Source organism: Schistocerca gregaria, unplaced genomic scaffold, assembly GCF_023897955.1.
Source record: "Schistocerca gregaria isolate iqSchGreg1 unplaced genomic scaffold, iqSchGreg1.2 ptg000066l, whole genome shotgun sequence".
Classification (NCBI taxonomy): Eukaryota; Metazoa; Arthropoda; class Insecta; order Orthoptera; family Acrididae; genus Schistocerca; species Schistocerca gregaria.
This window is the reverse complement of record NW_026061707.1, coordinates 13070345-13141891: the sequence shown is the minus strand read 5'-3', so window position 1 is coordinate 13141891 and position 71547 is coordinate 13070345. Positions and strand designations below refer to the sequence as shown.

At 46.5% G+C, this 71547-nt stretch overlaps 6 non-coding genes across 6 annotated transcripts; all 6 read left to right on the top strand.

Annotated features, from left to right (window-relative positions):
- Nucleotides 1-30329: 30329 nt before the first annotated feature.
- Nucleotides 30330-30402, top strand: Trnal-uag (transfer RNA leucine (anticodon UAG)). The gene has a single exon. It is a non-coding gene; the product is annotated as a tRNA-Leu (tRNA).
- Nucleotides 30403-31692: 1290 nt separating this feature from the next.
- On the top strand, nt 31693-31765 carry Trnal-uag (transfer RNA leucine (anticodon UAG)). Its single transcript has one exon. It is a non-coding gene; the product is annotated as a tRNA-Leu (tRNA).
- A 1290-nt stretch (nt 31766-33055) lies between these two features.
- Trnal-uag (transfer RNA leucine (anticodon UAG)) lies at nt 33056-33128 on the top strand. The gene has a single exon. It is a non-coding gene; the product is annotated as a tRNA-Leu (tRNA).
- Nucleotides 33129-34565: 1437 nt separating this feature from the next.
- Nucleotides 34566-34638, top strand: Trnar-ucg (transfer RNA arginine (anticodon UCG)). The gene has a single exon. It is a non-coding gene; the product is annotated as a tRNA-Arg (tRNA).
- Nucleotides 34639-36075: 1437 nt separating this feature from the next.
- Trnar-ucg (transfer RNA arginine (anticodon UCG)) lies at nt 36076-36148 on the top strand. Its single transcript has one exon. It is a non-coding gene; the product is annotated as a tRNA-Arg (tRNA).
- A 2975-nt stretch (nt 36149-39123) lies between these two features.
- Trnar-ucg (transfer RNA arginine (anticodon UCG)) lies at nt 39124-39196 on the top strand. The gene has a single exon. It is a non-coding gene; the product is annotated as a tRNA-Arg (tRNA).
- Nucleotides 39197-71547: the final 32351 nt, after the last annotated feature.

Below are 71547 nucleotides of genomic sequence, written 5' to 3'. Positions count from 1 at the left end.
GTCATAGCTGCAAATATTAGCCGGTAATATGAAGTGTTGTCAGCTGAAGTCGGGTGATGCAGACGACCGTAAGGACGAAGTACCCAAGAGTACCGCTAGGCCGCGCCTCTTTAGCTCAGCGGTAGAGCAGTGTTCTAATAAACCAGGAGTCGTAAGTTCCATCCTAACAGGAAAAAGATTAATTTTGGAAATCAGTTGCGCGTCGTGGCCGTATAGCAAACAGTACCTGTGATGACGAACAATTAGCGACAGGCGTTTTTTTAAGAATTACTTTCAGATGCGATTAAGGCGAATGGCGCAGATAAAGCATTTGCCAAAGCGGTACAGCATAAGGTGGGACGAGGCAGTCTGAATTACATTTTATAGATGTATTTCTCACATATCTCAGAGCCTCTCGCGATATTCGTCGTCGTCGTCGTCGCCGTCGTCGCCGCCGCCGCCGCTTCTGCAGAAGTAGCAAATGGCAATCGTAGCAAATGCGGCGAGGGACGCCCTGCCTTCGATTCCGAATGCACAAAGTGTGTGGTCTTGTTTCTCAGTCTATATTTGGTCGGTCTCGTCAGAGGTTGAATGTAACGAATGGGTGGGAAAGAGCAAGGGGCAGCGGCTGTGTAGAACGAAAACACAAATCCTCACGGGTGTGAGCGTTTCGAGATGAGTCGTATACATGTAAATGTTGGTCGTCAGTGACCGTGTGGCCTAATGGATAAGGCGTCGGACTTCGGATCTGAAGATTACAGGTTCGAATGCTGTCACGCTTGTGTTTTTCCAGTTCTGAAAAAGAAACATAACGTTTTAATGTAGCAATTGAGCAGTACGAAACCGTCTGAATGTTGCTGTTGACCATTTTTTGCTTGGAGATGCTCTTGAGCTTGAAACACACACAACAAGACCGGTGTTAACTAGCGAAATGGTCGGCAGAGTGCCGACACAGCGAGTTTTGACTATCACTTGCACATCTAAAACAACGTCGGAAAGTAACTCGTTCGGCTTTTGAGTCACATAAAGTATGTGCGTTAATTTTGACGCCACTAGCTCTGCATGTTGTCATGCAATTTCTTTACCTCTCAGAAATGATTATGACATAAAAGTGAAGTACGTGACGAGTGTGACGTTAGGAAAACATTAGGCATCATGGAGAGATTCTGTATGGGACCACCCAACCCAAACGAGTACTGTGTGACGTGCTACCCGGCAGGTATTCACCGAGGTAGCCGGCTAGCTCAGTCGGTAGAGCGTCAGACTCTTAATCCCAGTGTCGTGGTTTCGAGCCAGACGCTGGGCGGAACGGAATTTTGTTCCGCTGCAAGTGTAAATTACCGTTTTTCTGATTAACGAGATTTAATGGAAATAGCAACTTTAAACTTTGCCTACGTCTCTGTCAGTCGCAAGGAAGCTGTATTTGAAGGTGAAGGTGATTTTGTAGACATGTGTGAAAGACATGTTCTGAAATGCAAGTGTTGTTGTTTGGAGAGCACATCGGTTACGTGTCAGATGTGTAGCCAAGCAGTAATGGGTCGTCATAGCTGCAAATATTAGCTGGTAATATGAAGTGTTGTCAGCTGAAGTCTGATGATGCAGACGACCGTAAGGACGAAGTACCCAAGAGTACCGCTAGGCCGCGCCTCTTTAGCTCAGCGGTAGAGCAGTGTTCTAATAAACCAGGAGTCGTAAGTTCCATCCTAACAGGAGAAAGATTAATTTTGGAAATCAGTTGCGCGTCGTGGCCGTATAGCAAACAGTACCTGTGATGACGAACAATTAGCGACAGGCGTTTTTTTAAGAATTACTTTCAGATGCGATTAAGGCGAATGGCGCAGATAAAGCATTTGCCAAAGAGGTACAGCATAAGGTGGGACGAGGCAGTCTGAATTACATTTTATAGATGTATTTCTCACATATCTCAGAGCCTCTCGCGATATTCGTCGTCGTCGTCGTCGTCGCCGTCTTCGCCGCCGCCGCCGCTTCTGCAGAAGTAGCAAATGGCAATCGTAGCAAATGCGGCGAGGGACGCCCTGCCTTCGATTCCGAATGCACAAAGTGTGTGGTCTTGTTTCTCAGTCTATATTTGGTCGGTCACGTCAGAGGTTGAATGTAACGAATGGGTGGGAAAGAGCAAGGGGCAGCGGCTGTGTAGAACGAAAACACAAATCCTCAGGGGTGTGAGCGTTTCGAGATGAGTCGTATACATGTAAATGTTGGTCGTCAGTGACCGTGTGGCCTAATGGATCACATTCTCGCTTCGCGCGTCGGTCGACTAGGTCGTGCTCTTAGTTCCGCCTCTACCGTAGCGCAGCGTGTTTTCCTCCTGTCAGTCTAGTGCCGTGTTGGTCTCCGTGCGCGTCGCATCGCTGGTTGTCGGCTGGTGTTTGGTGTTCGTGCGGCCCTTCCTGTCGCGGCGTCGTCTCTCGCCGTGATGTCCACCATGGTTCCCACGAAAGTTCCGCGTACAGGTACAGTCAGTTTTATCTTTGACAAATCCACGCGTCACGTCCAGCCCGGTTCTTTGGAGATACATGACTGGTTAGTCGATACAGTTAAGGTCACTACTGATCAGGTGCATACCGCATATTTCGACAGCGAATTATATGTGTTTTTTGTTAAGTTTCTTGACCCGCTCCAGGTTGATAGGCTACTTTCTCGTCATGGTTCTCAGGTACCCTTTACGCACCGTGATGGTTCCACTAGTATGGTTCTCTTGGCCAATGCAGAAGTGGTATATACGAATGTTCGGGTATTTAACCTTCCGCCCGAGGTTGACGACTCTTTTCTGAAGTCCGTTTTGCTTCCTTATGGGGACGTACGCCATATTCGAAAGGAACGCTGGTCTGCTCAGCACCGCTTACAGGTATATAGTGGTATTCGGTCGGTGGAAATGGTGGTCAAAAAACCTATTCCTTCTCACCTACAGGTATGTGGTTATAGGGTCCATATCACGTACAGTGGCCAGGAAGGAACATGTTATTATTGTAATGAAACTGGTCATTTCCGTACTAATTGTCCGCGGCGTGTGGTGGTATTAAAACCTACATACGAACAGCGTAAAAAATTGACTTTAGCTGATCTTCTCCCGCAAGGATCTCGGACTGAATCGCTCACTGTTACTGAGGGACGCAGTGATCCGTTACCCGACAACGGCCGTGATTTTCCCCCGTTGTCCTTGAGTAGGGATGTTGCTGCCCATAATTCCGATGTTCCCGCGCTGATTTCTCACAACAAGCGTCGGCGAACACAGGATGATGCGGCTGATGAATCTTCCTTATTGGCTCGCCCTTCCGATGGGCCTCCGGTAAAGGACTCTCTTTCTCAGTCGGAAATCGTGGATGAGGAAGCCACAGGTGCTATCACGCCTTTGCAGAAGCTCCCTGACACCTTATCTGACGTTGTTCCTGCTACCGCGGCAGCCTCTTCGGAGACGCCCGTGACGGAACCTGCTTCTGGTTGCCACGTGTCTTCTCCGGTGCTCTGACACTTCTCCTATTGACTCTGTTTCGCATCCCCCTTCTGGAATTTCTGTCGCCCCCTCTGGGTCACAGCCTCCTCCCATTAAACAACTGATTGATTCTCCAGAGCCAGTGGATCCCGTTGTTATTCACCAACTGTCCCACCGTGAACCCATGTCTGCGGACGAGTGGGATGTAGAGGCCTCTCTCTCGCAATCTGACACGGAATGTCTACATGATGCTCCTACGCAGCCGAACGCTGCAGCGTCGGCACCGCGGAGCCGCAGTCGAATCCGTAAACAGCCACGGAGAGCCGCGTCACGGCCGAAGAAAAAGCAGTGGGAAGATGAGGGTTCTGTTTCGTAGTTTTTCTCTCTGTGGTTCAGCGCTTGTTTCTGGTATGATTACTTGTATGCTGCTCCGTCAGCTGACGGCTCTCTACCGATCTTTGTTTTTCTTGTAGGTTGAAGTTCCATGCAAGCATATACATTTCTTACTCTGAATATTAACAGAATATGTTCTGAGCTTCGGCTCGCCGCTTTGCGACAGTTTATCTATCAGTCTGGGTCAGATGTTGTTTTTTTACAGGAAGTCCTATTCGACCAGTTTTCCATTCCTGGGTTCTCGACGTTTTTTAATGTCGCTTCCGAACTTTCTACGGGCACTGCCTTGTTTTATAGAGAAGGCATTCCGTTGATGAATTTCGAAGTACTTGACAGTGGAAGGGGGATCGGGTGCACGTTTTATGATCTCAGTTTACTCCTTCTTTATGCCCCTTCTGGTTCGGGTTGTACTACCGCACGCTCGAGTTTCTATAAAGAAGAAGTCATTTACCTGCTTCGTAAATCCCCGACAAAGATAATTTTAGGTGGGGACTTCAATTGTGTTCTACGGCCGGTAGATCAGTCTCCTAATTTTAATTTCAGTAAAGAACTCGACGACCTTGTGCGCTCCTTGCACCTGCGTGACGTGTGGGTTTCTCGCAATCCTACACTTGTGCGACATACCTACTTTACTCCCACGTCTAGCAGTCGCCTCGATCGCTTTTACCTTTCCGATTCCTTGTGTGGGCAACTTCTGGCTGTTGATGTGATACCAGCCTGTTTTACTGATCATTGCGCTGTAGCCGTTACGTTTAATTACGAGCGACAACCGGTAAAATTGTTTCGTCCTCCTTGGATGCTCAATATCGCGTATTTGCAAGATACCTCCCTTGGTATCGTCCTGGAGGACATTTGGACACGTTGTTCTCGTACTATGGACCGGTACCCGTCTATCGTGGCATGGTGGACACTGTATGCAAAACCTCACATCCGTAGGGCTCTCATGCGTTTTGGGGCTGCGAAGGTGGCAGAAGATCGACGAACGCAAGAATTTTACTATTCTGTCTTACGTCAACTGTACGATAGTGCTACGCATGCTCCCCTCCGGGTTACTGATATACAGCGCATCAAAGCCAAATTGCTGCAGCTCAAACGCATTCAAATGGAGGGCCTGCGGACGAGGTCTCAACCACGTTCCCTTCTACAAGAGGAACTGACGTCACTCTACCATCTAGTCCGTTTACGGTCGCGCCGGAAACGTGGGTGCCTTGCCTCCCTCACAACCGCTGACGGCCGCGTGTTCACCTCTCACCGTGACATTTCTGACTTCGTTTACACCTATTTTACTGATCTGTACGATACTCATGTCCCGGCGGAAACCTCTCTTGACGACTTTACCTCCTTGCTGCCTCGCGTCGTCACTCCTCAATTAAACGACGCCTTTCTGCGTCCCTTTCAGAAGGATGACATATATGATGTTGTTGCAGGATCGCAGTCCCGCAAGTCGCCTGGATTAGATGGTATTCCTAAGGAGTTCTATGTTCAATTTTGGCCGCTCATTGGTGACACCTTAACGTCAATGGTAAATGAAGTGATGCGGGGAGTCTCACTTCCTGCTCCTTTTCAGGAAGGCAGAATGGTCCTCCTCCCGAAATCCACAGGTCGACCTGCAATTGATTCCCTCCGTCCTATTACTCTCCTTAACTTTGATTATAAACTTGTCGCTCGAGCAATTAATATCCGTCTCTCTAAGCTGCTCGATACCATTATTGCCGCCCACCAAAGCTGTGTGCCTGGACGCACGATACTGACTTCCGTTCTCGAATGTCGCGATGTAATCTCGGTGGCGGCTGCCGCTAATATCCCAGGGGCTTTGCTTTTTCTTGATTTCCAAAAAGCGTTCGATCGCGTCAGCCATGATTTTTTATCGAGAGTGCTCACCGCTGTCGGCTTTAATAATGATGCTCGACAAGTATTAACTAATCTTTTTACCGGTATCAGTGTCTCGGTGATTGTGAACGGTCACCCTACCCCCCGGATATCGATCAGACGGGGGTTACCCCAGGGAAGCCCCTTATCCATGTCACTTTTTGTTCTATCCTTAGAGCCCTTACTTCGCCATCTCACCATGCACTTACGTGGCTGGAATATATTGGGGGAAATTTTTGCAGTCCGTGCATACGCCGATGACGTCATGGTTTTAGTACGACATGCCGAGGATATACCGCGGCTTAAGGATACCTTGAATTCATTTTGTGGTCTTGCTGGTGCTCGCATTAATGATCGCAAATGCACGTTCCTGCCGTTGAGAGGCTTTGATCATGTCGTCATTCCTTGGGCGACGGTTGTCGATCGCCATAAGACCTTGGGGATCATAGTGGATCGTAATCCGATCAAAATGGCGGCACTAAATTGGCGTGAGGTTACGAGTCGTGTTCACGGGGCGATCCTTGAACATGACCGCCGTTCCCTTAGCCTCCTTCACAAGGCACGGGTTTTAGAGACCTATGTCTTCAGTAAAATATACTACGTTGCGCAGGTCTTCCCGCTTCCCGCGATGATGGCCCGCAGGCTGAAACAGCTGTCTAGTCGATTTCTGTGGCGCCGCCATGTCTTCCGTGTCCGATATGAAGTTGTGGCCAGGCCTCGGAAGCTTGGAGGATTGGGTCTTTCAGATATCAAAGTGAAGACGTCCATCTTATTTGCCCGCCGCAATGTTTTAACCTGTACGCGGGCTCCGCATTCAGTCACCTCTCGTTTACTTTCCCGCCTCCGGCCGGCCAGTCTGACCCCTCCTGTTGATGTTGGACGGATTAATCCTAAATTGCGGCACATTCGTGAATACTTTGTACTTGTCGGTATTCTGGGTGCTGATATACTTTCTATGACGCATATAACTACCAACATGCTACAAATCCGTTGGGGTACAGCATGTTTCCCTTCTTCTGTTGAACTTGCTTCCCCGTCAACGTCATGGAAAACGGTCTGGTCTCATCTTAGTCCTCCCATTTTGCCGATGGAGATTGTTTCAACGTGGTATAAGGTCATTTACCGTCTGATACCTACTGGTGATCGTCTTTTTCGTATTGGCCTTCGTCCGACTGACCAGTGTGAGGAATGTCATCAAACTGACACCTTACTTCACAGGCTAGTTGCTTGCGGACGGGATCATTGGCTCTGGGTCCGCCGTCAATTAGCTTTTCTTACTAGAGGGCCTGAAACCGCATTCCCAGACGACATCTTCTTACATCCGGACATCTCTTATTTTCCTCAGACGAAAACGAACACGATTGTTTGGCTCTTGGGTTACTATGTCCATTACGTCATTGAAGGCGGTAATGACCCAGATCCCCGCGTTTTTCACCATTATTTGTCAACTGCGCATTGGAAATGGCAGCGGTTACCACAGTACCGAACGCTTTTTGCGAATATGCTTTTTCTTGTGTTTAACCGTCAAGGGGTTGGTTAAGTTCCCCTGTGATTCCTGTTTTCTTCCCTGAGCTCGAGTCCCCTCCCTTGTTGTATTTTTTCGTAATTTTTTTTTCTCTCTCTCTTTTGCATGTATATATATACACCCAAAATTCATACGGGTGGGGTAACGGGTTGGTCTTCCCCTTCAGAAGAAATGTTTTATTTGTGTTTCACCTAATTTGTTGATTTTCTTTTTGCAGCTAATATTAAATGATGATTTGACTATGGTTGTCTGAATTCTCGTGAAATATACCAAGTCAATCTGATAATAAAAAAAAAAAAAAAATGGATAAGGCGTCGGACTTCGGATCTGAAGATTACAGGTTCGAATGCTGTCACGCTTGTGTTTTTCCAGTTCTGAAAAAGAAACATAACGTTTTAATGTAGCAATTGAGCAGTACGAAACCGTCTGAATGTTGCTGTTGACCATTTTTTGCTTGGAGATGCTCTTGAGCTTGAAACACACACAACAAGACCGGTGTTAACTAGCGAAATGGTCGGCAGAGTGCCGACACAGCGAGTTTTGACTATCACTTGCACATCTAAAACAACGTCGGAAAGTAACTCTTTCGGCTTTTGAGTCACATAAAGTATGTGTGTTAATTTTGACGCCACTAGCTCTGCATGTTGTCATGCAATTTCTGTACCTCACAGAAATGATTATGACATAAAAGTGAAGTACGTGACGAGTGTGACGATAGGAAAACATTAGGCATCATGGAGAGTTTCTGTATGGGACCACCCAACGCAAACGAGTACTGTGTGACGTGCTACCCGGCAGGTATTCACCGAGGTAGCCGGCTAGCTCAGTCGGTACAGCGTCAGACTCTTAATGCCAGTGTCGTGGGTTCGAGCCAGACGCTGGGCGGAACGGAATTTTGTTCCGCTGCAGGTGTAAATTACCGTTTTTCTGATTAACGAGATTTAATGGAAATAGCAACTTTAAACTTTGCCTACGTCTCTGTCAGTCGCAAGGAAACTGTATTTGAAGGTGAAGGTGATTTTGTAGACATGTGTGAAAGACATGTTCTGAAATGCAAGTGTTGTTGTTTGGACAGCACATCGGTTACGTGTCAGATGTGTAGCCAAGCAGTAATTTGTCGCCATAGCTGCAAATATTAGCCGGTAATATGAAGTGTTGTCAGCTAAAGTCTGATGATGCAGACGACCGTAAGGACGAAGTACCCAAGAGTACCGCTAGGCCGCGCCTCTTTAGCTCAGTGGTAGAGCAGTGGTCTAATAAACCAGGGGTCGTAAGTTCCATTCTCACAGGAGAAAGATTAACTTTGGAAATTAGTTGCGCGTCGTGGCCGTATAGCAAAAAGTACCTGTGATGACGAACAATTAGCGACAGGCGTTTTTTTAAGAATTACTCTCAAATGCGATTAAGGCGAATGGCGCAGATAAAGCATTTGCCAAAGCGGTACAGCATAAGTTGGGACGAGGCAGTCTGAATTACATTTTATAGATGTATTTCTCACATATCTCAGAGCCTCTCGCGATATTCGTCGTCGTCGTCGTCGTCGTCATCGCCGCCGCCGCCGCTTCTGCAGAAGTAGCAAATGGCAATCGTAGCAAATGCGGCGAGGGACGCCCTGCCTTCGATTCCGAATGCACAAAGTGTGTGGTCTTGTTTCTCAGTCTATATTTGGTCGGTCACGTCAGAGGTTGAATGTAACGAATGGGTGGGAAAGAGCAAGGGGCAGCGGCATGTAGAACGAAAACACAAATCCTCAGGGGTGTGAGCGTTTCGAGATGAGTCGTATACATGTAAATGTTGGTCGTCAGTGACCGTGTGGCCTAATGGATAAGGCGTCGGACTTCGGATCTGAAGATTACAGGTTCGAATGCTGTCACGCTTGTGTTTTTCCAGTTCTGAAAAAGAAACATAACGTTTTAATGTAGCAATTGAGCAGTACGAAACCGTCTGAATGTTGCTGTTGACCATTTTTTGCTTGGAGATGCTCTTGAGCTTGAAACACACACAACAAGACCGGTGTTAACTAGCGAAATGGTCGGCAGAGTGCCGACACAGCGAGTTTTGACTATCACTTGCACATCTAAAACAACGTCGGAAAGTAACTCGTTCGGCTTTTGAGTCACATAAAGTATGTGTGTTAATTTTGACGCCACTAGCTCTGCATGTTGTCATGCAATTTCTGTACCTCACAGAAATGATTATGACATACAAGTGAAGTACGTGACGAGTGTGACGATAGGAAAACATTAGGCATCATGGAGAGTTTCTGTATGGGACCACCCAACGCAAACGAGTACTGTGTGACGTGCTACCCGGCAGGTATTCACCGAGGTAGCCGGCTAGCTCAGTCGGTAGAGCGTCAGACTCTTAATGCCAGTGTCGTGGGTTCGAGCCAGACGCTGGGCGGAACGGAATTTTGTTCCGCTGCAGGTGTAAATTACCGTTTTTCTGAGTAACGAGATTTAATGGAAATAGCAACTTTAAACTTTGCCTACGTCTCTGTCAGTCGCAAGGAAACTGTATTTGAAGGTGAAGGTGATTTTGTAGACATGTGTGAAAGACATGTTCTGAAATGCAAGTGTTGTTGTTTGGACAGCACATCGGTTACGTATCAGATGTGTAGCCAAGCAGTAATTTGTCGCCATAGCTGCAAATATTAGCCGGTAATATGAAGTGTTGTCAGCTAAAGTCTGATGATGCAGACGACCGTAAGGACGAAGTACCCAAGAGTACCGCTAGGCCGCGCCTCTTTAGCTCAGTGGTAGAGCAGTGGTCTAATAAACCAGGGGTCGTAAGTTCCATTCTCACAGGAGAAAGATTAACTTTGGAAATTAGTTGCGCGTCGTGGCCGTATAGCAAAAAGTACCTGTGATGACGAACAATTAGCGACAGGCGTTTTTTTAAGAATTACTCTCAAATGCGATTAAGGCGAATGGCGCAGATAAAGCATTTGCCAAAGCGGTACAGCATAAGTTGGGACGAGGCAGTCTGAATTACATTTTATAGATGTATTTCTCACATATCTCAGAGCCTCTCGCGATATTCGTCGTCGTCGTCGTCGTCGTCATCGCCGCCGCCGCCGCCGCCGCCGCTTCTGCAGAAGTAGCAAATGGCAATCGTAGCAAATGCGGCGAGGGACGCCCTGCCTTCGATTCCGAATGCACAAAGTGTGTGGTCTTGTTTCTCAGTCTATATTTGGTCGGTCACGTCAGAGGTTGAATGTAACGAATGGGTGGGAAAGAGCAAGGGGCAGCGGCATGTAGAACGAAAACACAAATCCTCAGGGGTGTGAGCGTTTCGAGATAAGTCGTATACATGTAAATGTTGGTCGTCAGTGACCGTGTGGCCTAATGGATAAGGCGTCGGACTTCGGATCTGAAGATTACAGGTTCGAATGCTGTCACGCTTGTGTTTTTCCAGTTCTGAAAAAGAAACATAACGTTTTAATGTAGCAATTGAGCAGTACGAAACCGTCTGAATGTTGCTGTTGACCATTTTTTGCTTGGAGATGCTCTTGAGCTTGAAACACACACAACAAGACCGGTGTTAACTAGCGAAATGGTCGGCAGAGTGCCGACACAGCGAGTTTTGACTATCACTTGCACATCTAAAACAACGTCGGAAAGTAACTCGTTCGGCTTTTGAGTCACATAAAGTATGTGTGTTAATTTTGACGCCACTAGCTCTGCATGTTGTCATGCAATTTCTGTACCTCACAGAAATGATTATGACATAAAAGTGAAGTACGTGACGAGTGTGACGATAGGAAAACATTAGGCATCATGGAGAGTTTCTGTATGGGACCACCCAACGCAAACGAGTACTGTGTGACGTGCTACCCGGCAGGTATTCACCGAGGTAGCCGGCTAGCTCAGTCGGTACAGCGTCAGACTCTTAATGCCAGTGTCGTGGGTTCGAGCCAGACGCTGGGCGGAACGGAATTTTGTTCCGCTGCAGGTGTAAATTACCGTTTTTCTGAGTAACGAGATTTAATGGAAATAGCAACTTTAAACTTTGCCTACGTCTCTGTCAGTCGCAAGGAAACTGTATTTGAAGGTGAAGGTGATTTTGTAGACATGTGTGAAAGACATGTTCTGAAATGCAAGTGTTGTTGTTTGGACAGCACATCGATTACGTGTCAGATGTGTAGCCAAGCAGTAATTTGTCGCCATAGCTGCAAATATTAGCCGGTAATATGAAGTGTTGTCAGCTAAAGTCTGATGATGCAGACGACCGTAAGGACGAAGTACCCAAGAGTACCGCTAGGCCGCGCCTCTTTAGCTCAGTGGTAGAGCAGTGGTCTAATAAACCAGGGGTCGTAAGTTCCATTCTCACAGGAGAAAGATTAACTTTGGAAATTAGTTGCGCGTCGTGGCCGTATAGCAAACAGTACCTGTGATGACGAACAATTAGCGACAGGCGTTTTTTTAAGAATTACTCTCAAATGCGATTAAGGCAAATGGCGCAGATAAAGCATTTGCCAAAGCGGTACAGCATAAGTTGGGACGAGGCAGTCTGAATTACATTTTATAGATGTATTTCTCACATATCTCAGAGCCTCTCGCGATATTCGTCGTCGTCGTCGTCGTCGTCGTCGTCGTCGTCGTCGTCGCCGCCGCCGCCGCCGCTTCTGCAGAAGTAGCAAATGGCCATCGTAGCAAATGCGGCGAGGGACGCCCTGCCTTCGATTCCGAATGCACAAAGTGTGTGGTCTTGTTTCTCAGTCTATATTTGGTCGGTCTCGTCAGAGGTTGAATGTAACGAATGGGTGGGAAAGAGCAAGGGGCAGCGGCTGTGTAGAACGAAAACACAAATCCTCAGGGGTGTGAGCGTTTCGAGATGAGTCGTATACATGTAAATGTTGGTCGTCAGTGACCGTGTGGCCTAATGGATAAGGCGTCGGACTTCGGATCTGAAGATTACAGGTTCGAATGCTGTCACGCTTGTGTTTTTCCAGTTCTGAAAAAGAAACATAACGTTTTAATGCAGCAATTGAGCACTACGAAACCGTCTGAATGTTGCTGTTGACCATTTTTTGCTTGGAGATGCTCTTGAGCTTGAAACACACACAACAAGACCGGTGTTAACTAGCGAAATGGTCGGCAGAGTGCCGACACAGCGAGTTTTGACTATCACTTGCACATCTAAAACAACGTCGGAAAGTAACTCGTTCGGCTTTTGAGTCACATAAAGTATGTGCGTTAATTTTGACGCCACTAGCTCTGCATGTTGTCATGCAATTTCTTTACCTCTCAGAAATGATTATGACATAAAAGTGAAGTACGTGACGAGTGTGACGTTAGGAAAACATTAGGCATCATGGAGAGATTCTGGATGGGACCACCCAACCCAAACGAGTACTGTGTGACGTGCTACCCGGCCGGTATTCACCGAGGTAGCCGGCTAGCTCAGTCGGTAGAGCGTCAGACTCTTAATCGCAGTGTCGTGGGTTCGATCCAGACGCTGGGCGGAACGGAATTTTGTTCCGCTGCAAGTGTAAATTACCGTTTTTCTGATTAACGAGATTTAATGGAAATAGCAACTTTAAACTTTGCCTACGTCTCTGTCAGTCGCAAGGAAGCTGTATTTGAAGGTGAAGGTGATTTTGTAGACATGTGTGAAAGACATGTTCTGAAATGCAAGTGTTGTTGTTTGGAGAGCACATCGGTTACGTGTCAGATGTGTAGCCAAGCAGTAATGAGTCGTCATAGCTGCAAATATTAGCCGGTAATATGAAGTGTTGTCAGCTGAAGTCGGATGATGCAGACGACCGTAAGGACGAAGTACCCAAGAGTACGCTAGGCCGCGCCTCTTTAGCTCAGCGGTAGAGCAGTGTTCTAATAAACCAGGAGTCGTAAGTTCCATCCTAACAGGAGAAAGATTAATTTTGGAAATCAGTTGCGCGTCGTGGCCGTATAGCAAACAGTACCTGTGATGACGAACAATTAGCGACAGGCGTTTTTTTAAGAATTACTTTCAGATGCGATTAAGGCGAATGGCGCAGATAAAGCATTTGCCAAAGCGGTACAGCATAAGGTGGGACGAGGCAGTCTGAATTACATTTTATAGATGTATTTCTCACATATCTCAGAGCCTCTCGCGATATTCGTCGTCGTCGTCGTCGTCGTCGTCGTCGCCGCCGCCGCCGCTTCTGCAGAAGTAGCAAATGGCCATCGTAGCAAATGCAGCGAGGGACGCCCTGCCTTCGATTCCGAATGCACAAAGTGTGTGGTCTTGTTTCTCAGTCTATATTTGGTCGGTCACGTCAGAGGTTGAATGTAACGAATGGGTGGGAAAGAGCAATGGGCAGCGGCTGTGTAGAACGAAAACACAAATCCTCAGGGGTGTGAGCGTTTCGAGATGAGTCGTATACATGTAAATGTTGGTCGTCAGTGACCGTGTGGCGTAATGGATAAGGCGTCGGACTTCGGATCTGAAGATTACAGGTTCGAATGCTGTCACGCCTGTGTTTTTCCAGTTCTGAAAAAGAAACATAACGTTTTAATGTAGCAATTGAGCAGTACGAAACCGTCTGAATGTTGCTGTTGACCATTTTTTGCTTGGAGATGCTCTTGAGCTTGAAACACACACAACAAGACCGGTGTTAACTAGCGAAATGGTCGGCAGAGTGCCGACACAGCGAGTTTTGACTATCACTTGCACATCTAAAACAACGTCGGAAAGTAACTCGTTCGGCTTTTGAGTCACATAAAGTATGTGCGTTAATTTTGACGCCACTAGCTCTGCATGTTGTCATGCAATTTCTTTACCTCTCAGAAATGATTATGACATAAAAGTGAAGTACGTGACGAGTGTGACGTTAGGAAAACATTAGGCATCATGGAGAGATTCTGTATGGGACCACCCAACCCAAACGAGTACTGTGTGACGTGCTACCCGGCAGGTATTCACCGAGGTAGCCGGCTAGCTCAGTCGGTAGAGCGTCAGACTCTTAATTCCAGTGTCGTGGGTTCGAGCCAGACGTTGGGCGGAACGGAATTTTGTTCCGCTGCAAGTGTAAATTACCGTTTTTCTGATTAACGAGATTTAATGGAAATAGCAACTTTAAACTTTGCCTACGTCTCTGTCAGTCGCAAGGAAGCTGTATTTGAAGGTGAAGGTGATTTTGTAGACATGTGTGAAAGACATGTTCTGAAATGCAAGTGTTGTTGTTTGGAGAGCACATCGGTTACGTGTCAGATGTGTAGCCAAACAGTAATGGGTCGTCATAGCTGCAAATATTAGCTGGTAATATGAACTGTTGTCAGCTGAAGTCGGATGATGCAGACGACCGTAAGGACGAAGTACTCAAGAGTACCGCTAGGCCGTGCCTCTTTAGCTCAGCGGTAGAGCAGTGTTCTAATACACCAGGAGTCGTAAGTTCCATCCTCACAGGAGAAAGATGAATTTTGGAAATCAGTTGCTCGTCGTGGCCGTATAGCAAACAGTATCTGTGATGACGAACAATTAGCGACAGGCGTTTTTTTAAGAATTACTTTCAGATGCGATTAAGGCGAATGGCGCAGATAAAGCATTTGCCAAAGCGGTACAGCATAAGTTGGGACGAGGCAGTCTGAATTACATTTTATAGATGTATTTCTCACATATCTCAGAGCCTCTCGCGATATTCGTCGTCGTCGTCGTCGTCGTCGTCGTCGTCGCCGCCGCCGCTTCTGCAGAAGTAGCAAATGGCCATCGTAGCAAATGCGGCGAGGGACGCCCTGCCTTCGATTCCGAATGCACAAAGTGTGTGGTCTTGTTTCTCAGTCTATATTTGGTCGGTCACGTCAGAGGTTGAATGTAACGAATGGGTGGGAAAGAGCAAGGGGCAGCGGCTGTGTAGAACGAAAACACAAATCCTCAGGGGTGTGAGCGTTTCGAGATGAGTCGTATACATGTAAATGTTGGTCGTCAGTGACCGTGTGGCCTAATGGATAAGGCGTCGGACTTCGGATCTGAAGATTACAGGTTCGAATGCTGTCACGCTTGTGTTTTTCCAGTTCTGAAAAAGAAACATAACGTTTTAATGCAGCAATTGAGCAGTACGAAACCGTCTGAATGTTGCTGTTGACCATTTTTTGCTTGGAGATGCTCTTGAGCTTGAAACACACACAACAAGACCGGTGTTAACTAGCGAAATGGTCGGCAGAGTGCCGACACAGCGAGTTTTGACTATCACTTGCACATCTAAAACAACGTCGGAAAGTAACTCGTTCGGCTTTTGAGTCACATAAAGTATGTGCGTTAATTTTGACGCCACTAGCTCTGCATGTTGTCATGCAATTTCTTTACCTCTCAGAAATGATTATGACATAAAAGTGAAGTACGTGACGAGTGTGACGTTAGGAAAACATTAGGCATCATGGAGAGATTCTGGATGGGACCACCCAACCCAAACGAGTACTGTGTGACGTGCTACCCGGCCGGTATTCACCGAGGTAGCCGGCTAGCTCAGTCGGTAGAGCGTCAGACTCTTAATCGCAGTGTCGTGGGTTCGATCCAGACGCTGGGCGGAACGGAATTTTGTTCCGCTGCAAGTGTAAATTACCGTTTTTCTGATTAACGAGATTTAATGGAAATAGCAACTTTAAACTTTGCCTACGTCTCTGTCAGTCGCGAGGAAGCTGTATTTGAAGGTGAAGGTGATTTTGTAGACATGTGTGAAAGACATGTTCTGAAATGCAAGTGTTGTTGTTTGGAGAGCACATCGGTTACGTGTCAGATGTGTAGCCAAGCAGTAATGAGTCGTCATAGCTGCAAATATTAGCCGGTAATATGAAGTGTTGTCAGCTGAAGTCGGATGATGCAGACGACCGTAAGGACGAAGTACCCAAGAGTACGCTAGGCCGCGCCTCTTTAGCTCAGCGGTAGAGCAGTGTTCTAATAAACCAGGAGTCGTAAGTTCCATCCTAACAGGAGAAAGATTAATTTTGGAAATCAGTTGCGCGTCGTGGCCGTATAGCAAACAGTACCTGTGATGACGAACAATTAGCGACAGGCGTTTTTTTAAGAATTACTTTCAGATGCGATTAAGGCGAATGGCGCAGATAAAGCATTTGCCAAAGCGGTACAGCATAAGGTGGGACGAGGCAGTCTGAATTACATTTTATAGATGTATTTCTCACATATCTCAGAGCCTCTCGCGATATTCGTCGTCGTCGTCGTCGTCGACGTCGTCGTCGCCGCCGCCGCCGCTTCTGCAGAAGTAGCAAATGGCCATCGTAGCAAATGCAGCGAGGGACGCCCTGCCTTCGATTCCGAATGCACAAAGTGTGTGGTCTTGTTTCTCAGTCTATATTTGGTCGGTCACGTCAGAGGTTGAATGTAACGAATGGGTGGGAAAGAGCAATGGGCAGCGGCTGTGTAGAACGAAAACACAAATCCTCAGGGGTGTGAGCGTTTCGAGATGAGTCGTATACATGTAAATGTTGGTCGTCAGTGACCGTGTGGCGTAATGGATAAGGCGTCGGACTTCGGATCTGAAGATTACAGGTTCGAATGCTGTCACGCTTGTGTTTTTCCAGTTCTGAAAAAGAAACATAACGTTTTAATGTAGCAATTGAGCAGTACGAAACCGTCTGAATGTTGCTGTTGACCATTTTTTGCTTGGAGATGCTCTTGAGCTTGAAACACACACAACAAGACCGGTGTTAACTAGCGAAATGGTCGGCAGAGTGCCGACACAGCGAGTTTTGACTATCACTTGCACATCTAAAACAACGTCGGAAAGTAACTCGTTCGGCTTTTGAGTCACATAAAGTATGTGCGTTAATTTTGACGCCACTAGCTCTGCATGTTGTCATGCAATTTCTTTACCTCTCAGAAATGATTATGACATAAAAGTGAAGTACGTGACGAGTGTGACGTTAGGAAAACATTAGGCATCATGGAGAGATTCTGTATGGGACCACCCAACCCAAACGAGTACTGTGTGACGTGCTACCCGGCAGGTATTCACCGAGGTAGCCGGCTAGCTCAGTCGGTAGAGCGTCAGACTCTTAATTCCAGTGTCGTGGGATCGAGCCAGACGTTGGGCGGAACGGAATTTTGTTCCGCTGCAAGTGTAAATTACCGTTTTTCTGATTAACGAGATTTAATGGAAATAGCAACTTTAAACTTTGCCTACGTCTCTGTCAGTCGCAAGGAAGCTGTATTTGAAGGTGAAGGTGATTTTGTAGACATGTGTGAAAGACATGTTCTGAAATGCAAGTGTTGTTGTTTGGAGAGCACATCGGTTACGTGTCAGATGTGTAGCCAAACAGTAATGGGTCGTCATAGCTGCAAATATTAGCTGGTAATATGAACTGTTGTCAGCTGAAGTCGGATGATGCAGACGACCGTAAGGACGAAGTACTCAAGAGTACCGCTAGGCCGTGCCTCTTTAGCTCAGCGGTAGAGCAGTGTTCTAATACACCAGGAGTCGTAAGTTCCATCCTAACAGGAGAAAGATGAATTTTGGAAATCAGTTGCGCGTCGTGGCCGTATAGCAAACAGTATCTGTGATGACGAACAATTAGCGACAGGCGTTTTTTTAAGAATTACTTTCAGATGCGATTAAGGCGAATGGCGCAGATAAAGCATTTGCCAAAGCGGTACAGCATAAGGTGGGACGAGGCAGTCTGATTTACATTTTATAGATGTATTTCTCACATATCTCAGAGCCTCTCGCGATATTCGTCGTCGTCGTCGTCGTCGTCGTCGCCGCCGCCGCCGCTTCTGCAGAAGTAGCAAATGGCCATCGTAGCAAATGCGGCGAGGGACGCCCTGCCTTCGATTCCGAATGCACAAAGTGTGTGGTCTTGTTTCTCAGTCTATATTTGGTCGGTCACGTCAGAGGTTGAATGTAACGAATGGGTGGGAAAGAGCAATGGGCAGCGGCTGTGTAGAACGAAAACACAAATCCTCAGGGGTGTGAGCGTTTCGAGATGAGTCGTATACATGTAAATGTTGGTCGTCAGTGACCGTGTGGCCTAATGGATAAGGCGTCGGACTTCGGATCTGAAGATTACAGGTTCGAATGCTGTCACGCTTGTGTTTTTCCAGTTCTGAAAAAGAAACATAACGTTTTAATGCAGCAATTGAGCAGTACGAAACCGTCTGAATGTTGCTGTTGACCATTTTTTGCTTGGAGATGCTCTTGAGCTTGAAACACACACAACAAGACCGGTGTTAACTAGCGAAATGGTCGGCAGAGTGCCGACACAGCGAGTTTTGACTATCACTTGCACATCTAAAACAACGTCGGAAAGTAACTCGTTCGGCTTTTGAGTCACATAAAGTATGTGCGTTAATTTTGACGCCACTAGCTCTGCATGTTGTCATGCAATTTCTTTACCTCTCAGAAATGATTATGACATAAAAGTGAAGTACGTGACGAGTGTGACGTTAGGAAAACATTAGGCATCATGGAGAGATTCTGTATGGGACCACCCAACCCAAACGAGTACTGTGTGACGTGCTACCCGGCCGGTATTCACCGAGGTAGCCGGCTAGCTCAGTCGGTAGAGCGTCAGACTCTCAATCGCAGTGTTGTGGGTTCGATCCAGACGCTGGGCGGAACGGAATTTTGTTCCGCTGCAAGTGTAAATTACCGTTTTTCTGATTAACGAGATTTAATGGAAATAGCAACTTTAAACTTTGCCTACGTCTCTGTCAGTCGCAAGGAAGCTGTATTTGAAGGTGAAGGTGATTTTGTAGACATGTGTGAAAGACATGTTCTGAAATGCAAGTGTTGTTGTTTGGAGAGCACATCGGTTACGTGTCAGATGTGTAGCCAAGCAGTAATGGGTCGTCATAGCTGCAAATATTAGCTGGTAATATGAACTGTTGTCAGCTGAAGTCGGATGATGCAGACGACCGTAAGGACGAAGTAACCAAGAGTACCGCTAGGCCGCGCCTCTTTAGCTCAGCGGTAGAGCAGTGTTCTAATAAACCAGGAGTCGTAAGTTCCATCCTAACAGGAGAAAGATTAATTTTGGAAATCAGTTGCGCGTCGTGGCCGTATAGCAAACAGTACCTGTGATGACGAACAATTAGCGACAGGCGTTTTTTTAAGAATTACTTTCAGATGCGATTAAGGCGAATGGCGCAGATAAAGCATTTGCCAAAGCGGTACAGCATAAGGTGGGACGAGGCAGTCTGAATTACATTTTATAGATGTATTTCTCACATATCTCAGAGCCTCTCGCGATATTCGTCGTCGTCGTCGTCGCCGTCGTCGCCGCCGCCGCCGCTTCTGCAGAAGTAGCAAATGGCAATCGTAGCAAATGCGGCGAGGGACGCCCTGCCGTCGATTCCGAATGCATAAAGTGTGTGGTCTTGTTTCTCAGTCTATATTTGGTCGGTCTCGTCAGAGGTTGAATGTAACGAATGGGTGGGAAAGAGCAAGGGGCAGCGGCTGTGTAGAACGAAAACACAACACCTCAGGGGTGTGAGCTTTTCGAGATGAGTCGTATACATGTAAATTTTGGTCGTCAGTGATCGTGTGGCCTAATGGATAAGGCGTCGGACTTCGGATCTGAAGATTACAGGTTCGAATGCTGTCACGCTTGTGTTTTTCCAGTTCTGAAAAAGAAACATAACGTTTTAATGTAGCAATTGAGCAGTACGAAACCGTCTGAATGTTGCTGTTGACCATTTTTTGCTTGGAGATGCTCTTGAGCTTGAAACACACACAACAAGACCGGTGTTAACTAGCGAAATGGTCGGCAGAGTGCCGACACAGCGAGTTTTGACTATCACTTGCACATCTAAAACAACGTCGGAAAGTAACTCGTTCGGCTTTTGAGTCACATAAAGTATGTGTGTTAATTTTGACGCCACTAGCTCTGCATGTTGTCATGCAATTTCTGTACCTCTCAGAAATGATTATGACATAAAAGTGAAGTACGTGACGAGTGTGACGTTAGGAAAACATTAGGCATCATGGAGAGTTTCTGTATGGGACCACCCAACGCAAACGAGTACTGTGTTACGTGCTACCCGGCAGGTATTCACCGAGGTAGCCGGCTAGCTCAGTCGGTACAGCGTCAGACTCTGAATCCCAGGGTCGTGGGTTCGAGCCAGACGCTGGGCTTAACGGAATTTTGTTCCGCTGCAGGTGTAAATTACCGTTTTTCTGATTAACGAGATTTAATGGAAATAGCAACTTTAAACTTTGCCTACGTCTCTGTCAGTCGCAAGGAAACTGTATTTGAAGGTGAAGGTGATTTTGTAGACATGTGTGAAAGACATGTTCTGAAATGCAAGTGTTGTTGTTTGGAGAGCACATCGGTTACGTGTCAGATGTGTAGCCAAGCAGTAATGGGTCGTCATAGCTGCAAATATTAGCTGGTAATATGAAGTGTTGTCAGCTGAAGTCGGATGATGCAGACGACCGTAAGGACGAAGTACCCAAGAGTACCGCTAGGCCGCGCCTCTTTAGCTCAGCGATAGAGCAGTGTTCTAATAAACCAGGAGTCGTAAGTTCCATCCTAACAGGAGAAAGATTAATTTTGGAAATCAGTTGCGCGTCGTGGCCGTATAGCAAACAGTACCTGTGATGACGAACAATTAGCGACAGGCGTTTTTTTAAGAATTACTTTCAGATGCGATTAAGGCGAATGGCGCAGATAAAGCATTTGCCAAAGCGGTACAGCATAAGGTGGGACGAGGCAGTCTGAATTACATTTTATAGATGTATTTCTCACATATCTCAGAGCCTCTCGCGATATTCGTCGTCGTCGTCGTCGCCGTCGTCGCCGCCGCCGCCGCTTCTGCAGAAGTAGCAAATGGCAATCGTAGCAAATGCGGCGAGGGACGCCCTGCCGTCGATTCCGAATGCATAAAGTGTGTGGTCTTCTTTCTCAGTCTATATTTGGTCGGTCTCGTCAGAGGTTGAATGTAACGAATGGGTGGGAAAGAGCAAGGGGCAGCGGCTGTGTAGAACGAAAACACAACACCTCAGGGGTGTGAGCGTTTCGAGATGAGTCGTATACAGGTAAATTTTGGTCGTCAGTGATCGTGTGGCCTAATGGATAAGGCGTCGGACTTCGGATCTGAAGATTACAGGTTCGAATGCTGTCACGCTTGTGTTTTTCCAGTTCTGAAAAAGAAACATAACGTTTTAATGTAGCAATTGAGCAGTACGAAACCGTCTGAATGTTGCTGTTGACCATTTTTTGCTTGGAGATGCTCTTGAGCTTGAAACACACACAACAAGACCGGTGTTAACTAGCGAAATGGTCGGCAGAGTGCCGACACAGCGAGTTTTGACTATCACTTGCACATCTAAAACAACGTCGGAAAGTAACTCGTTCGGCTTTTGAGTCACATAAAGTATGTGTGTTAATTTTGACGCCACTAGCTCTGCATGTTGTCATGCAATTTCTGTACCTCTCAGAAATGATTATGACATAAAAGTGAAGTACGTGACGAGTGTGACGTTAGGAAAACATTAGGCATCATGGAGAGTTTCTGTATGGGACCACCCAACGCAAACGAGTACTGTGTGACGTGCTACCCGGCAGGTATTCACCGAGGTAGCCGGCTAGCTCAGTCGGTACAGCGTCAGACTCTTAATCCCATTGTAGGGGGTTCGAGCCAGACGCTGGGCTTAACGGAATTTTGTTCCGCTGCAGGTGGAAATTACCGTTTTTCTGATTAACGAGATTTAATGGAAATAGCAACTTTAAACTTTGCCTACGTCTCTGTCAGTCGCAAGGAAACTGTATTTGAAGGTGAAGGTGATTTTGTAGACATGTGAGAAAGACATGTTCTGAAATGCAAGTGTTGTTGTTTGGACAGCACATCGGTTACGTGTCAGATGTGTAGCCAAGCAGTAATTTGTCGTCATAGCTGCAAATATTAGCCGGTAATATGAAGTGTTGTCAGCTAAAGTCTGATGATGCAGACGACCGTAAGGACGAAGTACCCAAGTGTACAGCTAGGCCGTGCCTCTTTAGCTCAGTGGTAGAGCACTGGTCTAATAAACCAGGAGTCGTAAGTTCCATTCTCACAGGAGAAAGATTAATTTTGGAAATTAGTTGCGCGTCGTGGCCGTATAGCAAACAGTACCTGTGATGACGAACAATTAGCGACAGGCGTTTTTTTAAGAATTACTTTCAGATGCGATTAAGGCGAATGGCGCAGATAAAGCATTTGCCAAAGCGGTACAGCATAAGGTGGGACGAGGCAGTCTGAATTACATTTTATAGATGTATTTCTCACATATCTCAGAGCCTCTCGCGATATTCGTCGTCGTCGTCGTCGCCGTCGTCGCCGCCGCCGCCGCTTCTGCAGAAGTAGCAAATGGCAATCGTAGCAAATGCGGCGAGGGACGCCCTGCCTTCGATTCCGAATGCACAAAGTGTGTGGTCTTGTTTCTCAGTCTATATTTGGTCGGTCTCGTCAGAGGTTGAATGTAACGAATGGGTGAGAAAGAGCAAGGGGCAGCGGCTGTGTAGAACGAAAACACAAATCCTCAGGGGTGTGAGCGTTTCGAGATGAGTCGTATACATGTAAATGTTGGTCGTCAGTGACCGTGTGGCCTAATGAATAAGGCGTCGGACTTCGGATCTGAAGATTACAGGTTCGAATGCTGTCACGCTTGTGTTTTTCCAGTTCTGAAAAAGAAACATAACGTTGTAATGTAGCAATTGAGCAGTACGAAACCGTCTGAATGTTGCTGTTGACCATTTTTTGCGTTGAGATGCTCTTGAGCTTGAAACACACACAACAAGACCGGTGTTAACTAGCGAAATGGTCGGCAGAGTGCCGACACAGCGAGTTTTGACTATCACTTGCACATCTAAAACAACGTCGGAAAGTAACTCGTTCGGCTTTTGAGTCACATAAAGTATGTGCGTTAATTTTGACGCCACTAGCTCTGCATGTTGTCATGCAATTTCTTTACCTCTCAGAAATGATTATGACATAAAAGTGAAGTACGTGACGAGTGTGACGTTAGGAAAACATTAGGCATCATGGAGAGATTCTGTATGGGACCACCCAACCCAAACGTGTACTGTGTGACGTGCTACCCGGCAGGTATTCACCGAGGTAGCCGGCTAGCTCAGTCGGTAGAGCGTCAGACTCTTAATCCCAGTGTCGTGGGTTCGAGCCAGACGCTGGGCGGAACGGAATTTTGTTCCGCTGCAAGTGTAAATTACCGTTTTTCTGATTAACGAGATTTAATGGAAATAGCAACTTTAAACTTTGCCTACGTCTCTGTCAGTCGCAAGGAAGCTGTATTTGAAGGTGAAGGTGATTTTGTAGACATGTGTGAAAGACATGTTCTGAAATGCAAGTGTTGTTGTTTGGAGAGCACATCGGTTACGTGTCAGATGTGTAGCCAAGCAGTAATGGGTCGTCATAGCTGCAAATATTAGCTGGTAATATGAAGTGTTGTCAGCTGAAGTCGGATGATGCAGACGACCGTAAGGACGAAGTACCCAAGAGTACCGCTAGGCCGCGCCTCCTTAGCTCAGCGGTAGAGCACTGGTCTAACAAACCAGGAGTCGTAAGTTCCATCCTAACAGGAGAAAGATTAATTTTGGAAATCAGTTGCGCGTCGTGGCCGTATAGCAAACAGTACCTGTGATGACGAACAATTAGCGACAGGCGTTTTTTTAAGAATTACTTTCAGATGCGATTAAGGCGAATGGCGCAGATAAAGCATTTGCCAAAGCGGTACAGCATAAGGTGGGACGAGGCAGTCTGAATTACATTTTATAGATGTATTTCTCACATATCTCAGAGCCTCTCGCGATATTCGTCGTCGTCGTCGTCGCCGTCGTCGCCGCCGCCGCCGCTTCTGCAGAAGTAGCAAATGGCAATCGTAGCAAATGCGGCGAGGGACGCCCTGCCTTCGATTCCGAATGCACAAAGTGTGTGGTCTTGTTTCTCAGTCTATATTTGGTCGGTCTCGTCAGAGGTTGAATGTAACGAATGGGTGAGAAAGAGCAAGGGGCAGCGGCTGTGTAGAACGAAAACACAAATCCTCAGGGGTGTGAGCGTTTCGAGATGCGTCGTATACATGTAAATGTTGGTCGTCAGTGACCGTGTGGCCTAATGGATAAGGCGTCGGACTTCGGATCTGAAGATTACAGGTTCGAATGCTGTCACGCTTGTGTTTTTCCAGTTCTGAAAAAGAAACATAACGTTGTAATGTAGCAATTGAGCAGTACGAAACCGTCTGAATGTTGCTCTTGACCATTTTTTGCGTGGAGATGCTCTTGAGCTTGAAACACACACAACAAGACCGGTGTTAACTAGCGAAATGGTCGGCAGAGTGCCGACACAGCGAGTTTTGACTATCACTTGCACATCTAAAACAACGTCGGAAAGTAACTCGTTCGGCTTTTGAGTCACATAAAGTATGTGCGTTAATTTTGACGCCACTAGCTCTGCATGTTGTCATGCAATTTCTTTACCTCTCAGAAATGATTATGACATAAAAGTGAAGTACGTGACGAGTGTGACGTTAGGAAAACATTAGGCATCATGGAGAGATTCTGTATGGGACCACCCAACCCAAACGAGTACTGTGTGACGTGCTACCCGGCAGGTACTCACCGAGGTAGCCGGCTAGCTCAGTCGGTAGAGCGTCAGACTCTTAATCCTAGTGTCGTGGGTTCGAGCCATATGCTGGGCGGAACGGAATTTTGTTCCGCTGCAAGTGTAAATTACCGTTTTTCTGATTAACGAGATTTAATGGAAATAGCTACTTTAAACTTTGCCTACGTCTCTGTCAGTCGCAAGGAAGCTGTATTTGAAGGTGAAGGTGATTTTGTAGACATGTGTGAAAGACATCTTCTGAAATGCAAGTGTTGTTGTTTGGAGAGCACATCGGTTACGTGTCAGATGTGTAGCCAAGCAGTAATGGGTCGTCATAGCTGCAAATATTAGCTGGTAATATGAAGTGTTGTCAGCTGAAGTCGGATGATGCAGACGACCGTAAGGACGAAGTACCCAAGAGTACCGCTAGGCCGCGCCTCTTTAGCTCAGCGGTAGAGCAGTGTTCTAATAAACCAGGAGTCGTAAGTTCCATCCTAACAGGAGAAAGATTAATTTTGGAAATCAGTTGCGCGTCGTGGCCGTATAGCAAACAGTACCTGTGATGACGAACAATTAACGACAGGCGTTTTTTTAAGAATTACTTTCAGATGCGATTAAGGCGAATGGCGCAGATAAAGCATTTGCCAAAGCGGTACAGCATAAGGTGGGACGAGGCAGTCTGAATTACATTTTATAGATGTATTTCTCACATATCTCAGAGCCTCTCGCGATATTCGTCGTCGTCGTCGTCGCCGTCGTCGCCGCCGCCGCCGCTTCTGCAGAAGTAGCAAATGGCAATCGTAGCAAATGCGGCGAGGGACGCCCTGCCTTCGATTCCGAATGCACAAAGTGTGTGGTCTTGTTTCTCAGTCTATATTTGGTCGGTCACGTCAGAGGTTGAATGTAACGAATGGGTGGGAAAGAGCAAGGGGCAGCGGCTGTGTAGAACGAAAACACAAATCCTCAGGGGTGTGAGCGTTTCGAGATGAGTCGTATACATGTAAATGTTGGTCGTCAGTGACCGTGTGGCCTAATGGATAAGGCGTCGGACTTCGGATCTGAAGATTACAGGTTCGAATGCTGTCACGCTTGTGTTTTTCCAGTTCTGAAAAAGAAACATAACGTTTTAATGTAGCAATTGAGCAGTACGAAACCGTCTGAATGTTGCTGTTGACCATTTTTTGCTTGGAGATGCTCTTGAGCTTGAAACACACACAACAAGACCGGTGTTAACTAGCGAAATGGTCGGCAGAGTGCCGACACAGCGAGTTTTGACTATCACTTGCACATCTAAAACAACGTCGGAAAGTATCTCGTTCGGCTTTTGAGTCACATAAAGTATGTGCGTTAATTTTGACGCCACTAGCTCTGCATGTTGTCATGCAATTTCTTTACCTCTCAGAAATGATTATGACATAAAAGTGAAGTACGTGACGAGTGTGACGTTAGGAAAACATTAGGCATCATGGAGAGAAGCTGTATGGGACCACCCAACCCAAACAAGTACTGTGTGACGTGCTACCCGGCAGGTATTCACCGAGGTAGCCGGCTAGCTCAGTCGGTACAGCGTCAGACTCTTAATCCCAGGGTCGTGGGTTCGAGCCAGACGCTGGGCTTAACGGAATTTTGTTCCGCTGCAGGTGTAAATTACCGTTTTTCTGATTAACGAGATTTAATGGAAATAGCAACTTTAAACTTTGCCTACGTCTCTGTCAGTCGCAAGGAAACTGTATTTGAAGGTGAAGGTGATTTTGTAGACATGTGTGAAAGACATGTTCTGAAATGCAAGTGTTGTTGTTTGGAGAGCACATCGGTTACGTGTCAGATGTGTAGCCAAGCAGTAATGGGTCGTCATAGCTGCAAATATTAGCTGGTAATATGAAGTGTTGTCAGCTGAAGTCGGATGATGCAGACGACCGTAAGGACGAAGTACCCAAGAGTACCGCTAGGCCGCGCCTCTTTAGCTCAGCGGTAGAGCAGTGTTCTAATAAACCAGGGGTTCGTAAGTTCCATCCTAACAGGAGAAAGATTAATTTTGGAAATCAGTTGCGCGTCGTGGCAGTATAGCAAACAGTACCTGTGATGACGAACAATTAGCGACAGGCGTTTTTTTAAGAATTACTTTCAGATGCGATTAAGGCGAATGGCGCAGATAAAGCATTTGCCAAAGCGGTACAGCATAAGGTGGGACGAGGCAGTCTGAATTACATTTTATAGATGTATTTCTCACATATCTCAGAGCCTCTCGCGATATTCGTCGTCGTCGTCGTCGTCGCCGTCGTCGCCGCCGCCGCCGCTTCTGCAGAAGTAGCAAATGGCAATCGTAGCAAATGCGGCGAGGGACGCCCTGCCTTCGATTCCGAATGCACAAAGTGTGTGGTCTTGTTTCTCAGTCTATATTTGGTCGTTCTCGTCAGAGGTTGAATGTAACGAATGGGTGGGAAAGAGCAAGGGGCAGCGGCTGTGTAGAACGAAAACACAAATCCTCAGGGGTGTGAGCGTTTCGAGATCAGTCGTATACATGTAAATGTTGGTCGTCAGTGATCGTGTGGCCTAATGGATAAGGCGTCGGACTTCGGATCTGAAGATTACAGGTTCGAATGCTGTCACGCTTGTGTTTTTCCAGTTCTGAAAAAGAAACATAACGTTTTAATGTAGCAATTGAGCAGTACGAAACCGTCTGAATGTTGCTGTTGACCATTTTTTGCTTGGAGATGCTCTTGAGCTTGAAACACACACAACAAGACCGGTGTTAACTAGGGAAATGGTCGGCAGAGTGCCGACACAGCGAGTTTTGACTATCACTTGCACATCTAAAACAACGTCGGAAAGAAACTCGTTCGGCTTTTGAGTCACATAAAGTATGTGTGTTAATTTTGACGCCACTAGCTCTGCATGTTGTCATGCAATTTCTGTACCTCTCAGAAATGATTATGACATAAAAGTGAAGTACGTGACGAGTGTGACGTTAGGAAAACATTAGGCATCATGGAGAGTTTCTGTATGGGACCACCCAACGCAAACGAGTACTGTGTTACGTGCTACCCGGCAGGTATTCACCGAGGTAGCCGGCTAGCTCAGTCGGTACAGCGTCAGACTCTGAATCCCAGGGTCGTGGGTTCGAGCCAGACGCTGGGCTTAACGGAATTTTGTTCCGCTGCAGGTGTAAATTACCGTTTTTCTGATTAACGAGATTTAATGGAAATAGCAACTTTAAACTTTGCCTACGTCTCTGTCAGTCGCAAGGAAACTGTATTTGAAGGTGAAGGTGATTTTGTAGACATGTGTGAAAGACATGTTCTGAAATGCAAGTGTTGTTGTTTGGACAGCACATCGGTTACGTGTCAGATGTGTAGCCAAGCAGTAATTTGTCGCCATAGCTGCAAATATTAGCCGGTAATATGAAGTGTTGTCAGCTAAAGTCTGATGATGCAGACGACCGTAAGGACGAAGTACCCAAGAGTACCGCTAGGCCGCGCCTCTTTAGCTCAGTGGTAGAGCAGTGGTCTAATAAACCAGGGGTCGTAAGTTCCATTCTCACAGGAGAAAGATTAATTTTGGAAATTAGTTGCGCGTCGTGGCCGTATAGCAAACAGTACCTGTGATGACGAACAATTAGCGACAGGCGTTTTTTTAAGAATTACTCTCAGATGCGATTAAGGCAAATGGCGCAGATAAAGCATTTGCCAAAGCGGTACAGCATAAGGTGGGACGAGGCAGTCTGAATTACATTTTATAGATGTATTTCTCACATATCTCAGAGCCTCTCGCGATATTCGTCGTCGTCGTCGTCGTCGCCACCGCCGCCGCCGCCGCTTCTGCAGAAGTAGCAAATGGCAATCGTAGCAAATGCGGCGAGGGACGCCCTGCCTTCGATTCCGAATGCACAAAGTGTGTGGTCTTGTTTCTCAGTCTATATTTGGTCGGTCTCGTCAGAGGTTGAATGTAACGAATGGGTGGGAAAGAGCAAGGGGCAGCGGCTGTGTAGAACGAAAACACAAATCCTCAGGGGTGTGAGCGTTTCGAGATGAGTCGTATACATGTAAATGTTGGTCGTCAGTGACCGTGTGGCCTAATGGATAAGGCTTTGGACTTCGGATCTGAAGATTACAGGTTCGAATGCTGTCACGCTCGTGTTTTTCCAGTTCTGAAAAAGAAACATACCGTTTTAATGTAGCAATTGAGCACTACGAAACCGTCTGAATGTTGCTGTTGACCATTTTTTGCTTGGAGATGCTCTTGAGCTTCAAACACACACAACAAGACCGGTGGTAACTAGCGAAATGGTCGGCAGAGTGCCGACACAGCGAGTTTTGACTGGCACTTGCACATCTAAAACAATGTCGGAAAGTAACTCGTTCGGCTTTTGAGTCACATAAAGTATGTGTGTTAATTTTGACGCCACTAGCTCTGCATGTTGTCATGCAATTTCTTTACCTCTCAGAAATGATTATGACATAAAAGTGAAGTACGTGACGAGTGTGACGTTAGGAAAACGTTAGGCATCATGGAGAGATTCTGTATGGGACCACCCACCCCAAACGAGTACTGTGTGACGTGCTACCCGGCAGGTATTCACCGATGTAGCCGGCTAGCTCAGTCGGTAGAGCGTCAGACTGTTAATCCCAGGGTCGTGGGTTCGAGCCAGACGCTGGGCGGAACGGAATTTTGTTCCGCTGCAGGTGTAAATTACCGTTTTTCTGATTAACGAGATTTAATGGAAATAGCAACTTTAAACTTTGCCTACGTCTCTGTCAGTCGTAAGGAAACTGTATTTGAAGGTGAAGGTGATTTTGTAGACATGTGTGAAAGACATGTTCTGAAATGCAAGTGTTGTTGTTTGGAGAGAACATTGGTTACGTGTCAGATGTGTAGCTAAGCAGTAATGGGTCGTCATAGCTGCAAATATTAGCCGGTAATATGAAGTGTTGTCAGCTGAAGTCGGATGATGCAGACGACCGTAAGGACGAAGTACCCAACAGTACCGCTAGGCCGCGCCTCTTTAGCTCAGCGGTAGAGCACTGTTCTAATAAACCAGGAATTGTAAGTTCCATCCTAACAGGAGAAAGATGAATTTTGGGAATCAGTTGTGCGTCGTGGCCGTATAGCAAACAGTATCTGTGATGACGAACAATTAGCGACAGGCGTTTTTTTAAGAATTACTCTCAGATGTGATTAAGGCGAATGGCGCAGATAAAGCATTTACCAAAGCGGTACAGCATACGATGGGACGAGGCAGTCTGAATTACTTTTTATAGATGTATTTCTCACATATCTCAGAGCCTCTCGCGGTCGTCGTCGTCGTCGTCGTCGTCGTCGTCGGCGCCGCCGCTTCTGCAGAAGTAGCAAATGGCCAGCGTAGCAAATCCGGCGAGGGACGCCCTGCCTTCGATTCCGAATGCACAAAGTGTGTGGTCTTGTTTCTCTGTCTATATTTGGTCGGTCTCGTAAGAGGTTGAATGTACCGAGTGGGTGGGAAAGAGCAAGCGGCAGCGGCTGTGTAGAACGAAAACACAAATCCTCAGGGGTGTGAGCGTTTCAAGATGAGTCGTATACATGTTATAGCTAGTCGTCAGTGACCGTGTGGCCTAATGGATAAGGCGTCGGACTTAGGATCTGAAGATTACAGGTTCGAATGCTGTCACGGTCGTGTTTTTCCAGTTCTGAAAAAGAAACATACCGTTTTAATGTAGCAATTGAGCACTACGAAACCGTCTGAATGTTGCTGTTGACCATATTTTGCTTGGAGATGCTCTTGAGCTTGAAACACACACAACAAGACCGGTGTTAACTAGCGAAATGGTCGGCAGAGTGCCGACACCGCGAGTTTTGACTGGCACTTACACATCTAAAACAACGTCGGAAAGTAACTCGTTCGGCTTTTGAGTCACATAAAGTATGTGTGTTAATTTTGACGCCACTAGCTCTGCATGTTGTCATGCCATTTCTTTACCTCTCAGAAATGATTATGACATAAAAGTGACGTACGTGACGAGTGTGACGTTAGGAAAACATTAGGCAGCATGGAGAGATTCTGTATGGGACCACCCAACCCAAACGAGTACTGTGTGACGTGCTACCCGGCAGGTATTCGCCGAGGTAGCCGGCTAGCGCAGTCGGTAGAGCGTCAGACTCTTAATCCCAGGGTCGTGGGTTCGAGCCACACGCTGGGAAGAACGGAATTTTGTTCCGCTGCAGATTTAAATTACCGTTTTTCTGATTACCGAGATGTAATGGAAAAAGCAACTTTAAACTTTGCCTATGTCTCTGTCAGTCACATGAAAACTGTATTTGAAGGTGAAGGTGATTTTGTAGACATGTGTGAAAGACATGTTCTGAAATGCAAGTGTTGTTGTTTGGAGAGAACATTGGTTACGTGTCAGATGTGTAGCTAAGCAGTAATGGGTCGTCATAGCTGCAAATATTAGCCGGTAATATGAAGTGTTGTCAGCTGAAGTCGGATGATGCAGACGACCGTAAGGACGAAGTACCCAAGAGTACCGCTAGGCCGCGCCACTTTAGCTCAGCGGTAGTGCAGTGTTCTAATAAACCAGAAATCGTAAGTTCCATCCTAACAGGAGAAAGATGAATTTTGGAAATCAGTTGCGCGTCGTGGCCGTATAGCAAACAGTATCTGTGATGACGAACAATTAGCGACAGGCGTTTTTTTAAGAATTACTCGCCGCCGCCGCCGCTTCTGCAGAAGTAGCAAATGGCCAGCGTAGCAAATCCGGCGAGGGACGCCCTGCCTTCGATTCCGAATGCACAAAGTGTGTGGTCTTGTTTCTCTGTCTATATTTGGTCGGTCTCGTAAGAGGTTGAATGTACCGAGTGGGTGGGAAAGAGCAAGCGGCAGCGGCTGTGTAGAACGAAAACACAAATCCTCAGGGGTGTGAGCGTTTCAAGATGAGTCGTATACATGTTATAGCTAGTCGTCAGTGACCGTGTGGCCTAATGGATAAGGCGTCGGACTTAGGATCTGAAGATTACAGGTTCGAATGCTGTCACGGTCGTGTTTTTCCAGTTCTGAAAAAGAAACATACCGTTTTAATGTAGCAATTGAGCACTACGAAACCGTCTGAATGTTGCTGTTGACCATATTTTGCTTGGAGATGCTCTTGAGCTTGAAACACACACAACAAGACCGGTGTTAACTAGCGAAATGGTCGGCAGAGTGCCGACACCGCGAGTTTTGACTGGCACTTACACATCTAAAACAACGTCGGAAAGTAACTCGTTCGGCTTTTGAGTCACATAAAGTATGTGTGTTAATTTTGACGCCACTAGCTCTGCATGTTGTCATGCCATTTCTTTACCTCTCAGAAATGATTATGACATAAAAGTGACGTACGTGACGAGTGTGACGTTAGGAAAACATTAGGCAGCATGGAGAGATTCTGTATGGGACCACCCAACCCAAACGAGTACTGTGTGACGTGCTACCCGGCAGGTATTCGCCGAGGTAGCCGGCTAGCGCAGTCGGTAGAGCGTCAGACTCTTAATCCCAGGGTCGTGGGTTCGAGCCACACGCTGGGAAGAACGGAATTTTGTTCCGCTGCAGATTTAAATTACCGTTTTTCTGATTACCGAGATGTAATGGAAAAAGCAACTTTAAACTTTGCCTATGTCTCTGTCAGTCACATGAAAACTGTATTTGAAGGTGAAGGTGATTTTGTAGACATGTGTGAAAGACATGTTCTGAAATGCAAGTGTTGTTGTTTGGAGAGAACATTGGTTACGTGTCAGATGTGTAGCTAAGCAGTAATGGGTCGTCATAGCTGCAAATATTAGCCGGTAATATGAAGTGTTGTCAGCTGAAGTCGGATGATGCAGACGACCGTAAGGACGAAGTACCCAAGAGTACCGCTAGGCCGCGCCACTTTAGCTCAGCGGTAGTGCAGTGTTCTAATAAACCAGAAATCGTAAGTTCCATCCTAACAGGAGAAAGATGAATTTTGGAAATCAGTTGCGCGTCGTGGCCGTATAGCAAACAGTATCTGTGATGACGAACAATTAGCGACAGGCGTTTTTTTAAGAATTACTCGCCGCCGCCGCCGCTTCTGCAGAAGTAGCAAATGGCCAGCGTAGCAAATCCGGCGAGGGACGCCCTGCCTTAGATTCCGAATGCACAAAGTGTGTGGTCTTGTTTCTCAGTCTATATTTGGTCGGTCTCGTAAGAGGTTGAATGTACCGAGTGGGTGGGAAAGAGCAAGCGGCAGCGGCTGTGTAGAACGAAAACACAAATCCTCAGGGGTGTGAGCGTTTCAAGATGAGTCGTATACATGTTATAGCTAGTCGTCAGTGACCGTGTGGCCTAATGGATAAGGCGTCGGACTTAGGATCTGAAGATTACAGGTTCGAATGCTGTCACGGTCGTGTTTTTCCAGGTCTGAAAAAGAAACATACCGTTTTAATGTAGCAATTGAGCACTACGAAACCGTCTGAATGTTGCTGTTGACCATTTTTTGCTTGGAGATGCTCTTGAGCTTGAAACACACACAACAAGACCGGTGTTAACTAGCGAAATGATCGGCAGAGTGCCGACACCGCGAGTTTTGACTGGCACTTACACATCTAAAACAACGTCGGAAAGTAACTCGTTCGGCTTTTGAGTCACATAAAGTATGTGTGTTAATTTTGACGCCACTAGCTCTGCATGTTGTCATGCCATTTCTTTACCTCTCAGAAATGATTATGACATAAAAGTGACGTACGTGACGAGTGTGACGTTAGGAAAACATTAGGCAGCATGGAGAGATTCTGTATGGGACCACCCAACCCAAACGAGTACTGTGTGACGTGCTACCCGGCAGGTATTCGCCGAGGTAGCCGGCTAGCGCAGTCGGTAGAGCGTCAGACTCTTAATCCCAGGGTCGTGGGTTCGAGCCACACGCTGGGAGGAACGGAATTTTGTTCCGCTGCAGATGTAAATTACCGTTTTTCTGATTACCGAGATGTAATGGAAAAAGCAACTTTAAACTTTGCCTATGTCTCTGTCAGTCACAAGAAAACTGTATTTGAAGGTGAAGGTGATTTTGTAGACATGTGTGAAAGACATGTTCTGAAATGCAAGTGTTGTTGTTTGGAGAGAACATTGGTTACGTGTCAGATGTGTAGCTAAGCAGTAATGGGTCGTCATAGCTGCAAATATTAGCCGGTAATATGAAGTGTTGTCAGCTGAAGTCGGATGATGCAGACGACCGTAAGGACGAAGTACCCAAGAGTACCGCTAGGCCGCGCCTCTTTAGCTCAGCGGTAGAGCAGTGTTCTACTAAACCAGGAGTCGTAAGTTCCATCCTAACAGGAGAAAGATGAATTTTGGAAATCAGTTGTGCGTCGTGGCCGTATAGCAAACAGTATCTGTGATGACGAACAATTACCGACAGGCGTTTTTTTAAGAATTACTCTCAGATGTGATTAAGGCGAATGGCGCAGATAAAGCATATACCAAAGCGGTACAGCATACGGTGGGACGAGGCAGTCTGAATTACATTTTATAGATGTATTTCTCACATATCTCAGAGCCTCTCGCGGTCGTCGTCGTCGTCGTCGTCGTCGTCGTCGGCGCTTCTGCAGAAGTAGCAAATGGCCAGCGTAGCAAATCCGGCGAGGGACGCCCTGCCTTCGATTCCGAATGCACAAAGTGTGTGGTCTTGTTTCTCAGTCTATATTTGGTCGGTCTCGTAAGAGGTTGAATGTACCGAGTGGGTGGGAAAGAGCAAGCGGCAGCGGCTGTGTAGAACGAAAACACAAATCCTCAGGGGTGTGAGCGTTTCGAGATGAGTCGTATACATGTTATAGTTGGTCGTCAGTGACCGTGTGGCCTAATGGATAAGGCGTCGGACTTCGGATCTGAAGATTACAGGTTCGAATGCTGTCACGGTCGTGTTTTTCCAGTTCTGAAAAAGAAACATACCGTTTTAATGTAGCAATTGAGCACTACGAAACCGTCTGAATGTTGCTGTTGACCATTTTTTGCTTGGAGATGCTCTTGAGCTTGAAACACACGCAACAAGACCGGTGTTAACTAGCGAAATGGTCGGCAGAGTGCCGACACCGCGAGTTTTGACTGGCACTTACACATCTGAAACAACGTCGGAAAGTAACTCGTTCGGCTTTTGAGTCACATAAAGTATGTGTGTTAATTTTGACGCAACTAGCTCTGCATGTTGTCATGCAATTTCCTTACCTCTCGGAAATGATTATGACATAAAAGTGAAGTACGTGTCGAGTGTGACGTTAGGAAAACATTAGGCAGCATGGAGAGATTCTGTATGGGACCACCCAACCCAAACGAGTACTATGTGACATGCAACCTGGCAGGTATTCGCCGAGGTAGCCGGCTAGCGCAGTCGGTAGAGCGTCAGACTCTTAATCCCAGGGTCGTGGGTTCGAGCCACACGCTGGGAGGAACGGAATTTTGTTCCGCTGCAGATGTAAATTACCGTTTTTCTGATTACCGAGATGTAATCTAAAAAGCAACTTTAAACTTTGCCTATGTCTCTGTCAGTCACAAGAAAACTGTATTTGAAGGTGAAAGTGATTTTGTAGACATGTGTGAAAGACATGTTCTGAAATGCAAGTGTTGTTGTTTGGAGAGAACATTGGTTACGTGTCAGATGTGTAGCTAAGCAGTAATGGGTCGTCATAGCTGCAAATATTAGCCGGTAATATGAAGTGTTGTCAGCTGAAGTCGGATGATGCAGACGGCCGTAAGGACGAAGTACCCAAGAGTACCGCTAGGCCGCGCCTCTTTAGCTCAGCGGTAGAGCAGTGTTCTAATAAACCAGGAGTCGTAAGTTCCGTCCTAACAGGAGAAAGATGAATTTTGGAAATCAGTTGTGCGTCGTGGCCGTATAGCAAACAGTATCTGTGATGACGAACAATTAGCGACAGGCGTTTTTTTAAGAATTACTCTCAGATGTGATTAAGGCGAATGGCGCAGATAAAGCATTTACCAAAGCGGTACAGCATACGGTGGGACGAGGCAGTCTGAATTACATTTTATAGATGTATTTCTCACATATCTCAGAGCCTCTCGCGGTCGTCGTCGTCGTCGTCGTCGTCGTCGTCGGCGCTTCTGCAGAAGTAGCAAATGGCCAGCGTAGCAAATCCGGCGAGGGACGCCCTGCCTTCGATTCCGAATGCACAAAGTGTGTGGTCTTGTTTCTCAGTCTATATTTGGTCGGTCTCGTAAGAGGTTGAATGTACCGAGTGGGTGGGAAAGAGCAAGCGGCAGCGGCTGTGTAGAACGAAAACACAAATCCTCAGGGGTGTGAGCGTTTCGAGATGAGTCGTATACATGTTATAGTTGGTCGTCAGTGACCGTGTGGCCTAATGGATAAGGCGTCGGACTTCGGATCTGAAGATTACAGGTTCGAATGCTGTCACGGTCGTGTTTTTCCAGTTCTGAAAAAGAAACATACCGTTTTAATGTAGCAATTGAGCACTACGAAACCGTCTGAATGTTGCTGTTGACCATTTTTTGCTTGGAGATGCTCTTGAGCTTGAAACACACACAACAAGACCGGTGCTAACTAGTGAAATGGTCGGCAGAGTGCCGACACCGCGAGTTTTAACTGGCACTTACACATCTGAAACAACGTCGGAAAGTAACTCGTTCGGCTTTTGAGTCACATAAAGTATGTGTGTTAATTTTGACGCAACTAGCTCTGCATGTTGTCATGCAATTTCTTTACCTCTCAGAAATGATTATGACATAAAAGTGAAGTACGTGACGAGTGTGACGTTAGGAAAACATTAGGCAGCATGGAGAGATTCTGTATGGGACCACCCAACCCAAACGAGTACTGTGTGACGTGCTACCCGGCAGGTTTCGCAGAGGTAGCCGGCTAGCGCAGTCGGTAGAGCGTCAGACTGTTAATCCCAGGGTCGTGGGTTCGAGCCACACGCTGGGAGGAACGGAATTTTGTTCCGCTGCAGATGTAAATTACCGTTTTTCTGATTACCGAGATGTAATCTAAAAAGCAACTTTAAACTTTGCCTATGTCTCTGTCAGTCACAAGAAAACTGTATTTGAAGGTGAAAGTGATTTTGTAGACATGTGTGAAAGACATGTTCTGAAATGCAAGTGTTGTTGTTTGGAGAGAACATTGGTTACGTGTCAGATGTGTAGCTAAGCAGTAATGGGTCGTCATAGCTGCAAATATTAGCCGGTAATATGAAGTGTTGTCAGCTGAAGTCGGATGATGCAGACGGCCGTAAGGACGAAGTACCCAAGAGTACCGCTAGGCCGCGCCTCTTTAGCTCAGCGGTAGAGCAGTGTTCTAATAAACCAGGAGTCGTAAGTTCCATCCTAGCAGGAGAAAGATGAATTTTGGAAATCAGTTGTGCGTCGTGGCCGTATAGCAAACAGTATCTGTGATGACGAACAATTAGCGACAGGCGTTTTTTTAAGAATTACTCTCAGATGTGATTAAGGCGAATGGCGCAGATAAAGCATTTACCAAAGCGGTACAGCATACGGTGGGACGAGGCAGTCTGAATTACATTTTATAGATGTATTTCTCACATATCTCAGAGCCTCTCGCGGTCGTCGTCGTCGTCGTCGTCGTCGTCGTCGTCGTCGTCGGCGCTTCTGCAGAAGTAGCAAATGGCCAGCGTAGCAAATCCGGCGAGGGACGCCCTGCCTTCGATTCCGAATGCACAAAGTGTGTGGTCTTGTTTCCCAGTCTATATTTGGTCGGTCTCGTAAGAGGTTGAATGTACCGAGTGGGTGGGAAAGAGCAAGCGGCAGCGGCTGTGTAGAACGAAAACACAAATCCTCAGGGGTGTGAGCGTTTCGAGATGAGTCGTATACATGTTATAGTTGGTCGTCAGTGACCGTGTGGCCTAATGGATAAGGCGTCGGACTTCGGATCTGAAGATTACAGGTTCGAATGCTGTCACAGTCGTGTTTTTCCAGTTCTGAAAAAGAAACATACCGTTTTAATGTAGCAATTGAGCACTACGAAACCGTCTGAATGTTGCTGTTGACCATTTTTTGCTTGGAGATGCTCTTGAGCTTGAAACACACACAACAAGACCGGTGCTAACTAGTGAAATGGTCGGCAGAGTGCCGACACCGCGAGTTTTAACTGGCACTTACACATCTGAAACAACGTCGGAAAGTAACTCGTTCGGCTTTTGAGTCACATAAAGTATGTGTGTTAATTTTGACGCAACTAGCTCTGCATGTTGTCATGCAATTTCTTTACCTCTCAGAAATGATTATGACATAAAAGTGAAGTACGTGACGAGTGTGACGTTAGGAAAACATTAGGCAGCATGGAGAGATTCTGTATGGGACCACCCAACCCAAACGAGTACTGTGTGACGTGCTACCCGGCAGGTTTCGCAGAGGTAGCCGGCTAGCGCAGTCGGTAGAGCGTCAGACTGTTAATCCCAGGGTCGTGGGTTCGAGCCACACGCTGGGAGGAACGGAATTTTGTTCCGCTGCAGATGTAAATTACCGTTTTTCTGATTACCGAGATGTAATCTAAAAAGCAACTTTAAACTTTGCCTATGTCTCTGTCAGTCACAAGAAAACTGTATTTGAAGGTGAAAGTGATTTTGTAGACATGTGTGAAAGACATGTTCTGAAATGCAAGTGTTGTTGTTTGGAGAGAACATTGGTTACGTGTCAGATGTGTAGCTAAGCAGTAATGGGTCGTCATAGCTGCAAATATTAGCCGGTAATATGAAGTGTTGTCAGCTGAAGTCGGATGATGCAGACGGCCGTAAGGACGAAGTACCCAAGAGTACCGCTAGGCCGCGCCTCTTTAGCTCAGCGGTAGAGCAGTGTTCTAATAAACCAGGAGTCGTAAGTTCCATCCTAGCAGGAGAAAGATGAATTTTGGAAATCAGTTGTGCGTCGTGGCCGTATAGCAAACAGTATCTGTGATGACGAACAATTAGCGACAGGCGTTTTTTTAAGAATTACTCTCAGATGTGATTAAGGCGAATGGCGCAGATAAAGCATTTACCAAAGCGGTACAGCATACGGTGGGACGAGGCAGTCTGAATTACATTTTATAGATGTATTTCTCACATATCTCAGAGCCTCTCGCGGTCGTCGTCGTCGTCGTCGTCGTCGTCGTCGTCGTCGTCGTCGTCGCCGCCGCCGCTTCTGCAGAAGTAGCAAATGGCCAGCGTAGCAAATCCGGCGAGGGACGCCCTGCCTTCGATTCCGAATGCACAAAGTGTGTGGTCTTGTTTCTCAGTCTATATTTGGTCGGTCTCGTAAGAGGTTGAATGTACCGAGTGGGTGGGAAAGAGCAAGCGGCAGCGGCTGTGTAGAACGAAAACACAAATCCTCAGGGGTGTGAGCGTTTCGAGATGAGTCGTATACATGTTATAGTTGGTCGTCAGTGACCGTGTGGCCTAATGGATAAGGCGTCGGACTTCGGATCTGAAGATTACAGGTTCGAATGCTGTCACGGTCGTGTTTTTCCAGTTCTGAAAAAGAAACATACCGTTTTAATGTAGCAATTGAGCACTACGAAACCGTCTGAATGTTGCTGTTGACCATTTTTTGCTTGGAGATGCTCTTGAGCTTGAAACACACACAACAAGACCGGTGCTAACTAGTGAAATGGTCGGCAGAGTGCCGACACCGCGAGTTTTGACTGGCACTTACACATCTGAAACAACGTCGGAAAGTAACTCGTTCGGCTTTTGAGTCACATAAAGTATGTGTGTTAATTTTGACGCAACTAGCTCTGCATGTTGTCATGCAATTTCTTTACCTCTCAGAAATGATTATGACATAAAAGTGAAGTACGTGACGAGTGTGACGTTAGGAAAACATTAGGCAGCATGGAGAGATTCTGTATGGGACCACCCAACCCAAACGAGTACTGTGTGACGTGCTACCCGGCAGGTTTCGCAGAGGTAGCCGGCTAGCGCAGTCGGTAGAGCGTCAGACTCTTAATCCCAGGGTCGTGGGTTCGAGCCACACGCTGGGAGGAACGGAATTTTGTTCCGCTGCAGATGTAAATTACCGTTTTTCTGATTACCGAGATGTAATCTAAAAAGCAACTTTAAACTTTGCCTATGTCTCTGTCAGTCACAAGAAAACTGTATTTGAAGGTGAAAGTGATTTTGTAGACATGTGTGAAAGACATGTTCTGAAATGCAAGTGTTGTTGTTTGGAGAGAACATTGGTTACGTGTCAGATGTGTAGCTAAGCAGTAATGGGTCGTCATAGCTGCAAATATTAGCCGGTAATATGAAGTGTTGTCAGCTGAAGTCGGATGATGCAGACGGCCGTAAGGACGAAGTACCCAAGAGTACCGCTAGGCCGCGCCTCTTTAGCTCAGCGGTAGAGCAGTGTTCTAATAAACCAGGAGTCGTAAGTTCCATCCTAGCAGGAGAAAGATGAATTTTGGAAATCAGTTGTGCGTCGTGGCCGTATAGCAAACAGTATCTGTGATGACGAACAGTTAGCGACAGGCGTATTTTTAAGAATTACTCTCAGATGTGATTAAGGCGAATGGCGCAGATAAAGCATTTACCAAAGCGGTACAGCATACGGTGGGACGAGGCAGTCTGAATTACATTTTATAGATGTATTTCTCACATATCTCAGAGCCTCTCGCGGTCGTCGTCGTCGTCGTCGTCGTCATCGTCGTCATCGTCGTCGTCGTCGTCGTCGTCGTCGTCGTCGTCGTCGGCGCCGCCGCCGCCGCTTCTGCAGAAGTAGCAAATGGCCAGCGTAGCAAATCCGGCGAGGGACGCCCTGCCTTCGATTCCGAATGCACAAAGTGTGTGGTCTTGTTTCTCAGTCTATATTTGGTCGGTCTCGTAAGAGGTTGAATGTACCGAGTGGGTGGGAAAGAGCAAGCGGCAGCGGCTGTGTAGAACGAAAACACAAATCCTCAGGGGTGTGAGCGTTTCGAGATGAGTCGTATACATGTTATAGTTGGTCGTCAGTGACCGTGTGGCCTAATGGATAAGGCGTCGGACTTCGGATCTGAAGATTACAGGTTCGAATGCTGTCACGCTCGTGTTTTTCCGGTTCTGAAAAAGAAACATACCGTTTTAATGTAGCAATTGAGCACTACGAAACCGTCTGAATGTTGCTGTTGACCATTTTTTGCTTGGAGATGCTCTTGAGCTTGAAACACACACAACAAGACCGGTGTTAACTAGTGAAATGGTCGGCAGAGTGCCGACACCGCGAGTTTTGACTGGCACTTACACATCTGAAACAACGTCGGAAAGTAACTCGTTCGGCTTTTGAGTCACATAAAGTATGTGTGTTAATTTAGACGCAACTAGCTCTGCATGTTGTCATGCAATTTCCTTACCTCTCAGAAATGATTATGACATAAAAGTGAAGTACGTGACGAGTGTGACGTTAGGAAAACATTAGGCAGCATGGAGAGATTCTGTATGGGACCACCCAACCCAAACGAGTACTGAGTGACGTGCTACCCGGCAGGTATTCGCCGAGGTAGCCGGCTAGCGCAGTCGGTGGAGCGTCAGACTCTTAATCCCAGGGTCGTGGGTTCGAGCCACACGCTGGGAGGAACGGAATTTTGTTCCGCTGCAGATGTAAATTACCGTTTTTCTGATTACCGAGATGTAATGGAAAAAGCAACTTTAAACTTTGCCTATGTCTCTGCAGTCACAAGAAAACTGTATTTGAAGGTGAAAGTGATTTTGTAGACATGTGTGAAAGACATGTTCTGAAATGCAAGTGTTGTTGTTTGGAGAGAACATTGGTTACGTGTCAGATGTGTAGCTAAGCAGTAATGGGTCGTCATAGCTGCAAATATTAGCCGGTAGTATGAAGTGTTGTCAGCTGAAGTCGGATGATGCAGACGGCCGTAAGGACGAAGTACCCAAGCGTACCGCTAGGCCGCGCCTCTTTAGCTCAGCGGTAGAGCAGTGTTCTAATAAACCAGGGGTCGTAAGTTCCATCCTAACAGGAGAAAGATGAATTTTGGAAATCAGTTGTGCGTCGTGGCCGTATAGCAAACAGTATCTATGATGACGAACAATTAGCGACAGGCGTTTTTTTAAGAATTACTCTCAGATGTGATTAAGGCGAATGGCGCAGATAAAGCATTTACCAAAGCGGTACAGCATACGGTGGGACGAGGCAGTCTGAATTACATTTTATAGATGTATTTCTCACATATCTCAGATCCTCTCGCGGTCGTCGTCGTCGTCGTCGTCGCCGCCGCCGCCGCCGCTTCTGCAGAAGTAGCAAATGGCCAGCGTAGCAAATCCGGCGAGGGACGCCCTGCCTTCGATTCCGAATGCACAAAGTGTGTGGTCTTGTTTCTCAGTCTATATTTGGTCGGTCTCGTAAGAGGTTGAATGTACCGAGTGGGTGGGAAAGAGCAAGCGGCAGCGGCTGTGTAGAACGAAAACACAAATCCTCAGGGGTGTGAGCGTTTCGAGATGAGTCGTATACATGTTATAGTTGGTCGTCAGTGACCGTGTGGCCTAATGGATAAGGCGTCGGACTTCGGATCTGAAGATTACGGGTTCGAATGCTGTCACGCTCATGTTTTTCCAGTTCCGAAAAAGAAACATACCGTTTTAATGTAGCAATTGAGCACTACGAAACCGTCTGAATGTTGCTGTTGACCATTTTTTGCTTGGAGATGCTCTTGAGCTTGAAACACACACAACAAGACCGGTGTTAACTAGTGAAATGGTCGGCAGAGTGCCGACACCGCGAGTTTTGACTGGCACTTACACATCTGAAACAACGTCGGAAAGTAACTCGTTCGGCTTTTGAGTCACATAAAGTATGTGTGTTAATTTAGACGCAACTAGCTCTGCATGTTGTCATGCAATTTCCTTACCTCTCAGAAATGATTATGACATAAAAGTGAAGTACGTGACGAGTGTGACGTTAGGAAAACATTAGGCAGCATGGAGAGATTCTGTATGGGACCACCCAACCCAAACGAGTACTGTGTGACGTGCTACCCGGCAGGTATTCGCCGAGGTAGCCGGCTAGCGCAGTCGGTAGAGCGTCAGACTCTTAATCCCAGGGTCGTGGGTTCGAGCCACACGCTGGGAGGAACGGAATTTTGTTCTGCTGCAGATGTAAATTACCGTTTTTCTGATTAACGAGATGTAATGGAAAAAGCAACTTTAAACTTTGCCTATGTCTCTGTCAGTCACAAGAAAACTGTATTTGAAGGTGAAGGTGATTTTGTAGACATGTGTGAAAGACATGTTCTGAAATGCAAGTGTTGTTGTTTGGAGAGAACATTGGTTACGTGTCAGATGTGTAGCTAAGCAGTAATGGGTCGTCATAGCTGCAAATATTAGCCGGTAATATGAAGTGTTGTCAGCTGAAGTCGGATGATGCAGACGACCGTAAGGACGAAGTACCCAAGAGTACCGCTAGGCCGCGCCTCTTTAGCTCAGCGGTAGAGCAGTGTTCTAATAAACCAGGAGTCGTAAGTTCCATCCTAACAGGAGAAAGATGAATTTTGGAAATCAGTTGCGCGTCGTGGCCGTATAGCAAACAGTATCTGTGATGACGAACTATTAGCGACAGGGGTTTTTTTAAGAATTACTCTCAGATGTGATTAAGGCGAATGGCGCAGATAAAGCATTTACCAAAGCGGTACAGCATACGGTGGGACGAGGCAGTCTGAATTACATTTTATAGATGTATTTCTCACATATCTCAGATCCTCTCGCGGTCGTCGTCGTCGTCGTCGTCGGTCGTCGTCGTCGTCGTCGCCGCCGCCGCCGCTTCTGCAGAAGTAGCAAATGGCCAGCGTAGCAAATCCGGCGAGGGACGCCCTGCCTTCGATTCCGAATGCACAAAGTGTGTGGTCTTGTTTCTCAGTCTATATTTGGTCGGTCTCGTAAGAGGTTGAATGTACCGAGTGGGTGGGAAAGAGCAAGCGGCAGCGGCTGTGTAGAACGAAAACACAAATCCTCAGGGGTGTGAGCGTTTCGAGATGAGTCGTATACATGTTATAGTTGGTCGTCAGTGACCGTGTGGCCTAATGGATAATGCGTCGGACTTCGGATCTGAAGATTACAGGTTCGAATGCTGTCACGCTCGTGTTTTTCCAGTTCTGAAAAAGAAACATACCGTTTTAATGTAGCAATTGAGCACTACGAAACCGTCTGAATGTTGCTGTTGACCATTTTTTGCTTGGAGATGCTCTTGAGCTTGAAACACACACAACAAGACCGGTGTTAACTAGTGAAATGGTCGGCAGAGTGCCGACACCGCGAGTTTTGAATGGCACTTACACATCTAAAACAACGTCGGAAAGTAACTCGTTCGGCTTTTGAGTCACATAAAGTATGTGTGTTAATTTTGACGCAACTAGCTCTGCATGTTGTCATGCAATTTCCTTACCTCTCAGAAATGATTATGACATAAAAGTGAAGTACGTGACGAGTGTGACGTTAGGAAAACGTTAGGCAGCATGGAGAGATTCTGTATGGGACCACCCAACCCAAACGAGTACTGTGTGACGTGCTACCCGGGAGGTATTCGCCGAGGTAGCCGGCTAGCGCAGTCGGTAGAGCGTCAGACTCTTAATCCCAGGGTCGTGGGTTCGAGCCACACGCTGGGAGGAACGGAATTTTGTTCCGCTGCAGATGTAAATTACCGTTTTTCTGATTAACGAGATGTAATGGAAAAAGCAACTTTAAACTTTGCCTATGTCTCTGTCAGTCACAAGAAAACTGTATTTGAAGGTGAAGGTGATTTTGTAGACATGTGTGAAAGACATGTTCTGAAATGCAAGTGTTGTTGTTTGGAGAGAACATTGGCTACGTGTCAGATGTGTAGCTAAGCAATAATGGGTCGTCATAGCTGCAAATATTAGCCAGTAATATGAAGTGTTGTCAGCTGAAGTCGGATGATGCAGACGACCGTAAGGACGAAGTACCCAACAGTACCGCTAGGCCGCGCCTCTTTAGCTCAGCGGTAGAGCAGTGCTCTAATAAACCAGGAGTCGTAAGTTCCATCCTAACAGGAGAAAGATGAATTTTGGAAATCAGTTGCGCGTCGTGGCCGTATAGCAAACAGTATCTGTGATGACGAACTATTAGCGACAGACGTTTTTTTAAGAATTACTCTCAGATGTGATTAAGGCGAATGGCGCAGATAAAGCATTTACCAAAGCGGTACAGCATACGGTGGGACGAGGCAGTCTGAATTACATTTTATAGATGTATTTCTCACATATCTCAGAGCCTCTCGCGGTCGTCGTCGTCGTCGTCGTCGTCGTCGTCGTCGGCGCTTCTGCAGAAGTAGCAAATGGCCAGCGTAGCAAATCCGGCGAGGGACGCCCTGCCTTCGATTCCGAATGCACAAAGTGTGTGGTCTTGTTTCTCAGTCTATATTTGGTCGGTCTCGTAAGAGGTTGAATGTACCGAGTGGGTGGGAAAGAGCAAGCGGCAGCGGCTGTGTAGAACGAAAACACAAATCCTCAGGGGTGTGAGCGTTTCGAGATGAGTCGTATACATGTTATTGTTGGTCGTCAGTGACCGTGTGGCCTAATGGATAAGGCGTCGGACTTCGGATCTGAAGATTACGGGTTCGAATGCTGTCACGCTCATGTTTTTCCAGTTCTGAAAAAGAAACATACCGTTTTAATGTAGCAATTGAGCACTACGAAACCGTCTGAATGTTGCTGTTGACCATTTTTTGCTTGGAGATGCTCTTGAGCTTGAAACACACACAACAAGACCGGTGTTAACTAGTGAAATGGTCGGCAGAGTGCCGACACCGCGATTTTTGACTGGCACTTACACATCTGAAACAACGTCGTAAAGTAACTCGTTCGGCTTTTGAGTCACATAAAGTATGTGTGTTAATTTAGACGCAACTAGCTCTGCATGTTGTCATGCAATTTCCTTACCTCTCAGAAATGATTATGACATAAAAGTGAAGTACGTGACGAGTGTGACGTTAGGAAAACATTAGGCAGCATGGAGAGATTCTGTATGGGACCACCCAACCCAAACGAGTACTGTGTGACGTGCTACCCGGCAGGTATTCGCCGAGGTAGCCGGCTAGCGCAGTCGGTAGAGGGTCAGACTCTTAATCCCAGGGTCGTGGGTTCGAGCCACACGCTGGGAGGAACGAAATTTTGTTCTGCTGCAGATGTAAATTACCGTTTTTCTGATTAACGAGATGTAATGGAAAAAGCAACTTTAAACTTTGCCTATGTCTCTGTCAGTCACAAGAAAACTGTATTTGAAGGTGAAGGTGATTTTGTAGACATGTGTGAAAGACATGTTCTGAAATGCAAGTGTTGTTGTTTGGAGAGAACATTGGTTACGTGTCAGATGTGTAGCTAAGCAGTAATGGGTCGTCATAGCTGCAAATATTAGCCGGTAATATGAAGTGTTGTCAGCTGAAGTCGGATGATGCAGACGACCGTAAGGACGAAGTACCCAAGAGTACCGCTAGGCCGCGCCTCTTTAGCTCAGCGGTAGAGCAGTGTTCTAATAAACCAGGAGTCGTAAGTTCCATCCTAACAGGAGAATGATGAATTTTGGAAATCAGTTGCGCGTCGTGGCCGTATAGCAAACAGTATCTGTGATGACGAACTATTAGCGACAGGGGTTTTTTTAAGAATTACTCTCAGATGTGATTAAGGCGAATGGCACAGATAAAGCATTTACCAAAGCGGTACAGCATACGGTAGGACGAGGCAGTCTGAATTACATTTTATAGATGTATTTCTCACATATCTGAGATCCTCTCGCGGTCGTCGTCGTCGTCGTCGTCGGTCGTCGGTCGTCGGTCGTCGTCGCCGCCGCCGCCGCTTCTGCAGAAGTAGCAAATGGCCAGCGTAGCAAATCCGGCGAGGGACGCCCTGCCTTCGATTCCGAATGCACAAAGTGTGTGGTCTTGTTTCTCAGTCTATATTTGGTCGGTCTCGTAAGAGGTTGAATGTACCGAGTGGGTGGGAAAGAGCAAGCGGCAGCGGCTGTGTAGAACGAAAACACAAATCCTCAGGGGTGTGAGCGTTTCGAGATGAGTCGTATACATGTTATAGTTGGTCGTCCGTGACCGTGTGGCCTAATGGATAAGGCGTCGGACTTCGGATCTGAAGATTACAGGTTCGAATGCTGTCACGCTCGTGTTTTTCCAGTTCTGAAAAAGAAACATACCGTTTTAATGTAGCAATTGAGCACTACGAAACCGTCTGAATGTTGCTGTTGACCATTTTTTGCTTGGAGATGCTCTTGAGCTTGAAACACACACAACAAGACCGGTGTTAACTAGCGAAATGGTCGGCAGAGTGCCGACACCGCGAGTTTTGACTGGCACTTACACATCTAAAACAACGTCGGAAAGTAACTCGTTCGGCTTTTGAGTCACATAAAGTATGTGTGTTAATTTTGACGCAACTAGCTCTGCATGTTGTCATGCAATTTCCTTACCTCTCAGAAATGATTATGACATAAAAGTGAAGTACGTGACGAGTGTGACGTTAGGAAAACATTAGGCAGCATGGAGAGATTCTGTATGGGACCACCCAACCCAAACGAGTACTGTGTGACGTGCTACCCGGGAGGTATTCGCCGAGGTAGCCGGCTAGCGCAGTCGGTAGAGCGTTAGACTCTTAATCCCAGGGTCGTGGGTTCGAGCCACACGCTGGGAGGAACGGAATTTTGTTCCGCTGCAGATGTAAATTACCGTTTTTCTGATTAACGAGATGTAATGGAAAAAGCAACTTTAAACTTTGCCTATGTCTCTGTCAGTCACAAGAAAACTGTATTTGAAGGTGAAGGTGATTTTGTAGACATGTGTGAAAGACATGTTCTGAAATGCAAGTGTTGTTGTTTGGAGAGAACATTGGTTACGTGTCAGATGTGTAGCTAAGCAGTAATGGGTCGTCATAGCTGCAAATATTAGCCGGTAATATGAAGTGTTGTCAGCTGAAGTCGGATGATGCAGACGACCGTAAGGATGAAGTACCCAACAGTACCGCTAGGCCGCGCCTCTTTAGCTCAGCGGTAGAGCAGTGTTCTAATAAACCAGGAGTCGTAAGTTCCATCCTAACAGGAGAAAGATGAATTTTGGAAATCAGTTGCGCGTCGTGGCCGTGTAGCAAACAGTATCTTTGATGACGAACAATTAGCGACAGGCGTTTTTTTAAGAATTACTCTCAGATGTGATTAAGGCGAATGGCGCAGATAAAGCATTTACCAAAGCGGTACAGCATACGGTGGGACGAGGCAGTCTGAATTACATTTTATAGATGTATTTCTCACATATCTCAGAGCCTCTCGCGGTCGTCGTCGTCGTCGTCGTCGGCGTTTCTGCAGAAGTAGCAAATGGATAGCGTAGCAAATCCGGCGAGGGACGCCTTGCCTTCGATTCCGAATGCACAAAGTGTGTGGTCTTGTTTCTCAGTCTATATTTGGTCGGTCTCGTAAGAGGTTGAATGTACCGAGTGGGTGGGAAAGAGCAAGCGGCAGCGGCTGTGTAGAACGAAAACACAAATCCTCAGGGGTGTGAGCGTTTCGAGATGAGTCGTATACATGTTATAGTTGGTCGTCAGTGACCGTGTGGCCTAATGGATAAGGCGTCGGACTTCGGATCTGAAGATTACAGGTTCGAATGCTGTCACGCTCGTGTTTTTCCAGTTCTGTAAAAGAAACATACCGTTTTATTGTAGCAATTGAGCACTACGAAACCGTCTGAATGTTGCTGTTGACCATTTTTTGCTTGGAGATGCTCTTGAGCTTGAAACACACACAACAAGACCGGTGTTAACTAGCGAAATGGTCGGCAGAGTGCCGACACCGCGAGTTTTGACTGGCACTTACACATCTAAAACGGAAAGTAACTCGTTCGGCTTTTGAGTCACATAAAGTATGTGTGTTAATTTTGACGCAACTAGCTCTGCATGTTGTCATGCAATTTCCTTACCTCTCAGAAATGATTATGACATAAAAGTGAAGTACGTGACGAGTGTGACGTTAGGAAAACATTAGGCAGCATGGAGAGATTCTGCATGGGACCACCCAACCCAAACGAGTACTGTGTGAAGTGCTACCCGGCAGGTATTCGCCGAGGTAGCCGGCTAGCGCAGTCGGTAGAGCGTCAGACTCTTAATCCCAGGGTCGTGGGTTCGAGCCACACGCTGGGAGGAACGGAATTTTGTTCCGCTGCAGATGTAAATTACCGTTTTTCTGATTAACGAGATGTAATGGAAAAAGCAACTTTAAACTTTGCCTATGTCTCTGTCAGTCACAAGAAAACTGTATTTGAAGGTGAAGGTGATTTTGTAGACATGTGTGAAAGACATGTTCTGAAATGCAAGTGTTGTTGTTTGGAGAGAACATTGGCTACGTGTCAGATGTGTAGCTAAGCAGTAATGGGTCGTCATAGCTGCAAATATTAGCCGGTAATATGAAGTGTTGTCAGCTGAAGTCGGATGATGCAGACGACCGTAAGGCCGCTAGGCCGCGCCTCTTTAGCTCAGCGGTAGAGCAGTGCTCTAATAAACCAGGAGTCGTAAGTTCCATCCTAACAGGAGAAAGATGAATTTTGGAAATCAGTTGCGCATCGTGGCCGTATAGCAAACAGTATCTGTGATGACGAACAATTAGCGACAGGCGTTTTTTTAAGAATTACTCTCAGATGTGATTAAGGCGAATGGCGCAGATAAAGCATTTACCAAAGCGGTACAGCATACGGTGGGACGAGGCAGTCTGAATTACATTTTATAGATGTATTTCTCACATATCTCAGAGCCTCTCGCGGTCGTCGTCGTCGTCGTCGGCGCTTCTGCAGAAGTAGCAAATGGCCAGCGTAGCAAATCCGGCGAGGGACGCCCTGCCTTCGATTCCGAATGCACAAAGTGTGTGGTCTTGTTTCTCAGTCTATATTTGGTCTGTCTCGTAAGAGGTTGAATGTACCGAGTGGGTGGGAAAGAGCAAGCGGCAGCGGCTGTGTAGAACGAAAACACAAATCCTCAGGGGTGTGAGCGTTTTGAGATGAGTCGTATACATGTTATAGTTGGTCGTCAGTGACCGTGTGGCCTAATGGATAAGACGTCGGACTTCGGATCTGAAGATTACAGGTTCGAATGCTGTCACGCTCGTGTTTTTCCAGTTCTGAAAAAGAAACATACCGTTTTAATGTAGCAATTGAGCACTACGAAACCGTCTGAATGTTGCTGTTGACCATTTTTTGCTTGTAGATGCTCTTGAGCTTGAAACACACACAACAAGACCGGTGTTAACTAGCGAAATGGTCGGCAGAGTGCCGACACCGCGAGTTTTGACTGGCACTTACACATATGAAACAACGTCGGAAAGTAACTCGTTCGGCTTTTGAGTCACATAAAGTATGTGTGTTAATTTTGACACAACTAGCTCTGCATGTTGTCATGCAATTTCCTTACCTCTCAGAAATGATTATGACATAAAAGTGAAGTACGTGACGAGTGTGACGTTAGGAAAACATTAGGCATCATGGAGAGATTCTGTATGGGACCACCCAACCCAAACGAGTACTGTGTGACGTGCTACCCGGCAGGTATTCGCCGAGGTAGCCGGCTAGCGCAGTCGGTAGAGCGTCAGACTCTTAATCCCAGGGTCGTGGGTTCGAGCCACACGCTGGGAAGAACGGAATTTGTTCCGCTGCAGATGTAAATTACCGTTTTTCTGATTAACGAGATGTAATGGAAAAAGCAACTTTAAACTTTGCCTATGTCTCTGTCAGTCACAAGAAAACTGTATTTGAAGGTGAAGGTGATTTTGTAGACATGTGTGAAAGACATGTTCTGAAATGCAAGTGTTGTTGTTTGGAGAGAACATTGGTTACGTGTCAGATGTGTAGCTAAGCAGTAATGGGTCGTCATAGCTGCAAATATTAGCCGGTAATATGAAGTGTTGTCAGCTGAAGTCGGATGATGCAGACGACCGTAAGGACGAAGTACCCAAGAGTACCGCTAGGCCGCGCCTCTTTAGCTCAGCGGTAGAGCAGTTTTCTAATAAATCAGGAGTCGTAAGTTCCATCCTAACAGGAGAAAGATGAATTTTGGAAATCAGTTGTGCGTCGTGCCCGTATAGCAAACAGTATCTGTGATGACGAACAATTAGCGACAGGCGTTTTTTTAAGAATTACTCTCAGATGTGATTAAGGCGAATGGCGCAGATAAAGCATTTACCAAAGCGGTACAGCATACGGTGGGACGAGGCAGTCTGAATTACATTTTATAGATGTATTTCTCACATATCTCAGAGCCTCTCGCGGTCGTCGTCGTCGGCGGCGTTTCTGCAGAAGTAGCAAATGGATAGCGTAGCAAATCCGGCGAGGGACGCCTTGCCTTCGATTCCGAATGCACAAAGTGTGTGGTCTTGTTTCTCAGTCTATATTTGGTCGGTCTCGTAAGAGGTTGAATGTACCGAGTGGGTGGGAAAGAGCAAGCGGCAGCGGCTGTGTAGAACGAAAACACAAATCCTCAGGGGTGTGAGCGTTTCGAGATGAGTCGTATACATGTTATAGTTGGTCGTCAGTGACTGTGTGGCCTAATGGATAAGGCGTCGGACTTCGGATCTGAAGATTACAGGTTCGAATGCTGTCACGCTCGTGTTTTTCCAGTTCTGAAAAAGAAACATACCGTTTTAATGTAGCAATTGAGCACTACGAAACCGTCTGAATGTTGCTGTTGACCATTTTTTGCTTGGAGATGCTCTTGAGCTTGAAACACACACAACAAGACCGGTGTTAACTAGCGAAATGGTCGGCAGAGTGCCGACACCGCGAGTTTTGACTGGCACTTACACATCTAAAACGGAAAGTAACTCGTTCGGCTTTTGAGTCACATAAAGTATGTGTGTTAATTTTGACGCAACTAGCTCTGCATGTTGTCATGCAATTTCCTTACCTCTCAGAAATGATTATGACATAAAAGTGAAGTACGTGACGAGTGTGACGTTAGGAAAACATTAGGCAGCATGGAGAGATTCTGTATGGGACCACCCAACCCAAACGAGTACTGTGTGACGTGCTACCCGGCAGGTATTCGCCGAGGTAGCCGGCTAGCGCAGTCGGTAGAGCGTCAGACTCTTAATCCCAGGGTCGTGGGTTCGAGCCACACGCTGGGAGGAACGGAATTTTGTTCCGCTGCAGATGTAAATTACCGTTTTTCTGATTACCGAGATGTAATGGAAAAAGCAACTTTAAACTTTGCCTTTGTCTCTGCAGTCACAAGAAAACTGTATTTGAAGGTGAAAGTGATTTTGTAGACATGTGTGAAAGACATGTTCTGAAATGCAAGTGTTGTTGTTTGGAGAGAACATTGGTTACGTGTCAGATGTGTAGCTAAGCAGTAATGGGTCGTCATAGCTGCAAATATTAGCCGGTAGTATGAAGTGTTGTCAGCTGAAGTCGGATGATGCAGACGGCCGTAAGGACGAAGTACCCAAGCGTACCGCTAGGCCGCGCCTCTTTAGCTCAGCGGTAGAGCAGTGTTCTAATAAACCAGGGGTCGTAAGTTCCATCCTAACAGGAGAAAGATGAATTTTGGAAATCAGTTGTGCGTCGTGGCCGTATAGCAAACAGTATCTATGATGACGAACAATTAGCGACAGGCGTTTTTTTAAGAATTACTCTCAGATGTGATTAAGGCGAATGGCGCAGATAAAGCATTTACCAAAGCGGTACAGCATACGGTGGGACGAGGCAGTCTGAATTACATTTTATAGATTATTTCTCACATATCTCAGAGCCTCTCGCGGTCGTCGTCGTCGTCGTCGACGGCGGCGGCGTCGTCGGCGCCGCCGCCGCCGCTTCTGCAGAAGTAGCAAATGGCCAGCGTAGCAAATCCGGCGATTGACGCCTTGCCTTCGATTCCGAATGCACAAAGTGTGTGGTCTTGTTTCTCAGTCTATATTTGGTCGGTCTCGTAAGAGGTTGAATGTACCGAGTGGGTGGGAAAGAGCAAGCGGCAGCGGCTGTGTAGAACGAAAACACAAATCCTCAGGGGTGTGAGCGTTTCGAGATGAGTCGTATACATGTTATAGTTGGTCGTCAGTGACCGTGTGGCCTAATGGATAAGGCGTCGGACTTCGGATCTGAAGATTACGGGTTCGAATGCTGTCACGCTCATGTTTTTCCAGTTCTGAAAAAGAAACATACCGTTTTAATGTAGCAATTGAGCACTACGAAACCGTCTGAATGTTGCTGTTGACCATTTTTTGCTTGGAGATGCTCTTGAGCTTGAAACACACACAACAAGACTGGTGTTAACTAGTGAAATGGTCGGCAGAGTGCCGACACCGCGATTTTTGACTGGCACTTACACATCTGAAACAACGTCGGAAGTAACTCGTTCGGCTTTTGAGTCACATAAAGTATGTGTGTTAATTTAGACGCAACTAGCTCTGCATGTTGTCATGCAATTTCCTTACCTCTCAGAAATGATTATGACATAAAAGTGAAGTACGTGACGAGTGTGCCGTTAGGAAAACATTAGGCAGCATGGAGAGATTCTGTATGGGACCACCCAACCCAAACGAGTACTGTGTGACGTGCTACCCGGCAGGTATTCGCCGAGGTAGCCGGCTAGCGCAGTCGGTAGAGCGTCAGACTCTTAATCCCAGGGTCGTGGGTTCGAGCCACACGCTGGGAGGAACGGAATTTTGTTCTGCTGCAGATGTAAATTACCCTTTTTCTGATTAACGAGATGTAATGGAAAAAGCAACTTTAAACTTTGCCTATGTCTCTGTCAGTCACAAGAAAACTGTATTTGAAGGTGAAGGTGATTTTGTAGACATGTGTGAAAGACATGTTCTGAAATGCAAGTGTTGTTGTTTGGAGAGAACATTGGTTACGTGTCAGATGTGTAGCTAAGCAGTAATGGGTCGTCATAGCTGCAAATATTAGCCGGTAATATGAAGTGTTGTCAGCTGAAGTCGGATGATGCAGACGACCGTAAGGACGAAGTACCCAAGAGTACCGCTAGGCCGCGCCTCTTTAGCTCAGCGGTAGAGCAGTGTTCTAATAAACCAGGAGTCGTAAGTTTCATCCTAACAGGAGAAAGATGAATTTTGGAAATCAGTTGCGCGTCGTGGCCGTATAGCAAACAGTATCTGTGATGACGAACTATTAGCGACAGGGGTTTTTTTAAGAATTACTCTCAGATGTGATTAAGGCGAATGGCGCAGATAAAGCATTTACCAAAGCGGTACAGCATACGGTGGGACGAGGCAGTCTGAATTACATTTTATAGATGTATTTCTCACATATCTCAGATCCTCTCGCGGTCGTCGTCGTCGTCGTCGTCGTCGTCGTCGTCGGTCGTCGTCGTCGTCGTCGTCGTCGCCGCCGCCGCTTCTGCAGAAGTAGCAAATGGCCAGCGTAGCAAATCCGGCGAGGGACGCCCTGCCTTCGATTCCGAATGCACAAAGTGTGTGGTCTTGTTTCTCAGTCTATATTTGGTCGGTCTCGTAAGAGGTTGAATGTACCGAGTGGGTGGGAAAGAGCAAGCGGCAGCGGCTGTGTAGAACGAAAACACAAATCCTCAGGGGTGTGAGCGTTTCGAGATGAGTCGTATACATGTTATAGTTGGTCGTCAGTGACCGTGTGGCCTAATGGATAATGCGTCGGACTTCGGATCTGAAGATTACAGGTTCGAATGCTGTCACGCTCGTGTTTTTCCAGTTCTGAAAAAGAAACATACCGTTTTAATGTAGCAATTGAGCACTACGAAACCGTCTGAATGTTGCTGTTGACCATTTTTTGCTTGGAGATGCTCTTGAGCTTGAAACACACACAACAAGACCGGTGTTAACTAGTGAAATGGTCGGCAGAGTGCCGACACCGCGAGTTTTGAATGGCACTTACACATCTAAAACAACGTCGGAAAGTAACTCGTTCGGCTTTTGAGTCACATAAAGTATGTGTGTTAATTTTGACGCAACTAGCTCTGCATGTTGTCATGCAATTTCCTTACCTCTCAGAAATGATTATGACATAAAAGTGAAGTACGTGACGAGTGTGACGTTAGGAAAACATTAGGCAGCATGGAGAGATTCTGTATGGGACCACCCAACCCAAACGAGTACTGTGTGACGTGCTACCCGGGAGGTATTCGCCGAGGTAGCCGGCTAGCGCAGTCGGTAGAGCGTTAGACTCTTAATCCCAGGGTCGTGGGTTCGAGCCACACGCTGGGAGGAACGGAATTTTGTTCCGCTGCATATGTAAATTACCGTTTTTCTGATTAACGAGATGTAATGGAAAAAGCAACTTTAAACTTTGCCTATGTCTCTGTCAGTCACAAGAAAACTGTATTTGAAGGTGAAGGTGATTTTGTAGACATGTGTGAAAGACATGTTCTGAAATGCAAGTGTTGTTGTTTGGAGAGAACATTGGTTACGTGTCAGATGTGTAGCTAAGCAGTAATGGGTCGTCATAGCTGCAAATATTAGCCGGTAATATGAAGTGTTGTCAGCTGAAGTCGGATGATGCAGACGACCGTAAGGATGAAGTACCCAACAGTACCGCTAGGCCGCGCCTCTTTAGCTCAGCGGTAGAGCAGTGTTCTAATAAACCAGGAGTCGTAAGTTCCATCCTAACAGGAGAAAGATGAATTTTGGAAATCAGTTGCGCGTCGTGGCCGTGTAGCAAACAGTATCTGTGATGACGAACAATTAGCGACAGGCGTTTGTTTAAGAATTACTCTCAGATGTGATTAAGGCGAATGGCGCAGATAAAGCATTTACCAAAGCGGTACAGCATACGGTGGGACGAGGCAGTCTGAATTACATTTTATAGATGTATTTCTCACATATCTCAGAGCCTCTCGCGGTCGTCGTCGTCGTCGGCGTTTCTGCAGAAGTAGCAAATGGATAGCGTAGCAAATCCGGCGAGGGACGCCTTGCCTTCGATTCCGAATGCACAAAGTGTGTGGTCTTGTTTCTCAGTCTATATTTGGTCGGTCTCGTAAGAGGTTGAATGTACCGAGTGGGTGGGAAAGAGCAAGCGGCAGCGGCTGTGTAGAACGAAAACACAAATCCTCAGGGGTGTGAGCGTTTCGAGATGAGTCGTATACATGTTATAGTTTGTCGTCAGTGACCGTGTGGCCTAATGGATAAGGCGTCGGACTTCGGATCTGAAGATTACAGGTTCGAATGCTGTGACGCTCGTGTTTTTCCAGTTCTGAAAAAGAAACATACCGTTTTAATGTAGCAATTGAGCACTACGAAACCGTCTGAATGTTGCTGTTGACCATTTTTTGCTTGGAGATGCTCTTGAGCTTGAAACACACACAACAAGACCGGTGTTAACTAGCGAAATGGTCGGCAGAGTGCCGACACCGCGAGTTTTGACTGGCACTTACACATCTAAAACGGAAAGTAACTCGTTCGGCTTTTGAGTCACATAAAGTATGTGTGTTAATTTTGACGCAACTAGCTCTGCATGTTGTCATGCAATTTCCTTACCTCTCAGAAATGATTATGACATAAAAGTGAAGTACGTGACGAGTGTGACGTTAGGAAAACATTAGGCAGCATGGAGAGATTCTGTATGGGACCACCCAACCCAAACGAGTACTGTGTGACGTGCTACCCGGCAGGTATTCGCCGAGGTAGCCGGCTAGCGCAGTCGGTAGAGCGTCAGACTCTTAATCCCAGGGTCGTGGGTTCGAGCCACACGCTGGGAGGAACGGAATTTTGTTCTGCTGCAGATGTAAATTACCCTTTTTCTGATTAACGAGATGTAATGGAAAAAGCAACTTTAAACTTTGCCTATGTCTCTGTCAGTCACAAGAAAACTGTATTTGAAGGTGAAGGTGATTTTGTAGACATGTGTGAAAGACATGTTCTGAAATGCAAGTGTTGTTGTTTGGAGAGAACATTGGTTACGTGTCAGATGTGTAGCTAAGCAGTAATGGGTCGTCATAGCTGCAAATATTAGCCGGTAATATGAAGTGTTGTCAGCTGAAGTCGGATGATGCAGACGACCGTAAGGACGAAGTACCCAAGAGTACCGCTAGGCCGCGCCTCTTTAGCTCAGCGGTAGAGCAGTGTTCTAATAAACCAGGAGTCGTAAGTTCCATCCTAACAGGAGAAAGATGAATTTTGGAAATCAGTTGCGCGTCGTGGCCGTATAGCAAACAGTATCTGTGATGACGAACTATTAGCGACAGGGGTTTTTTTAAGAATTACTCTCAGATGTGATTAAGGCGAATGGCGCAGATAAAGCATTTACCAAAGCGGTACAGCATACGGTGGGACGAGGCAGTCTGAATTACATTTTATAGATGTATTTCTCACATATCTCAGATCCTCTCGCGGTCGTCGTCGTCGTCGTCGTCGTCGGTCGTCGTCGTCGTCGTCGTCGCCGCCGCCGCTTCTGCAGAAGTAGCAAATGGCCAGCGTAGCAAATCCGGCGAGGGACGCCCTGCCTTCGATTCCGAATGCACAAAGTGTGTGGTCTTGTTTCTCAGTCTATATTTGGTCGGTCTCGTAAGAGGTTGAATGTACCGAGTGGGTGGGAAAGAGCAAGCGGCAGCGGCTGTGTAGAACGAAAACACAAATCCTCAGGGGTGTGAGCGTTTCGAGATGAGTCGTATACATGTTATAGTTGGTCGTCAGTGACCGTGTGGCCTAATGGATAATGCGTCGGACTTCGGATCTGAAGATTACAGGTTCGAATGCTGTCACGCTCGTGTTTTTCCAGTTCTGAAAAAGAAACATACCGTTTTAATGTAGCAATTGAGCACTACGAAACCGTCTGAATGTTGCTGTTGACCATTTTTTGCTTGGAGATGCTCTTGAGCTTGAAACACACACAACAAGACCGGTGTTAACTAGTGAAATGGTCGGCAGAGTGCCGACACCGCGAGTTTTGAATGGCACTTACACATCTAAAACAACGTCGGAAAGTAACTCGTTCGGCTTTTGAGTCACATAAAGTATGTGTGTTAATTTTGACGCAACTAGCTCTGCATGTTGTCATGCAATTTCCTTACCTCTCAGAAATGATTATGACATAAAAGTGAAGTACGTGACGAGTGTGACGTTAGGAAAACATTAGGCAGCATGGAGAGATTCTGTATGGGACCACCCAACCCAAACGAGTACTGTGTGACGTGCTACCCGGGAGGTATTCGCCGAGGTAGCCGGCTAGCGCAGTCGGTAGAGCGTTAGACTCTTAATCCCAGGGTCGTGGGTTCGAGCCACACGCTGGGAGGAACGGAATTTTGTTCCGCTGCATATGTAAATTACCGTTTTTCTGATTAACGAGATGTAATGGAAAAAGCAACTTTAAACTTTGCCTATGTCTCTGTCAGTCACAAGAAAACTGTATTTGAAGGTGAAGGTGATTTTGTAGACATGTGTGAAAGACATGTTCTGAAATGCAAGTGTTGTTGTTTGGAGAGAACATTGGTTACGTGTCAGATGTGTAGCTAAGCAGTAATGGGTCGTCATAGCTGCAAATATTAGCCGGTAATATGAAGTGTTGTCAGCTGAAGTCGGATGATGCAGACGACCGTAAGGATGAAGTACCCAACAGTACCGCTAGGCCGCGCCTCTTTAGCTCAGCGGTAGAGCAGTGTTCTAATAAACCAGGAGTCGTAAGTTCCATCCTAACAGGAGAAAGATGAATTTTGGAAATCAGTTGCGCGTCGTGGCCGTGTAGCAAACAGTATCTGTGATGACGAACAATTAGCGACAGGCGTTTGTTTAAGAATTACTCTCAGATGTGATTAAGGCGAATGGCGCAGATAAAGCATTTACCAAAGCGGTACAGCATACGGTGGGACGAGGCAGTCTGAATTACATTTTATAGATGTATTTCTCACATATCTCAGAGCCTCTCGCGGTCGTCGTCGTCGTCGGCGTTTCTGCAGAAGTAGCAAATGGATAGCGTAGCAAATCCGGCGAGGGACGCCTTGCCTTCGATTCCGAATGCACAAAGTGTGTGGTCTTGTTTCTCAGTCTATATTTGGTCGGTCTCGTAAGAGGTTGAATGTACCGAGTGGGTGGGAAAGAGCAAGCGGCAGCGGCTGTGTAGAACGAAAACACAAATCCTCAGGGGTGTGAGCGTTTCGAGATGAGTCGTATACATGTTATAGTTTGTCGTCAGTGACCGTGTGGCCTAATGGATAAGGCGTCGGACTTCGGATCTGAAGATTACAGGTTCGAATGCTGTGACGCTCGTGTTTTTCCAGTTCTGAAAAAGAAACATACCGTTTTAATGTAGCAATTGAGCACTACGAAACCGTCTGAATGTTGCTGTTGACCATTTTTTGCTTGGAGATGCTCTTGAGCTTGAAACACACACAACAAGACCGGTGTTAACTAGCGAAATGGTCGGCAGAGTGCCGACACCGCGAGTTTTGACTGGCACTTACACATCTAAAACGGAAAGTAACTCGTTCGGCTTTTGAGTCACATAAAGTATGTGTGTTAATTTTGACGCAACTAGCTCTGCATGTTGTCATGCAATTTCCTTACCTCTCAGAAATGATTATGACATAAAAGTGAAGTACGTGACGAGTGTGACGTTAGGAAAACATTAGGCAGCATGGAGAGATTCTGTATGGGACCACCCAACCCAAACGAGTACTGTGTGACGTGCTACCCGGCAGGTATTCGCCGAGGTAGCCGGCTAGCGCAGTCGGTAGAGCGTCAGACTCTTAATCCCAGGGTCGTGGGTTCGAGCCACACGCTGGGAGGAACGGAATTTTGTTCTGCTGCAGATGTAAATTACCCTTTTTCTGATTAACGAGATGTAATGGAAAAAGCAACTTTAAACTTTGCCTATGTCTCTGTCAGTCACAAGAAAACTGTATTTGAAGGTGAAGGTGATTTTGTAGACATGTGTGAAAGACATGTTCTGAAATGCAAGTGTTGTTGTTTGGAGAGAACATTGGTTACGTGTCAGATGTGTAGCTAAGCAGTAATGGGTCGTCATAGCTGCAAATATTAGCCGGTAATATGAAGTGTTGTCAGCTGAAGTCGGATGATGCAGACGACCGTAAGGACGAAGTACCCAAGAGTACCGCTAGGCCGCGCCTCTTTAGCTCAGCGGTAGAGCAGTGTTCTAATAAACCAGGAGTCGTAAGTTCCATCCTAACAGGAGAAAGATGAATTTTGGAAATCAGTTGCGCGTCGTGGCCGTATAGCAAACAGTATCTGTGATGACGAACTATTAGCGACAGGGGTTTTTTTAAGAATTACTCTCAGATGTGATTAAGGCGAATGGCGCAGATAAAGCATTTACCAAAGCGGTACAGCATACGGTGGGACGAGGCAGTCTGAATTACATTTTATAGATGTATTTCTCACATATCTCAGATCCTCTCGCGGTCGTCGTCGTCGTCGTCGTCGTCGGTCGTCGTCGTCGTCGTCGTCGCCGCCGCCGCCGCCGCTTCTGCAGAAGTAGCAAATGGCCAGCGTAGCAAATCCGGCGAGGGACGCCCTGCCTTCGATTCCGAATGCACAAAGTGTGTGGTCTTGTTTCTCAGTCTATATTTGGTCGGTCTCGTAAGAGGTTGAATGTACCGAGTGGGTGGGAAAGAGCAAGCGGCAGCGGCTGTGTAGAACGAAAACACAAATCCTCAGGGGTGTGAGCGTTTCGAGATGAGTCGTATACATGTTTTAGTTGGTCGTCAGTGACCGTGTGGCCTAATGGATAATGCGTCGGACTTCGGATCTGAAGATTACAGGTTCGAATGCTGTCACGCTCGTGTTTTTCCAGTTCTGAAAAAGAAACATACCGTTTTAATGTAGCAATTGAGCACTACGAAACCGTCTGAATGTTGCTGTTGACCATTTTTTGCTTGGAGATGCTCTTGAGCTTGAAACACACACAACAAGACCGGTGTTAACTAGTGAAATGGTCGGCAGAGTGCCGACACCGCGAGTTTTGAATGGCACTTACACATCTAAAACAACGTCGGAAAGTAACTCGTTCGGCTTTTGAGTCACATAAAGTATGTGTGTTAATTTTGACGCAACTAGCTCTGCATGTTGTCATGCAATTTCCTTACCTCTCAGAAATGATTATGACATAAAAGTGAAGTACGTGACGAGTGTGACGTTAGGAAAACATTAGGCAGCATGGAGAGATTCTGTATGGGACCACCCAACCCAAACGAGTACTGTGTGACGTGCTACCCGGGAGGTATTCGCCGAGGTAGCCGGCTAGCGCAGTCGGTAGAGCGTTAGACTCTTAATCCCAGGGTCGTGGGTTCGAGCCACACGCTGGGAGGAACCGAATTTTGTTCCGCTGCATATGTAAATTACCGTTTTTCTGATTAACGAGATGTAATGGAAAAAGCAACTTTAAACTTTGCCTATGTCTCTGTCAGTCACAAGAAAACTGTATTTGAAGGTGAAGGTGATTTTGTAGACATGTGTGAAAGACATGTTCTGAAATGCAAGTGTTGTTGTTTGGAGAGAACATTGGTTACGTGTCAGATGTGTAGCTAAGCAGTAATGGGTCGTCATAGCTGCAAATATTAGCCGGTAATATGAAGTGTTGTCAGCTGAAGTCGGATGATGCAGACGACCGTAAGGATGAAGTACCCAACAGTACCGCTAGGCCGCGCCTCTTTAGCTCAGCGGTAGAGCAGTGTTCTAATAAACCAGGAGTCGTAAGTTCCATCCTAACAGGAGAAAGATGAATTTTGGAAATCAGTTGCGCGTCGTGGCCGTGTAGCAAACAGTATCTGTGATGACGAACAATTAGCGACAGGCGTTTGTTTAAGAATTACTCTCAGATGTGATTAAGGCGAATGGCGCAGATAAAGCATTTACCAAAGCGGTACAGCATACGGTGGGACGAGGCAGTCTGAATTACATTTTATAGATGTATTTCTCACATATCTCAGAGCCTCTCGCGGTCGTCGTCGTCGTCGTCGTCGGCGTTTCTGCAGAAGTAGCAAATGGATAGCGTAGCAAATCCGGCGAGGGACGCCTTGCCTTCGATTCCGAATGCACAAAGTGTGTGGTCTTGTTTCTCAGTCTATATTTGGTCGGTCTCGTAAGAGGTTGAATGTACCGAGTGGGTGGGAAAGAGCAAGCGGCAGCGGCTGTGTAGAACGAAAACACAAATCCTCAGGGGTGTGAGCGTTTCGAGATGAGTCGTATACATGTTATAGTTGGTCGTCAGTGACCGTGTGGCCTAATGGATAAGGCGTCGGATTTCGGATCTGAAGATTACAGGTTCGATTGCTGTCACGCTCGTGTTTTTCCAGTTCTGAAAAAGAAACATACCGTTTTAATGTAGCAATTGAGCACTACGAAACCGTCTGAATGTTGCTGTTGACCATTTTTTGCTTGGAGATGCTCTTGAGCTTGAAACACACACAACAAGACCGGTGTTAACTAGCGAAATGGTCGGCAGAGTGCCGACACCGCGAGTTTTGACTGGCACTTACACATCTAAAACGGAAAGTAACTCGTTCGGCTTTTGAGTCACATAAAGTATGTGTGTTAATTTTGACGCAACTAGCTCTGCATGTTGTCATGCAATTTCCTTACCTCTCAGAAATGATTATGACATAAAAGTGAAGTACGTGACGAGTGTGACGTTAGGAAAACATTAGGCAGCATGGAGAGATTCTGCATGGGACCACCCAACCCAAACGAGTACTGTGTGAAGTGCTACCCGGCAGGTATTCGCCGAGGTAGCCGGCTAGCGCAGTCGGTAGAGCGTCAGACTCTTAATCCCAGGGTCGTGGGTTCGAGCCACACGCTGGGAGGAACGGAATTTTGTTCCGCTGCAGATGTAAATTACCGTTTTTCTGATTAACGAGATGTAATGGAAAAAGCAACTTTAAACTTTGCCTATGTCTCTGTCAGTCACAAGAAAACTGTATTTGAAGGTGAAGGTGATTTTGTAGACATGTGTGAAAGACATGTTCTGAAATGCAAGTGTTGTTGTTTGGAGAGAACATTGGCTACGTGTCAGATGTGTAGCTAAGCAGTAATGGGTCGTCATAGCTGCAAATATTAGCCGGTAATATGAAGTGTTGTCAGCTGAAGTCGGATGATGCAGACGACCGTAAGGACGAAGTACCCAACAGTACCGCTAGGCCGCGCCTCTTTAGCTCAGCGGTAGAGCAGTGCTCTAATAAAAAAGGAGTCGTAAGTTCCATCCTAACAGGAGAAAGATGAATTTTGGAAATCAGTTGCGCGTCGTGGCCGTATAGCAAACAGTATCTGTGAAGACGAACAATTAGCGACAGGCGTTTTTTTAAGAATTACTCTCAGATGTGATTAAGGCGAATGGCGCAGATAAAGCATTTACCAAAGCGGTACAGCATACGGTGGGATGAGGCAGTCTGAATTACATTTTATAGATGTATTTCTCACATATCACAGAGCCTCTCGCGGTCGTCGTCGTCGTCGTCGTCGGCGGCGCTTCTGCAGAAGTAGCAAATGGCCAGCGTAGCAAATCCGGCGAGGGACGCCCTGCCTTCGATTCCGAATGCACAAAGTGTGTGGTCTTGTTTCTCAGTCTATATTTGGTCTGTCTCGTAAGAGGTTGAATGTACCGAGTGGGTGGGAAAGAGCAAGCGGCAGCGGCTGTGTAGAACGAAAACACAAATCCTCAGGGGTGTGAGCGTTTTGAGATGAGTCGTATACATGTTATAGATGGTCGTCAGTGACCGTGTGGCCTAATGGATAAGACGTCGGACTTCGGATCTGAAGATTACAGGTTCGAATGCTGTCACGCTCGTGTTTTCCCAGTTCTGAAAAAGAAACATACCGTTTTAATGTAGCAATTGAGCACTACGAAACCGTCTGAATGTTGCTGTTGACCATTTTTTGCTTGGAGATGCTCTTGAGCTTGAAACACACACAACAAGACCGGTGTTAACTAGCGAAATGGTCGGTAGAGTGCCGACACCGCGAGTTTTGACTGGCACTTACACATCTAAAACGGAAAGTAACTCGTTCGGCTTTTGAGTCACATAAAGTATGTGTGTTAATTTTGACGCAACTAGCTCTGCATGTTGTCATGCAATTTCCTTACCTCTCAGAAATGATTATGCCATAAAAGTGAAGTACGTGACGAGTGTGACGTTAGGAAAACATTAGGCAGCATGGAGAGATTCTGCATGGGACCACCCAACCCAAACGAGTACTGTGTGAAGTGCTACCCGGCAGGTATTCGCCGAGGTAGCCGGCTAGCGCAGTCGGTAGAGCGTCAGACTCTTAATCCCAGGGTCGTGGGTTCGAGCCACAGTCACAAGAAAACTGTATTTGAAGGTGAAGGTGATTTTGTAGACATGTGTGAAAGACATGTTCTGAAATGCAAGTGTTGTTGTTTGGAGAGAACATTGGCTACGTGTCAGATGTGTAGCTAAGCAGTAATGGGTCGTCATAGCTGCAAATATTAGCCGGTAATATGAAGTGTTGTCAGCTGAAGTCGGATGATGCAGACGACCGTAAGGACGAAGTACCCAACAGTACCGCTAGGCCGCGCCTCTTTAGCTCAGCGGTAGAGCAGTGCTCTAATAAACCAGGAGTCGTAAGTTCCATCCTAACAGGAGAAAGATGAATTTTGGAAATCAGTTGCGCGTCGTGGCCGTATAGCAAACAGTATCTGTGATGACGAACAATTAGCGACAGGCGTTTTTTTAAGAATTACTCTCAGATGTGATTAAGGCGAATGGCGCAGATAAAGCATTTACCAAAGCGGTACAGCATACGGTGGGACGAGGCAGTCTGAATTACATTTTATAGATGTATTTTTTCACATATCTCAGAGCCTCTCGCGGTCGTCGTCGGCGCTTCTGCAGAAGTAGCAAATGGCCAGCGTAGCAAATCCGGCGAGGGACGCCCTGCCTTCGATTCCGAATGCACAAAGTGTGTGGTCTTGTTTCTCAGTCTATATTTGGTCTGTCTCGTAAGAGGTTGAATGTACCGAGTGGGTGGGAAAGAGCAAGCGGCAGCGGCTGTGTAGAACGAAAACACAAATCCTCAGGGGTGTGAGCGTTTTGAGATGAGTCGTATACATGTTATAGTTGGTCGTCAGTGACCGTGTGGCCTAATGGATAAGACGTCGGACTTCGGATCTGAAGATTACAGGTTCGAATGCTGTCACGCTCGTGTTTTTCCAGTTCTGAAAAAGAAACATACCGTTTTAATGTAGCAATTGAGCACTACGAAACCGTCTGAATGTTGCTGTTGACCATTTTTTGCTTGGAGATGCTCTTGAGCTTGAAACACACACAACAAGACCGGTGTTAACTAGCGAAATGGTCGGCAGAGTGCCGACACCGCGAGTTTTGACTGGCACTTACACATCTAAAACGGAAAGTAACTCGTTCGGCTTTTGAGTCACATAAAGTATGTGTGTTAATTTTGACGCAACTAGCTCTGCATGTTGTCATGCAATTTCCTTACCTCTCAGAAATGATTATGACATAAAAGTGAAGTACGTGACGAGTGTGACGTTAGGAAAACATTAGGCAGCATGGAGAGATTCCTTATGGGACCACCCAACCCAAACGAGTACTGTGTGACGTGCTACCCGGGAGGTATTCGCCGAGGTAGCCGGCTAGCGCAGTCGGTAGAGCGTTAGACTCTTAATCCCAGGGTCGTGGGTTCGAGCCACACGCTGGGAGGAACGGAATTTTGTTCCGCTGCAGATGTAAATTACCGTTTTTCTGATTAACGAGATGTAATGGAAAAAGCAACTTTAAACTTTGCCTATGTCTCTGTCAGTCACAAGAAAACTGTATTTGAAGGTGAAGGTGATTTTGTAGACATGTGTGAAAGACATGTTCTGAAATGCAAGTGTTGTTGTTTGGAGAGAACATTGGTTACGTGTCAGATGTGAAGCTAAGCAGTAATGGGTCGTCATAGCTGCAAATATTAGCCGGTAATATGAAGTGTTGTCAGCTGAAGTCGGATGATGCAGACGACCGTAAGGATGAAGTACCCAACAGTACCGCTAGGCCGCGCCTCTTTAGCTCAGCGGTAGAGCAGTGTTCTAATAAACCAGGAGTCGTAAGTTCCATCCTTACAGGAGAAAGATGAATTTTGGAAATCAGTTGCGCGTCGTGGCTGTGTAGCAAACAGTATCTGTGATGACGAACAATTAGCGACAGGCGTTTTTTTAAGAATTACTCTCAGATGTGATTAAGGCGAATGGCGCAGATAAAGCATTTACCAAAGCGGTACAGCATACGGTGGGACGAGGCAGTCTGAATTACATTTTATAGATGTATTTCTCACATATCTCAGAGCCTCTCGCGGTCGTCGTCGTCGTCGTCGGCGGCGTTTCTGCAGAAGTAGCAAATGGCCAGCGTAGCAAATCCGGCGAGGGACGCCTTGCCTTCGATTCCGAATGCACAAAGTGTGTGGTCTTGTTTCTCAGTCTATATTTGGTCGGTCTCGTAAGAGGTTGAATGTACCGAGTGGGTGGGAAAGAGCAAGCGGCAGCGGCTGTGTAGAACGAAAACACAAATCCTCAGGGGTGTGAGCGTTTTGAGATGAGTCGTATACATGTTATAGTTGGTCGTCAGTGACCGTGTGGCCTAATGGATAAGGCGTCGGACTTCGGATCTGAAGATTACAGGTTCGAATGCTGTCACGCTCGTGTTTTTCCAGTTCTGAAAAAGAAACATACCGTTTTAATGTAGCAATTGAGCACTACGAAACCGTCTGAATGTTGCTGTTGACCATTTTTTGCTTGGAGATGCTCTTGAGCTTGAAACACACACAACAAGACCGGTGTTAACTAGCGAAATGGTCGGCAGAGTGCCGACACCGCGAGTTTTGACTGGCACTTACACATCTAAAACGGAAAGTAACTCGTTCGGCTTTTGAGTCACATAAAGTATGTGTGTTAATTTTGACGCAACTAGCTCTGCATGTTGTCATGCAATTTCCTTACCTCTCAGAAATGATTATGACATAAAAGTGAAGTACGTGACGAGTGTGACGTTAGGAAAACATTAGGCAGCATGGAGAGATTCTGTATGGGACCACCCAACCCAAACGAGTACTGTGTGACGTGCTACCCGGGAGGTATTCGCCGAGGTAGCCGGCTAGCGCAGTCGGTAGAGCGTTAGACTCTTAATCCCAGGGTCGTGGGTTCGAGCCACACGCTGGGAGGAACGGAATTTTGTTCCGCTGCATATGTAAATTACCGTTTTTCTGATTAACGAGATGTAATGGAAAAAGCAACTTTAAACTTTGCCTATGTCTCTGTCAGTCACAAGAAAACTGTATTTGAAGGTGAAGGTGATTTTGTAGACATGTGTGAAAGACATGTTCTGAAATGCAAGTGTTGTTGTTTGGAGAGAACATTGGTTACGTGTCAGATGTGAAGCTAAGCAGTAATGGGTCGTCATAGCTGCAATTATTAGCCGGTAATATGAAGTGTTGTCAGCTGAAGTCGGATGATGCAGACGACCGTAAGGATGAAGTACCCAACAGTACCGCTAGGCCGCGCCTCTTTAGCTCAGCGGTAGAGCAGTGTTCTAATAAACCAGGAGTCGTAAGTTCCATCCTAACAGGAGAAAGATGAATTTTGGAAATCAGTTGCGCGTCGTGGCTGTGTAGCAAACAGTATCTGTGATGACGAACAATTAGCGACAGGCGTTTTTTTAAGAATTACTCTCAGATGTGATTAAGGCGAATGGCGCAGATAAAGCATTTACCAAAGCGGTACAGCATACGGTGGGACGAGGCAGTCTGAATTACATTTTATAGATGTATTTCTCACATATCTCAGAGCCTCTCGCGGTCGTCGTCGTCGTCGTCGTCGTCGGCGGCGTTTCTGCAGAAGTAGCAAATGGCCAGCGTAGCAAATCCGGCGAGGGACGCCTTGCCTTCGATTCCGAATGCACAAAGTGTGTGGTCTTGTTTCTCAGTCTATATTTGGTCGGTCTCGTAAGAGGTTGAATGTACCGAGTGGTTGGGAAAGAGCAAGCGGCAGCGGCTGTGTAGAACGAAAACACAAATCCTCAGGGGTGTGAGCGTTTTGAGATGAGTCGTATACATGTTATAGTTGGTCGTCAGTGACCGTGTGGCCTAATGGATAAGGCGTCGGACTTCGGATCTGAAGATTACAGGTTCGAATGCTGTCACGCTCGTGTTTTTCCAGTTCTGAAAAAGAAACATACCGTTTTAATGTAGCAATTGAGCACTACGAAACCGTCTGAATGTTGCTGTTGACCATTTTTTGCTTGGAGATGCTCTTGAGCTTGAAACACACACAACAAGACCGGTGTTAACTAGCGAAATGGTCGGCAGAGTGCCGACACCGCGAGTTTTGACTGGCACTTACACATATGAAACAACGTCGGAAAGTAACTCGTTCGGCTTTTGAGTCACATAAAGTATGTGTGTTAATTTTGACACAACTAGCTCTGCATGTTGTCATGCAATTTCCTTACCTCTCAGAAATGATTATGACATAAAAGTGAAGTACGTGACGAGTGTGACGTTAGGAAAACATTAGGCAGCATGGAGAGATTCTGTATGGGACCACCCAACCCAAACGAGTACTGTGTGACGTGCTACCCGGCAGGTATTCGCCGAGGTAGCCGGCTAGCGCAGTCGGTAGAGCGTCAGACTCTTAATCCCAGGGTCGTGGGTTCGAGCCACACGCTGGGAAGAACGGAATTTGTTCCGCTGCAGATGTAAATTACCGTTTTTATGATTAACGAGATGTAATGGAAAAAGCAACTTTAAACTTTGCCTATGTCTCTGTCAGTCACAAGAAAACTGTATTTGAAGGTGAAGGTGATTTTGTAGACATGTGTGAAAGACATGTTCTGAAATGCAAGTGTTGTTGTTTGGAGAGAACATTGGTTACGTGTCAGATGTGTAGCTAAGCAGTAATGGGTCGTCATAGCTGCAAATATTAGCCGGTAATATGAAGTGTTGTCAGCTGAAGTCGGATGATGCAGACGACCGTAAGGACGAAGTACCCAAGAGTACCGCTAGGCCGCGCCTCTTTAGCTCAGCGGTAGAGCAGTTTTCTAATAAACCAGGAGTCGTAAGTTCCATCCTAACAGGAGAAAGATGAATTTTGGAAATCAGTTGTGCGTCGTGGCCGTATAGCAAACAGTATCTGTGATGACGAACAATTAGCGACAGGCGTTTTTTTAAGAATTACTCTCAGATGTGATTAAGGCGAATGGCGCAGATAAAGCATTTACCAAAGCGGTACAGCATACGGTGGGACGAGGCAGTCTGAATTACATTTTATAGATGTATTTCTCACATATCTAAGAGCCTCTCGCGGTCGTCGTCGTCGTCGTCGTCGTCGGCGCCGCCGCCGCCGCTTCTGCAGAAGTAGCAAATGGCCAGCGTAGCAAATCCGGCGAGGGACGCCCTGCCTTCGATTCCGAATGCACAAAGTGTGTGGTCTTGTTTCTCAGTCTATATTTGGTCGGTCTCGTAAGAGGTTGAATGTACCGAGTGGGTGGGAAAGAGCAAGCGGCAGCGGCTGTGTAGAACGAAAACACAAATCCTCAGGGGTGTGAGCGTTTCGAGATGAGTCGTATACATGTTATAGTTGGTCGTCAGTGACCGTGTGGCCTAATGGCTAAGGCGTCGGACTTCGGATCTGAAGATTACAGGTTCGAATGCTGTCACGCTCGTGTTTTTCCAGTTCTGAAAAAGATACGTACCGTTTTAATGTAGCAATTGAGCACTACGAAACCGTCTGAATGTTGCTGTTGACCATTTTTTGCTTGGAGATGCTCTTGAGCTTGAAACACACACAACAAGACCGGTGTTAACTAGCGAAATGGTCGGCAGAGTGCCGACACCGCGAGTTTTGACTGGCACTTACACATCTGAAACAACGTCGGAAAGTAACTCGTTCGGCTTTTGAGTCACATAAAGTATGTGTGTTAATTTTGACGCAACTAGCTCTGCATGTTGTCATGCAATTTCCTTACCTCTCAGAAATGATTATGACATAAAAGTGAAGTACGTGACGAGTGTGACGTTAGGAAAACATTAGGCAGCATGGAGAGATTCTGTATGGGACCACCCAACCCAAACGAGTACTGTGTGACGTGCTACCCGGCAGGTATTCGCCGAGGTAGCCGGCTAGCGCAGTCGGTAGAGCGTCAGACTCTTAATCCCAGGGTCGTGGGTTCGAGCCACACGCTGGGAGGAACGGAATTTTGTTCCGCTGCAGATGTAAATTACCGTTTTTCTGATTAACGAGATGTAATGGAAAAAGCAACTTTAAACTTTGCCTATGTCTCTGTCAGTCACAAGAAAACTGTATTTGAAGGTGAAGGTGATTTTGTAGACATGTGTGAAAGACATGTTCTGAAATGCAAGTGTTGTTGTTTGGAGAGAACATTGGCTACGTGTCAGATGTGTAGCTAAGCAGTAATGGGTCGCCATAGCTGCAAATATTAGCCGGTAATATGAAGTGTTGTCAGCTGAAGTCGGATGTTGCAGACGACCGTAAGGACGAAGTACCCAACAGTACCGCTAGGCCGCGCCTCTATAGCTCAGCGGTAGAGCAGTGCTCTAATAAACCAGGAGTCGTAAGTTCCATCCTAACAGGAGAAAGATGAATTTTGGAAATCAGTTGCGCGTCGTGGCCGTATAGCAAACAGTATCTGTGATGACGAACAATTAGCGACAGGCGTTTTTTTAAGAATTACTCTCAGATGTGATTAAGGCGAATGGCGCAGATAAAGCATTTACCAAAGCGGTACAGCATACGGTGGGACGAGGCAGTCTGAATTACATTTTATAGATGTATTTCTCACATATCTCAGAGCCTCTCGCGGTCGTCGTCGTCGTCGTCGTCGTCGTCGGCGCTTCTGCAGAAGTAGCAAATGGCCAGCGTAGCAAATCCGGCGAGGGACGCCCTGCCTTCGATTCCGAATGCACAAAGTGTGTGGTCTTGTTTCTCAGTCTATATTTGGTCTGTCTCGTAAGAGGTTGAATGTACCGAGTGGGTGGGAAAGAGCAAGCGGCAGCGGCTGTGTAGAACGAAAACACAAATCCTCAGGGGTGTGAGCGTTTTGAGATGAGTCGTATACATGTTATAGTTGGTCGTCAGTGACCGTGTGGCCTAATGGCTAAGGCGTCGAACTTCGGATCTGAAGATTACAGGTTCGAATGCTGTCACGCTCGTGTTTTTCCAGTTCTGAAAAAGAAACGTACCGTTTTAATGTAGCAATTGAGCACTACGAAACCGTCTGAATGTTGCTGTTGACCATTTTTTGCTTGGAGATGCTCTTGAGCTTGAAACACACACAACAAGACCGGTGTTACCTAGCGAAATGGTCGGCAGAGTGCCGACACCGCGAGTTTTGACTGGCACTTACACATCTGAAACAACGTCGGAAAGTAACTCGTTCGGCTTTTGAGTCACATAAAGTATGTGTGTTAATTTTGACGCAACTAGCTCTGCATGTTGTCATGCAATTTCCTTACCTCTCAGAAATGATTATGACATAAAAGTGAAGTACGTGACGAGTGTGACGTTAGGAAAACATTAGGCAGCATGGAGAGATTCTGTATGGGACCACCCAACCCAAACGAGTACTGTGTGACGTGCTACCCGGCAGGTATTCGCCGAGGTAGCCGGCTAGCGCAGTCGGTAGAGCGTCACACTCTTAATCCCAGGGTCGTGGGTTCGAGCCACACGCTGGGAAGAACGGAATTTGTTCCGCTGCAGATGTAAATTACCGTTTTTCTGATTAACGAGATGTAATGGAAAAAGCAACTTTAAACTTTGCCTATGTCTCTGTCAGTCACAAGAAAACTGTATTTGAAGGTGAAGGTGATTTTGTAGACATGTGTGAAAGACATGTTCTGAAATGCAAGTGTTGTTGTTTGGAGAGAACATTGGTTACCT